This window comes from Nelumbo nucifera, chromosome 5 (assembly GCF_055504915.1).
Source record: "Nelumbo nucifera cultivar China Antique chromosome 5, China Antique-T2T, whole genome shotgun sequence".
In the NCBI taxonomy this organism is placed as follows: Eukaryota; Viridiplantae; Streptophyta; class Magnoliopsida; order Proteales; family Nelumbonaceae; genus Nelumbo; species Nelumbo nucifera.
In genome coordinates, this window is record NC_142653.1 from 30,711,050 (window position 1) to 30,783,138 (window position 72,089).

Consider the following 72,089-nt stretch of genomic DNA (forward strand, 5'->3'; position numbering starts at 1 on the left):
CTTTGTTTGAAAAGCCTAGTGACAGGTGGGTTATGATTTGGGGAAGGGAACTGGGGAAGGAGAGGGTTAAGTCTGACGAAGGAAACGGGAGATAGGTTCATGATGTTTCAAAAAATATGAAAAGGTTTAACACGTGATGCTTATAGTGTCCATTGGTTATCACAGGCGGTGGCCTTTCATTGAATATACTGCTATTAGATTAAAGCAGATCCGGACTCCTCTCTCCTGTCTCACCTCCACTCCCCTGCCTCCTGCCTCCCCATCAAATATTTGCATTCACAAATCACTAACCTTTTTCCTAGATAGTGATTTTTCCAGAAAACCATTTATTTTCTTAACTCTGTTCTCCCTCCAGTTAGATTTTGTTTTGCTTTGTTTTTTTTTTGACAGAAGGAACTATTCGTTAAAGTTGAAACATTAGGTACATCAGTCTGTTTACAAATCTGTCAAAGCAAGCTGCATAAGAAAATAGTTGTTTTTTATACACACCGGGAATAGAAAAAAAGGAGAAATTGTTTTAGGTTGTGTTTGGTTTGATAGCCTTGGGGAAACAGAAAGTTCTATCAAACCAAACATAGCCTTGGGGAAACGTCACCAAATAGTACCTGGAGGTCCTGGACTCAAAACAGTTTATTTAGACATGCTAATGCAAGGCCATTCAAAATAGGCTAGGGTAGTGATTGTTCAGGAAAAAGAAATCATGCCAATGAATCTGTTCTTTTTGACTGATTTTTTTTGTCTAAACAAATATCAATTAAACAAAGTGTTCATATTTTTTCTCCAAGAAAAAGCAACATTAAGGATATGAGAACATATGGCCAACTACTCTAGCAGGTATGATACTCAAAAAAGTCAAGGCAATTCCGCCCACTATAATTGTAAATGGTCAAACAGATGACAAAAGGCTCAGATTCCATGGCATTTTACCTCATGTTTCTAGAAACGTCTTTACCCTTCGAGCAATCAAATCCTTGACTCTTAATTTTGAATTTCTGATTTTAAACCAGAAGACTGAAAACCTCAAATTTCTGTTGCGCTTTATCTCTTTAAATGGTATCTTGTTACAGTCGTTCTCAAATCCGACAGTGGGAAAGAACCATGTGATTCAAGATGATCTTTATACGTTCAGGCCTGAAAATTGATGGACCATGGAGAAAACTCTAGATAGACAACCGTTATCAAAAGAGATCTTTCGTTCATAAATTATTTGACATTTCATTATGAACCTCAGAAAACATATACAAAAGGTTATTAATATGATACACCAGAAGTTGTTCACAATTTACACTTGTAGACACTTGTGGACATTCTTGTTCAAAGCAAGGATGATGGTTTTGGGTTGCCAACTTAGGAGGCTCTTGAAAACAGTGATTCTACATTTAGGCTCAAAGCTGTCATGAATTGAGTAAGATTATTGCTGATATATCATGACACCGATTTTTTTCTGCAAATGTTCCGTTACAAAAAGTCCAACTCTTGGACGCAAAATGTCGTATAACAAAAACCTTTTAATGAGGGGATCAGAACTGTTCTGCAAGGACTCAATGCCAACTGTGATAACCTTCTTTTCTTTGCATCATAGGAAAACATGAATGTTGGCAAGTTTGAGTTCATATTCACAGAGAAAACCACTCTTCACAGTTCTTCGGCTTGTTTGCTTCTAAAAATTGTTGGAGATTGCTTTACAACCAAAAAGCTTAAGGCTGAACCTGCACTCTAAATATGCCATGAGTCAATAAGGTGGTTGGCAAAAAGCATTTCATTTGTGCAAATAATGTTTTAAGGTTCAAATAGTTCTAATTCATTTAGATAAAAAGGTGGCAAAAATGGACATAAGGCTGCGCTTGGTTCCAATGCAAATGCAAATATGTACACTACATATTTACCCATTTTTCGGTTCATGGATGCAAACACGGTTCACATTTTAAACCGTTTTTGCATTCATCTTGTTTGTTTGAAATCGGCGCAAAAGTGTAGGCCCATCATTAAATGCTCCAACTATCTTATGCTCCAATGCATCAACTTTGGTCAAAAAGTTAATTATCAAAAAAACACAAAATTGTATCCAAAAAATAGGTACAGCAATGCTCTCTTCTCAGAGTACAAAACTGTCAGAAAATACATTTTTACTCTGATAATCATTACTTTTTTACGTTTCAAACAAACGCTCACAAACACGAACCGGAGTACATAAATACCCCGGTTCGGCATTTGTATCACAAACAAACGGAGCCTAAATTACAGTGAATCAATACAAAGCATAAAGTTGATCGGTACAAAACACTTGATACTCCCCTCAATGCCAACACGAGTTTCCTTTCCCAATTGAACACAACAAAGGAAACAAAGAAATGTCTACTTATTATCATCAAGGGTTAATAGATGTACAGTCAGGTTAGGTTGCTAAGTTGGTAAGGTCTATGAGGAGTTTGTACTCTCTCTCTCTCTCTCTCTCTATGTATATATTAATTTTTTAATAGTTGAATGAATTTTTATTAGATGATAAAAGAATGATACAAGATATGACAAGCATCCCTCTGAATAGGATGTAAAAAGCCATCTCTCCCTTGCCTTGAATTATGGTACCATACATGTGGGTTCAACTCATTTTCACCCGTTAAATGATACCTAGCCTGGTAAAAAGCCACTACCCAATGTTGATCCCAGCTATCTTGGGCCTTGGGAGGGGTGGACTAGATATAGACCTGACATTTTTTTATCAATAACTGGAAATTGTAATATGAAGAGCTATACTCGAAGTAGCAAGGAAGAAAAGAGAATGACAGAAAAGAAGAGAATGTCGAACTGTACTAGCCAATCGACCAGTTCTTTATTTATAGATGAATATAGTACAAGGTACAAGAAATTATTGGGATGCCCCTGATTAGTGATGGGACACCCAGATGACTTAAATCATTAAACAGGATTAGGCCCATTAACACAAGCCCAGTTACAAGATAAGTTAAACATAAGAATGGGCTAATAAGAACTCTTATCAGCCGAACATCACTCTAACATTCTAACACTCCCCCTCAAGCTAAGCATAGATATCAATCATGTTTAGCTTGCCAAGTATGTCCCTGAACTTCGTTGATGCCAGCCCTTTAGTTAATACATCTGCAATCTGCATCTCTGATGGAGTATAAGGCACACAGAGTTCTCCTGAAATAATTCTCTCTCTGACAAAGTGTCGATCAATTTCAATATGTTTTGTCCTGTCATGCTGCACAGGATTGTTGGCAATGTTGATAGCAACTTTATTATCACAATACAGCTTGAGAGGACCCTCTGTCTTGATACCAAGCTCATTAAGGAGAGTCCTGAGCCATAAGAGTTCAGCAACCCCGTGTGCCATAGCCCGGTATTCTGCTTCTGCACTTGATCTAGCCACAACATTCTGCTTCTTACTATGCCATGTGACTAGGTTTCCTCCCAAGAATGTACAGTAACCTGATGTTGATTTTCTGTCTCCAACAGACCCAGCCCAATCAGCATCAGTGAAGGCTTCAATTTCAAGTCTGCTGTTTTTTCTGAATAAAATTCCTTTCCCTGGGCAAGTCTTCAAGTATCTGAGGATTCTTTCCACTGCTCTCATATGAGAGGTCTTTGGTGAGTGCATGAATTGACTGACAACATGCACTGCATAGGCAATGTCTGGCCGAGTAAGGGATAAGTATATCAGTTTTCCTACCAACTTTTGGTACCTTTCCTTATCACAGTATTCCTCACCCATTGATTCTTGTAATCCATGGCTTGGTTCTATTGGAGTGTCTGCTGGCCTGTACCCCATCATGCCTGTTTCCTCTAGGAGATCTAGCACATACTTTCTTTGACATATGTAGATTCCTTCTCTTGATCTAGCAACTTCAATTCCAAGAAAGTATCTCAGATTTCCCAGGTCTTTGATCTCAAATTTTGAAGCTAAGAACTCCTTCAGCCTCTTCATCTCTCTCACATCATTTCCAGTAATCACCATATCATCCACATACACAATGAGTGCTGTAAGTTTGTCATCCTGTCTCCTTGTAAACAATGTATGATCTGCACTGCTCTGAGTGTACCCTACTTTCTTCATGGCCAAACAAAGTCTCTCAAACCATGCCCGGGGAGATTGCTTCAAACCATATAATGCTTTCCTTAGTTTACATACCGTCTTTCCAACATCATATCCAGGTGGGGGTTCCATGAATACCTCTTCATGAAGATCACCATTTAGGAAGGCATTCTTCACATCCAGCTGATGAAGTTCCCAAGAGAATTTTGCTGCTAGTGACAGTAGAACCCTGATTGTGTTGAGCTTTGCTACTGGGGCAAAGGTTTCCTTGTAGTCAATTCCTTCCTTTTGTGTAAACCCCTTTGCCACGAGTCTGGCCTTGTACCTCTCAACTGACCCATCTTCCCTGTGCTTTACTGTGAATACCCACTTGCACCCAACAATGCCTTTCCCTTCTGGCAGGTCCACCAATTCCCATGTCCTTGCTTTCATTAGGGCTTTCATCTCCTCATTCATGGCTTCTTTCCACCTTGGATTAGATGCCGCCTCTGAATACCTGGAAGGGACACATACAGAGGAAAGAGCAGACACAAAGGAATGATAGGCAGGGGATAAGTGTGAGTAAAAAACATAATCGGCTATGGGATGCCGAGTGGTACAAGAACGAACAGGCTTACGGAGAGCAATAGAAAGATCCAAATCTGAATTGAGTGAATCAGAATTACCTTGGATTGCAGAGACAGATTGATCTGAGTTCAACTGGTTGCAATCATGAGGTTGAGGGGCCTTCTTCCTTCTACTGTATGTAAGTATCTCTTTCTCCTGTTTACTGGAACCTTCAGAAGTATCAGCCGAATCTGGAGAAGCAATTGGCACAGTGGAAGTCTCACTAGGTTGACCCGGAATGTTATAGCTAGTAGTAGTGGAAGGTGCTGAAATGGGAACAAAAAAGAAGGGAGAATGAGAATCCTCTTCCAACCCACTACTCTCCCCCTGAAGAGGATTCTGAGAAGACTCGAAATAGGGTTGAAACTCAAAAAAGACTACATCCCTGGTGACATATTTTTTCTTGGAGACAGGATCATAACACTTATACCCCTTCTGCGTAGGAGAGTACCCCAAAAATATTCCCTTTGTAGCCTTAGGATCCAGCTTGGTCTTCTTTGGATCTTTCACATGTATGAAGCATGTACAACCAAAAACCCGCGGGGGAAGAGGAAATTCTGGAAGAGGGGGACACAAAACAGAGAAAGGGGTCTTCATACCCAGTACCTTAGATGGCATCCGATTTATCAGGTATGATGCAGTGAGAACAGCTTGAGACCAATATTGCTTGGGCACGTTGTGCTGGAAAAGAAGGGCTCGAGCTGTCTCCAATAGATGTCTGTTCTTGCGCTCAGCGACCCCATTTTGCTGAGGGGTGTAAGCACACGATGATTGATGTAACATGCCTGCATCTTCCATGAATGAGTTCAGGGATCTTTCAAAGTATTCAGCTGCATTGTCTGAACGGAATTGCTTGATCTTTTTATCAAATTGTGTTTCAACCATCTTGCAAAACATCATAGTTATCCGGGGAACTTCTTCACGTCCTTTCAACAGATAAATCCAAGTGCACCGAGAATAATGGTCAATAAAACTGATGAAGTAACGGAAGCCATCAATGGAAACAATGGGTGAAGGACCCCAAACATCAGAATGAACCAAGTCAAAAGGGGCTTGAATTTCATTACTAGAAATTGGATACATTGATCTACATTGTTTTGACATTTGACACACATCACAAATTAAACTTTGACTCGAAATGCCCTTACATAATTCGGGAAACAACATTGCTAAGGAAGAAAAGGACAAATGACCTAGCCTAGCATGCCACAAGTGCAGCCTAGCTATTGACTCCACACTCTCCGGACTAGTAGTAGAAGCTTGCATGGCTGAGCTGACATCTTCATCAAAGTAGTAGAGGCCCCCATACTCATGACCACTCCCAATCGTTCTCCTCGTCAATCTGTCCTAGAAGACACAATGAGAAGGAAAGAAAGTTATACTGCAGTTCAAATTTTTTGTAAGCTTTGAAACAGACAACAGATTTGAGGTAAGACTAGGAACATGTAGGACTGATTTAAGAGAGAGATCCTTGCTTAGGTCAACCACCCCCTTTCCAGAGATGGTGGAGAGGGACCCATCAGCTACTCTCATCTTATCCTGGCCAGACAACAAATGATATGTGGAGAATAAGGAGGACATATGTGTCATATGGTCAGTGGCTCCGGAATCAATCACCCAAGAGGTAGAATTAATGGAACTAGATGCACTAAATGCAGAGGCTGTACCTGATTTGGAAAGAGAGGTGGAAGCTAAAGAATTGTTCTTCAGACGGGCTAATGCCCGACTAAGAACCTCTACCTCACTAGCTGTGAAGCCCAAAGTACTTGGTCCAGAGGAATCGGCAGCCTGCCTTGCGGTGGAAGATGACACTGTCTGAATACTCTGTGAGTTGTCACTACTGTTGTTGGTGGCAAGATTCCCACTTGCTGTGTGGCCCTTCTGTTGCCTTTTGTCCTTTCTCAGAGCAGCTGGCTTCAGATGAGGGTACAGGACCCAACATTTCTCCTTTGTGTGTTTCTCACCACCACAATGTGTACACTTGAGGGACTTCTTGTCTGAAAATCTATTCCCCTTAGTGGAGACTAAGGCTGAATGTTCTCCAGGTTGTTCTGTTGACTGTGTCTGGGAGTCAACTTGCATCTCCTTTCTCCTTACTTCTTCATTCCTCACCAGGTAGTAGACATGGTGAAGCTCAGGTAATTCATCTCTCCCTAGAATCTGTGACCTTATACCTTCATATACAGGGTCAAGACCCGCCAGAAACTTGAAGGCTCTGCCCTCCTCAATCTGCTTATCATGCCTCCCCTTATCATTAGCATTTTCCCAATCCAAAATCAAATGGTGGTCAAGCTCTTCCCAGAGGCCTTCCAGTGTTGCAAAGTAGGTTGCCACGGACATGTCTCCTTGCCTTAGGGCTGCAATGTCTTGGTTCAGCCTGTAGATTCTAGCATTGTTCTTTTTCTGGCCATATGTCTTAGATACTTTCTCCCAAATTTTAGCAGCTGTGGGGAAGTGATGAACAGTTTTGGCCACCCTAGGAGTCATAGAGGCCAGCAACCAAGACATGACTATGGCATTTTCCTTACGCCACACGGTGTATTCAGGACTGCCAATTTCTGGTTGTTTCTTGTCTCCATCCAAATAGCCTGTGAGGTCACGAGAGGTAATGAACAGCATTGCTGAGACAGACCACTCTCTGAAGTTATACTCATCTAGCAGCACACTTGTAATCTGCAAGCTGTGCAGATTAGGGTTTTCCAGGTTTGAGGACCTTGTAACAGGTCTGTTATCTCTAGAGGAAACTTCACCGGATAGTGAGGACATCTTGACTTCAGTCCAAGAGTTGTTCACAGTGCTGTAGGTGATTCTGTTTAGGACTGGCCGAAGTGGTCACAGTGTTCACCGTGCTGGTAGAAGTGTTCACAGTTCGGGTACTGTGCAGTGCTGTTTAGGACTGGCCGAAGTAGCAAGTACAGGGCTGTAACTGAACCAGTTCACAGTGCTAGTAACTGAAGTTACTTCAGTTAGGGCTTGTTGTGCAACCTGAAGTAACTGTGCAGTGCAGTAACTGAAGTTCACAAAGTAGGACTGATAACCGACCTGAAGAGAATCTGTAACTGAAGTTACCACAGTTCTGCCCAAGTCTTGCTGGGGCACGAAGCTACAACTGTAGAGAAGGCTAAGTCTTTACCACTTGTTCTGCGCAAGTCTTGCTGGAGCACGAAGCTGCAACTGTAGAGGAAGCTCTCCCTCTTTCGGCTAGTGCTAGGACTGCTGAAATCAGTCCTCAACTAGGTCTGTCCTATACAGACCTCTCTTAGTAGCCCAATAGCTACTATTTGCTGGAGATAATCTAGTAGGACATCTACTTCTGGGTCTTACTTCTCTTGAGTCCTACAACCAAGAGAAACCCTAGGTTCGAACTTGCTTTACTCTCTTACACTCCTAGGTCTTCACTGCAGCAACCCAGAAAAGGAAGAGAGAAGATGAAAAGACAGCAAGAGAAGAGAGTGCGCCTGCTAAAACCAGGAAGGAGCTAATGCTCTGATACCATGTAATCTGAAGAGCTATACTCGAAGTAGCAAGGAAGAAAAGAGAATGACAGAAAAGAAGAGAATGCCGAACTGTACTAGCCAGTCGACCAGTTCTTTATTTATAGATGAATATAGTACAAGGTACAAGAAATTACTGGGATGCCCCTGATTAGTGATGGGACACCCAGATGACTTAAATCATTAAACAGGATTAGGCCCATTAACACAAGCCCAGTTACAAGATAAGTTAAACATAAGAATGGGCTAATAAGAACTCTTATCAGCCGAACATCACTCTAACATTCTAACAGAAATTTCATTGATTAATTAAAAGGATTACATCAGATGAAAAAAGAACAGATAACCTCTCTTATCTCTCCCCAGAAGCAGATATTGACCTGACATTTGGCATTCAAAAACCTTTTTCAGCCTGAGATTTTACCATCATATCAGGCAATGACCCCTATCCCTAGCCTGGTCACCTACCAAACAAAAAGGAAAAGAAAAACAGATATTACATAGGGGGGCATGGTCCAACACAAGAATGCAGTTCAATGAATTGCTCATCCAATAAATTGCCAAAAAAAAATAAAAAATCCATGCACAAACATAATGATATATGACATTTCTGTGAAGTTATCTTATTTTAGTTGAACAATCAATTGTGGATGGGAAGGCATATGCTTCAGCAAACGAGGAATAAATTGTATCATGTAATTAGACTATGAAAGACCAAAACTACACTTCAACATAGGCATTCACTCACCAATGGTTCAGGCTGTGCCTGTTATCAGCTTCTCTTGTTGATCTAATTTTTTGACCTTGAGAATGCCAAAGAAAATTTGAATGCCAAAAAATGCACAAAGTACGTATCCTACCATAGCAGGAACCTATAAGAATGAAGGGCTTGTCAGAAGCATGAACAGAAACCATGTATATGATGGAAGGCACATATTCACATAATATGCAAGAAATACAGATTAACAAGGATGGGCTTACTCGAATTGAATTTAGATACAGTACTGTTGCCAGGTTTAGTAGACTTCCAGCAACCACTGCCTGTAACGTAAAAAAGAGATCCAGTCACATGGTAAAAATATCTTGTTCCATAATAACAAATAAAATTTTGTCATCTTAAATTTCCCATGTATCATGACATGGAAAAAATCACGAGGAAAGCTACAACAAGCTACGGCCCTAATTCTATGTCATGAACTAAAGTTGCATTAGTTTGAAAATAGCACATCCAATTCAAGACTACTATTGCCAACTTGTTCATGAACTAAAGCTGCAAGTTTACAAAAGCATATCAAATTTAAGATTTGGAAACTATTTACAAAAAACTTTCTTTCTGGGTTCAAACTTTGTCAATAGAAAACATCTGATTTGATATATCTATTACAGGTTTAGGTGAAATAGTCAACAAATTAAAACACCTGAAGTAGCACAGACAGATGTTCCCAAAGAAGTGAGAGCGGAGTGGAAGCCACCTGCACTGAACAAATTAAAACTAAACTTTGATGGGAGTTCCTTTGGCAACCCGGGAAGGGCAGGTATAGGAGGTGTTATTAGAAATCATCTAGGTGAAGTTATGGCACTCTTCTCAGGACCAATAGATATTGGTGACTCAATACAGTCTGAATCATTGGCTCTACTTCAAGGCTTAAAGATGGCTGAGCAGATTGGTACAACAGACTTAGAAATAGAAGGAGACTCACTGCTGGTCATTTCTTGGGCTAAAAACATTACATCAGCACCTTGGAAGCTCAAATTTATATACAGAGAAATTGACATAATTGCAAGGAAGTTCAACACTCAGTTTGGCTGGATCAAAACAACTGCAAATGGGTTGGCGGACACTCTAGCAAAACAGGGGGCAAATAGATCTACCTTGTACTGGGCAGAACTGTAAATGCTTTTTAGTGTTTGCAGATTGGGTTAATGCTTTCTGCAACCTTTATCTATTGTATTTCAATATTTCTCTGTTATTAATAAAATCTTTTTGCTGATAAAAAAAAATAGTCAACAATACCATTCTTTTTCTTTTCTTGCTAGGTATTATATTTGGATTGGCTAATGTCAACCCACGATGATAACTATCATTATTTTTGAAAATCTAGCATATTATCAGACTTTCAAAAAGTGTAAAAAAATGCTAAAGGTTAAGTCCCTATCCATGGGACTTGAACCGTGGCACTTTTTGTTGTGATAATGATTATTTTATTATACAAAATGCACTAAAAATTAAAAATATTATTTAAATAATTAGGCATTCAATTATACTACATTGAAGACATTATCAATTAAGGTTATTTTTAATACTATTCTAGATTATGTATGGCTACCTTCATTTACCAACTCCCTACAGTCTAATGTGGTCAGCGACTCAGCAAAGGGTCCTGCTAGGTTCTTTGTTTGCCTATCCAATGGACTAACTAATGTTGGTTAAGTATTTTTGAATTGTTATAAAAATATTGTGAAATATTATAATAATTTTAAGAGATTCCTATTACTTATGTTTTAATGAAATATCAATAGTTTCAGATTTAATATTGAAATTTTCTGACAACAGTTCAATATCTTGGGAATTTCCATAATTTCATTTAATAAAAATCAAGAGATACACAGTCATGATTTTTTTTGACAAGTCACAGTTATGATTTTTTAGCACTGTATAAAGTAATAATTGCGCTACACTCACATTTCCCACTGTCTTTTGAACAGCTGCAACACGTTGGAAAGCCCTCTCAGACTCCAAAGTTCGAACACGAAGCTTCAGATTACCTTGTTCCTATAAAGAGAGATGCAAATGCAGTTAAGGAATTCAAGGTCTATGACAAGAAGAGAAACAGAACCCAGATTACTCAAAAACTCAAAATATAATGAAAATAATGGGGGAAGTTGAGCCACTACCAAGCGCTGAATGATTTCAGCAAGCTTCTCAACTCTGTCAGCCTGTCTAAATATGTTGGCAAATGCACGGGATTGTCGGTCCCATCTCTTTTTGAAGTCCTGAAATATTAATTGTCAATCACATGTTAGTCGTCATAGATATGGCACTAAACAGCATGTAATGGAAAACAGGATTCATGTAGCTGACCCCTGTGAGTCATCAGATTATAATACTCTAGCTGACCATGGTAAAATCAATATAACTTAAGAAACTTGCCTTTATGATAACTTCAACTCCAGCTTCACGAAACCTCAGCAATTCCATGGCATAACTACAAGGTAAAGTGTCAGAGAGACAAAGATTACAGGTAGGAACTAATATTCAAGAGGTCCTATCAATAAATTATAAAGAATTTCAATAACTTCAGAAATACTCACGGTTTGGCAATTTCTGTAATGTCAAATCGAGGGTCAAGACCCTTCCCAATGCCATCCAATACTGCACCAACAACAGCTACCACTTAAGAAAATGTCGCAAATAGGTAATACAACTTTTAAGCGGTTAAGTTTCTTAGCCACTATACCTGAAAATGCTCTAACAACAAACGTGAAAGTGGCAGGAAAACGAAAAGGTTGATCTGCAGCAATTGCCAATAGATCCTCCCCTGCAAACAGAACATGACAATGTTGAGTCCAACTCATTCCACCTTCAACATTGAATGCATGGATATCTAGTACCTGCTTAGCTGTATCTTTAACGTAACAGTAGAAAATTTGTGTAGTTAAACTTACTTAAAGATCAGAAATATCTAGAAACTAAAGGTCAATTGGATATGTCCGGGTTTTCATAACTACAATAGATAAGCTCATATATTCATGTCAAATGCTGAGACTAGACTCATGAGGATATTTAAAGCCAATAAAATTGGAGTGACAAAAAATTGCTTATGAACATATTGTACCCTCAACCTCCCCTTCCTTTGGCTCCTTGTTCTTGTTTAAATTCAAAAACAATCAAAAGTCAATGTAATCTTCATTCAAGTCTTGTAGGAAAAAGCCTAACTTCCCAACGCAAAAATTAAGTCTAACCTACCAAACACTAGTAAGTTAATGGATCAAATCAAATGGAAAGTCATTAAGGCCTTGATTCACATGCATAAAAGATATGACAAGTGCATTACCAATTGCAGCTAGCCGTTGCTTCTTTTTCTCTATCCTTTCCTCCTTAGTTAATGGTTTTTTAAAGCCAAGCTCTGTTTTAGCTATCTCTCTCTCTTTCCTTTGCGCTGCAAGGCGCTCCTCAAAGCTGTATGCAATTTTCAATTACATGGATCAGCAATAATATTTGTAACATGAGAACTAAACATTTAACAAATCTCTCTCTCTCTCTCTCTCTCTCTCTCTCTCTCTCTCGTGAAAGCACCTATTAAGAAAGAATTGCGCTGTCCTTCTAACAGCTGTCATATCTCCAGTAGGCACGAGAACACCCATCTGGATCATGGCCTGAAGCACCTGCAAAAAAGCAGTTTCTTTGAAAAGTAAGTCATAATTCACAATAGGGTACCACAAGGACCAGTAACTTGACATAATTGCAACATTCTTGCAATAGTCATTGTTCATTCAGTGTGAGCTGCTTTAGAAAAATTTGGTGTGTAATATAGACTAAAAAATATTCTAATATATATATACCATTCGGGATGACAATTAAAGGGAAGAGTAATTTACTTTATCAGGGTCCTTCTCATAAATTGCATAGAATGCTTCAAGTAGGCCCTCTCTGATATTTGGACTGATACTGCAAGGCACCAAACCACGAGTTAATTAAATGTATATGATATTTCTCAGTATCAGCAGAACAGTGGGGAGATATTAGTGGGGAAAACTATTATCAAGAGCTAATCATCACCAAAGGTCTGAAACTAGAAAATACCTTCCCATCATTCCGAAGTCGTAGAAGATAAGCCGTCCACCATTCACATCATCCACAGCAATATTTCCAGGATGCTGCAGAAAGGATGTTCTGGTTAAAACTTCTGAAATGACAAAATTAGTAATAAGGTTGGCATTGCGGGCAGCCAGGAACTAATGTAATTATGAAGTCCATGGGGTGCCCTCTTAACAAAGAAGCAGATTTCATGAATTTTTATGTCATATTCATTATACTATCTATTTTATTTTACATTCAAAAAATATTAATTGTTTGTGATTTGGTGCAAATTCAAGGCTTTAAAAAATGGAATTTAATTCATGAAAGGAAACAGACTTAGGAAGTCAGAGAAGATATGAAAAAATATGCCTTAACAAAGATATGGCCCTGGGCAGAATGGATCGACAGAGCAGGATTTATGCAGCTGACCACAAAAAATAGGATAAGGCTTTGATGACGGTGATGATGATATTTCATACTTCAGCCTCCTTTTTAACTAACATGTCATGATATTGGTACATAACCCTACAAAGTCCTGATTGAAGAACTAACATCATTCAACCACTGGGAATATACACGAGGAAGTATAAGTGAAACTTGAGGGGAATAAAAGGAGATTATCATAATGCATAAAGCTTTAGAAATTACAATTACCATGGTGTCTCATGAACCAGAAACTCAGGATATGATTACACCAATAAACAAGGAAAATTTTTAACAAGGCTTCTTTTCTTTCATCTTTCATTAATGAAATGATTCTGTTATTGATCATATAAAAAAAAAAAATCCAACAGTTCCAGAAGAGGCTGCAGTTGTGGACAAGCATACTGAATACAGACTGGTAAAATCAAAAAAGGTTTTTGAATTGTTAGAATTTGATACCCAGATAAATGAGAACAAAACTAATGGTTTTGGCTAAGGTTAAATTGTAAACTAGTAAAAAAGCTGCTAACTGACACTATGATGTATGAAGTTGTGTAGATAAAACCCTATATTATGGAAACATGGGTTGATGTCTAGGCTGATGTCTTTGATTTCATATGAGAAGACCAAATGAAAGCAACAAACTTCTTTCCCCTATCCTATACATGGCCAGGAAGACCCTGAAACTAGCAAGGACAAAAACATTGAATCTCCCCCTTTCGACAGAAACAATTAATAGGAAAAGGGGAAATCCTTGTGCTAACCTTTATGCTACCTAACTTAAAACCTGACAATAATTTACCCTTTTGTTTATAATCCTGCAAGTTAGAATGCTAATCAAATTTCTACCATTTTATTAGTGGGAAAACAGGATGGAAGCATGTGATCTTATGGATGAGGTGCAACCTACCAGCCATTACATTAAGGTACTTATAGAACCTACTCATTTTCATTTTTAGAATGTGAAAATTTCATCAGATGTCTGAGCAAGACAAGACAACATTTGTAGGAAATCTTCAAAAGTTACTTATTATAATGCAAACACACATCAAGATGATCTTTGTGATGCTGCAATTTTAGGTATATTTATGGGATACTTCATTGGTTAACCTTGAGAGAATCATTTATCACTGTCTAATCTAGCATCAGAGGCAACCATGATGTAATTTTTCTTGGCATCTTTTTGAGAAGTTCCTAACCAAATTTCATATTAGTTCCAAGCCAGGTTTGCAATTTTGGTTTTAGGAAGAACTTCAGTCTACTGAAAATGAAAATTTTGTAGGAAATTTAGGAAAGCATAAAGATCTCAAATGGAGAAAATTTTAGGACCATGAAAACTTCCAATGTAATTCCAGGAAATGAGAAAATGGTATAATAACTACACATATAGGACCCAGAATACAACAAAAAGCTGACCATGTATGATATTTTAACAAAATTATTCACCAGCAGGGGCAGAGCCAGGATTTTTGTTTTTTTGGGGGGGTGGGTGGGTGGGTAAAGGCTAATATGAAAATAAACATGGATCCTAATTTCTTTTTTTGGAGGGGTTCTTTCTTTTTAAATTGTATGTAAAAAGGAGGGTGAGTCTGGTTGGCAGCCGGCACTAAAACTTTTGCCAAACTCTCATGATATGGACGTAAAAAAGAGAATATATAAGCTATTCCTTCACTAATATTTTATGAATTTAATTGTTCACTCTCCATGAAATCTAGGTATTTATTTTTCAGTAGACAATGTTTTCAGATACAGTCCATTCTCTTAGTGTTTTTTTTTGAGAAAAAAGGTGAAAAGAAGATAAAATTCCTAGTTTTGCCCCTTGACTCTACTCTAACTTCCAAATAAGGGCAGTCTGAAAAATAATCCTAGCTTAACATTTTCTTTTTTTTTTCTTTATTAACTAGAAAAAATTCATGACTATTAATTGGCTAATTTTCTCACAGGAACATTATGACAAAATATTTCTAAGAAATACAGGAAATCTAAGTTGCTAACCAAATATCCTTTTCCCTTATTCATGTTCTATCATAACTAATATATATATATAATAAGTAGATTAATTATGTATTTACTTAATTGACTTCTCAGAGCCCGTTTGGGACTTTTGTCAAACATATGGTTCTCATTAATGAAATCCCTTGTCTTTATCGAAAATGATCCCCCTTTCCCTCATTCATCCACCGAGCGTACAAAATAATAAAAAAAGACACCAATAAATAAAACAAAAAAAAAGAGAAAACATAGAAATAAATCTTAAGAATGTAAAGTTGTACCTCAATTTCAAATCTGCAATGTAAAACCTCTTTTCTTTGGTGTTAACTTCTACGTATTGAAAATATTCAGGACTGATTGGCATGGGAAACTCCTTGAAGGCTGAATTGTTGGCCTTACTGCAGGGGCTCAGATTAGCTAAACAGTTCGGTTTCAGATCAATTGAGGTGGAATGGGACTCAAAAGTAGTTATATCTTGGGAAAATGCAAACAGGCACACCCCTTGGACTCTTAAACATGTAGTGAGGGAAGTGGAAAAGGTCGCAAGGACATAGGAGAAGAGTTTAAATGGGTCAGAAGGACTGCAAATGGGTTTGCTGACTCCTTAGCTAAACAAGGAGTTACAAGACAACTTTTGTTCTGGGCTTCTATGTAGCTTGGGTTTGAGGAAAGGGTTTGACAGTTCTGTACTCATATTATACTAAGCATCCCTTTGTCTATATAAAACTTAATTTCTGCTGATCAAAACAACATATTCTAACTTGCATACAGTGACAAACTGATAACAAAATATTAAGAAAACATAACTCTTGAATTCCTCTAATTAATCGGTAACATAATAAAAAGCGTTTAAAAATGGATGAGATTCATTGATTCAAGAGAACATCTGACTAATTTATTATTTAGTTACTGTGTGCAGATAGTGGTGTTCTCAGTTCTGTCTGTATTTAAGAATCACTAAATCAAGACTTCAAATTCAATCAATGGTTCTGGTTTTGGGCAATGTTCAAACTTCAAACTTCAAGTATTCAACGGTTTGTGTTGTGGTTGAACAGTGAACGCAATGAATAAACGGCTCTGGGCAGCATTTGGGCTGTTGGGCAACATTTGAAGCTCAAAATCACCTCATGGTTCTGTGTTTTTTATTTTTTCCTTTTTTTTTTTTCCAAACTATAGGTCACTTTTGACCATTAGACCTGTTCATGGGCCAGGTAGCCTGATGGGCCAGCCTGGCCTGGCCTGTTCTAAGTTGGGCTTGGACATGACTTTAGGCCTGTGGGCTCAGGCTCGGGCCCAAAACACCAGGCCCAACCATTTTCGGGCCGGGTTCGGGCTTTCTCAAAAAAGCCTAGCCCGAGCCCGAGCTTGATAATATATTATATAATAAAAAAATATATTTATGAGATCTTTCATTATTTTTGGGGTTTGAAGTCTTTTAATATAAATAAAACAGTTTTTTATTGAATAAAAATATTTTTTCAAATTTATAGCCGGGCTTCGGGCTTTATACGAGGGCCAGGCTTGGGCTCAAGACCTAGGCCTGATGGTTGGGCTGGGCTCGGGCTTGGGCCTGAATGTATTCTGTTAATACAGAGACAAAGTGCGGCCCGAACCCGGCCCATGAACAGGGCAATTAACCATGCAAAGAGTATCAAACCATTGGGGGGGGGGGTCCCCCTAGCTCTGCCCCTGTCACCAGCATATGTATATACATTGGCATTGGAATTAGCAACAGTTTAACAACCAAATTTCATTCAAAGCAAAAACGTCACCTAACGACTAAAAGTATACAAACACAAGAAATAGATCGTTCAAAACTAATGTCTATATCTTTATTACTCTATTTTATATTTTATTTTAATTTTAATATAAACAAAAAGAGCGTACAGGAAAAGAATCTAAAAAATATGTCAGCAAAAGGCAATTAATTGCTTTTCTTACATGCTCAATGAAATAACATTTACCTGTCCACCGTGCGGATGTATTGCGTTTGTCATATATAAGTCTTGTTTTAAGAAATTATAGCTGTTAGTTTCTCCTAAGCTTGCTAAAATCCACAAGAAGCAATTAAGGTTTTCTTGGTCTTATGATCAAAATTGATAACTCCAGTAAAATATTTCTCATTTTGATTGAAAATTTGTAAGTTCATAACCTAAAATTTCACAAAAGCTGATCTTTGATGCATATTGAAGAAAACATTGCCATCATTTTATTAAAATAATGTAATTAGTGGAATTCTTTTTGTGGACATTTTAGCACTCCTTAAAATGGAAACTCACAGGGGAATTGCATTTCATGATTCCCAACAGTGACAACTGTTGAGATAGATATACCCAACACGAGGTTCCAGCAGTTATGTTAGCCTAGTTAAGAAAACTGCTTCTGCTTGCACTTGGTTGATCAAACCTTATTACACCTATAATCTACAAAACCAGTCCTGTAAATGACCTGCAAACTAAAACTGAAATGAAATCAGCTCAGAAGGGGGCTTCATTTGCACAAGATGTTGGGGAAACATTCAGGTATTCCATGCTCTCATAGTCTGATTAGCAGGTTTTCATAATTCTATGGCTGTTAGATGTTTCTAAGGCTACCATTAGACCCCATAGATGACACTTCTCATAATTAGAAAGTAATTTTGAACCATCAAGAAACAGTACATTCATAAAATGGGTTTATAAGATAATAGGTTGTAGAGATGGATGAGAGGAAAGGTAAGGATAGAATAAGAAACAAGTGTATTCATGGGAACCAAAGGGTAGCCCCAATTGGTAGCAAGATAAAGGAAAGTTGACTAAGATGCATTTTTTTAGCTTTCTTCTTTGTTGGGTGAAGAGAAGCGCTAACTCAATGGCTGATGGGTTAGCCAAGCAAGGGCTTAAGGAATCTATGTTTTGGGCTAATGTTTAGCTTTCTTCTTTGTTTCTTCTTTGTTCCTTGTTGTGGGGGAGTTAAGATAGTTTACCTCCCCTTTCTTGTACTTAAAGTTTCACAAATATTATTATTTAATAAAGCATTTTGTTACTGATAAAAAAAAAAGTTGACTAAGATGCATTTGTCATGTGGATGAAGAGCACAAACTGCACTTGTTATAAGGAATTTCAACATTCTAGAACCGCTAAGAAAGGCCAACAAGGATGTGGATTGAGTAGTAACAAAAGACCACAGAGATCATAATTTAATAAGATATGATCCATGATCTGGGGCAGAGACAGGGGAGGTCCCTTTCCCCAAGTTTTTTTTCAAAAATCCCATATACTGCTATAATTTTGCAATATTGTGAACCCCACATCACTTTTGTTTATTACAAGCTGTCCCTCAACTTTTTCCTACCTCTACCTATTTGCATGAAAGAATTGGAAAGTGCAAACAAGTTCTGTTTCCTGAATATAGGCTCAGGCCTTCAATTTTGGCTCCATGTTTTAGTTTCACAAACTTTTTATGCTGGTCGATCCCAAATAGAAAAATGTCTAATTACTCTGGTAAAGATTTAAAGAGAACAATAAGTGAAACTTACAGGGTCAGCATGGAAAAAACCATGAGATAATATCTGTTCCAAGTAAGATTCAACAGCATAGCGGCCCAACCTACAAGAATGAAGTGGCAAGATCAAAATCATTTAAACAGATAGAAAGGAAATTTTGTTACTGGAAAGCAAAAGGTGGAAGGTTATGCATTTGATTTTTTTGATCAATAAAAGGAGAAAGGTCATGCATTTGATTCCATCAGTATACATGTATCCTCACCTTTGCCGATCAACACCCAACTCATCCAAAGCTTTTATCCTGTTTATCTTTATTCCAGGGACATATTCCATTGTCAGAACCTACAGTAGCAAATAAAGTCCAACTAAGTGAAGGATAAGAGTAAAATATGGAATAGAAACTGCCTTGATAAAAGTTGGATAACATTGAAATGGGGAACCTGTGGCGTAGTGTATTCCCACAATATTGTTGGGACTTTTACATAATCCATGTTTTTGAAGTTATTTGCAAACCGTTCTGCATTAGATGCTTCCTTTGTATAATCGATCTCCTGAAAACAGGAAAAGGTATTTTTGCATGTTTTCATCATAAATGTAGTAAGTTTTGGAGAAATAGAGGCACAATATCAAATGAAAGCAGATTAAAAGCAAAGACTAATAATCTGCATTGTATTTTACAATGCAAGGATAACTGAGACTACATATTTGAATATGCATGATAATTGATAATTATATTTTTCACACAGTTGGAGATAGCAAACTGCTTTTCTATTAAAAAATTGCAATTTTCTTTTCATATATCTACTTTTAACAAGGGGTTGGTTGGTGCAACGATAAAAACAAGGGCTGAAAGGCGTGGAAATGGAGGTTTGAGTCTAAGAGAAGCCACTTTGGGCCGAAAATATGCCAAAGGCTAGGTCTATATCCAGTTCACCCTCCCAAGACCCCAGATAGCTCAGACCAACATTGGGTGATGGGCTTAATGGCCTTTATATATTTATTATTATTTTTTTAGAGAAAAGTATATTCATTATTTACTTTTAATCATGACATGCTAATCTAAACATGGGCCAGACCATACTGATTACTGATATCTAACTGCAGTTTGGTGTAGTTGAAGATGGACAAAATCCCAATGAGGTCTTTGCCATCTCATCACCTAAATGCATTATCATGTGTCTAATATTGTTTGGGGTTGCTAGATAACCCCATGTATTTTGATGTTGTTTGCATATGATTCAAATTAGCACCTCAAGGGGAATATCAAGCCCCCCTGGTTGATTAGTATTAGAGTTCGGCCTACATGTTAGACTGATAACAGTCAAGGAAAAGAGAGAAAGAGAGAAAGGAGAAGAGTAGAAGAGAGGACAAGGAGAAAAAGGTCTGGTTTGAATGAGAGAAAAGTCAACCCTCCCATTCGGCCAGATCTGTTTTATATTACTAAAAATATTGTGGAAAAGTCACATGTGCCCCTACTTAAGTTAGGGACATTAGATCTAACATAAACTTACACATCAACACCTAACCATAAGCACAAAAGACAGAAATACCCCTACATACTCGACACTAACACTCCCCCTCAAGCTGGAGAGTATATATCATATAATCCCAGCTTGTTACATATGTAATCCACTCTACCCCGACTCAATCCTTTAGTAAACAAATCACTCCACTCAACACCTTCTCTCTAACAAAGTGACAGTCAACCTCTATGTGCTTGGTTCTCTCATGAAACACTGGATTAGAGGAAATATGAACTGCAGCCTGATTGTCACAGTAGAGTTTCATTGGAGTATCAACAGTGTATCCCATCTCCTATAGAAGGTTCCTTAGCCACACTAATTTATAAGTAGTATGTGCCATAACTCTATATTCTACCTCTGCACTGCTTCTTGCCACAACTGTCTGCTTCTTGCTTTTCCATGTCACCAGATTACCCCCAAGAAAAGTGCAATAGCCTGTGGTAGATCCCCTATTAGATACAGAACCGGCCCAATCAGCATCAATATATCCTTCTATTTCAAGTTTTCCACCACTTTTGTATATCAAACCACGACCAGGAGCCCCCTTTAAATACCTCACAATCCTTAGAACTGCATCCCAATGTGGAACTAGAGGTTTCTGCATGAACTGACTTACCACACTAACTGCAAATGAAATGTCTGGCCGAGTGATGGTTAGGTAGTTCAGTTTACCTACCAGCTGCGGGTATCTACCAGGGTCTTCAAACACTTCACCCATATCACTGCTCAGCTTAGTGTTTGTTTCTGTAGAGAACATTGATGTGGGCCCCACAGCTGTGGTACCACTCTGTCCGTAGGGTAGAATGTATCTAGTCACAGCTGTGGTTATTTTGTTGTTCTGTTATTTCTAGTTTCAGTTTTATATTGGTTGTTATTTGTTAGTAGTTATGATGTAAACACCAAGGGCAGATATGTCCTTTCATGTAACTAGCATAACCTATATATATTAACTTAAAGTGGCGGCGGCAGAATATTGACATTCTGTTCTTCTCCTCAAAATCTGTGTTCTATTGCTCTTCCATCACTCTTTCTTCTACATCTTCTTCACTTTCTCTTCTCATCGAACCTAAAATCTCTTAGTGATCAAGACTGAATAGCAGTCTTGAAAACCTACATGGTATCAGAGCCAAGTTAGGGTTTTTCATGTGAGTCTAATACCAGCCGACCACATGAGAATCTCCTAGGACTGAAAGCTGAAAAGGAGGAGTTCGCAGACTGATTCTTGGAGATCGCCAGAGGTACTAGCAGCTGTTGGAAACTTGCTAGGGTTGCAGAGTGTTGGTGGTCAGGAAGGATCAGAGAAGACTAGGGTTCAGGTAACCCTAGAAGGCAACGAACTATTTTTTCCTTGTAAGTTGTTACTTTTTAATAGAAGTTCTTTCAGAGAAGATAGGTTGGACCTATCTGGAGGGGAAGGCCGAACCATTCTAGCTCTTTCTCTCTTCGATTTCCTAGGGTTTTACATCAAACCCTGGACCAAACTGTGTTTCTCTCTACTCTAGGGTTTGAAAGTGATCTGCGGCAAGCCCTAGTGGTTGACTGAACTTTGTGATCTACCTAGAGCTACTCTTAAGTTGATTGGTAGATCTGATCAGATTCTAGGGTTTCTTATTAACCCTACTGCAAGCTCATCTATACAGTTTGGACTGTGCGACTGAATTGCTTCCTTTCAGGACTGATTAAAACCCTACTGAAAGCTCATCTATATAGTTTGGACTGTGCGACTGAATTGCTTCCTTTCAGGACTGATTAAAACCCTAATTTTCCCTAGCATATCAGTTTTGTTTTAAAGCTGTTCTCAGAGTTCTAAGGGGGTTAGAGATCTACGGACAGCTACTGCTGTGTTGGCTAGTTGGTTTCAGATCAGAATTACTTCGGTTTTGTGCACATACACTGAGAATACAGATCAGGCCTATACTGTTTTGATTGTGATTGGTGATTCAAGTACTGTTTTGAGACTTGACAGAAATGGAGTCTAAAATTCAGGCAGAAGGCAGTCTTGGGAACATCAATTATGGTGGTATTTCTGAGATGGGTGGTCAGATTACGACCGTAAAGTTTGATGGATCAAACTATTTGGAATGGGCCCAATCAGCCATGATGGCTATTGGTGGAAGAGGTAAATTAGGGTACCTCTTGGGAGATATGAAAGAACCTTCCAAGGGAGACCCGACATATACCAAGTGGATGCAAGAAAACTACTTGGTTATGACATGGCTATGTAATTCTATGCAGCCTCATATTATCCGGAATTATTTGTGGGCAAAAACAGCTAAGGAGATATGGGATGTTATAAAAGAAACTTACTCCCAACCCCTTAATGTTGCCAGAGCATATGAATTGAAATGTGAAGTGAACACCCTTAAACAAGGAGAGAAACCGGTATCGGTCTACTTCTCTACCTTGAAGTCCTTGTGGCATGAAATTGATCACTTAGAGACTCTTGAGTGGGAGAGTCCCAAAGATGCTCAGACCCATAGAAAGCACATCGAGACAAATAGAGTGTTTGAGTTCCTGGCGGGATTGAACTCAGAATATGATATTGTGAGGCAGCAGATTTTGACTAGAGACAGTGTGACTCTCTCTCAGGCTTACTCATTTGTACACAGTGAAGAAACCAGAAGGAAGGTTATGATGCAACCCATATCAGCCTTTGTAGTGGCTACACCCAAATCAGGGGGTGATTCAGAGAAGGACAGGAGGAAGGAAGACAAGAAGGATGTAGTATGTGAACATTGTAAGAAACCCAAACATACAAAAGAGACATGTTGGAAATTGCATCCCCACTTGGTTCCTGCAAAGTTAAGAAACAAGAAGGGCACTGCTCATGTAGCCATGAACACTGATTCAACATCCTCATCTGGCACAAAAGGAACATCTTTGGAGACCTTAGCTGCAGTTCGGGCTGCCCTAATACAGCTAGAAAAGGAGGTTGGAAATTCAGCTCAGCCACCGCAGCCTCCATCAGCCCCTATCACATCTGCCTTCGCCCATTCAGGTACTCGAGCTTCAACCTATCATGCCTCAGCTCCAGGTACTACTGAACCTTGTTGGGTAATAGACTCGGGTGCATCTGATCACATGACTAGCTTGCCTTCACTATTTACTACTTACCATTTGTCTTCTGGTAGGGATAAGGTATCTATTGCTAATGGCTCCCTGGTTCCTATTTCTGGGAAGGGTGACATCAAGCTTTCAAATACTATCTCCCTATCATCTGTTTTGCATGTGCCTAAGCTTGATACTAACCTTCTTTCAGTCAGTAGTATTACCAAGCATATGAACTGCTCAGTAACCTTCTTCCCTGACCGATGTGTTTTTCAGGACTTGGAGACGCAGAAGGTGATTGGGACTGGCCGTGAGACGAATGGGATCTATCTGCTCGGGGAGCGGTTTCGTCAGGGAGAGTCAGTAGAGAAGTTGTCTTTTGTTTCTAAGAGTGTGAGTCCGGTTATGCTTTGGCATAACCGATTAGGTCATTTGTCTTTTCGATCTTTACAGAGTCTGTTTCTTACTTTATTTGAGTCTATTGAGTTGTCTCAGCTACAGTGTGAAAGTTGTGAGTTTGCTAAGCATTGTAGAAAGCCTTATTTATTGAGTAATAAAAGGAGTGATAATTATTTTGATATTGTGCATACTGACATTTGGGGGCCTTATCATATCCCTTCCATGGGTGGGTACAGATATTTTTTGTTATTTGTTAATGACCATACCCGCTTTTCTTGGGTTTATCTCACGCGTTCACGAGATGAGGTACCTTCCCTGACCCAAAATTTTCACCAAATGATCCTAACCCAGTTTGATGCCAAGATCAAAGTTCTCCGATCTGATAACGCAAAGGAATACTTTGCTAAATCATTGACATCTTATCTTCTTCATCATGGGGTTATCCACCAGAGCTCTTGCCCTCATACACCTTAGCAGAATGGAGTTGCCGAGAGGAAGAATAGGCACATTTTGGAAGTGGCTATAAGCCTCATGTTTACTTCCAATGTCCCTATTCGCTTCTGGGGGGACGCTATCCTCACGGCGGTATACCTTATTAATCGGGTCCCTTCCAGGGTCCTTGATATGCGATCTCCTTTTTCGCTTCTACACCCACGTGAGGACTTGTTTTCTATTCCCCTTAAGACATTCGGTTGCACTTGCTTTGTTCAGCTTCTCGGACCCCATCCCTCCAAGTTTGAACCCAAAGCCTCCAAATGCATCTTCCTTGGTTATGCACAAACTCAAAAGGGTTATTGCTGTTATGATCCTGTCTTCGGGAAGAAGTTTGTCTCCATGGATGTCACTTTCTTTGAGGGGACACCCTATTATCCTCGGGTTGCCCCTCAGGGGGAGAGTAGTGAGAGTGAGGGTTTGAGTTCTTGTCTTCAGGGGGAGAGCAGTGAGAGTGGGGCAGTTCCTTTACCTATTCCATTGGGTGATGAGAATTGCAATGGTGAGGGTGGTCAGAGGGATTAGGAGTTGAGGGAAAGCTGCAATGGTGAGGGTGGTCAGAGGGATCAGGAGTTGAAAAGGTTTATCACAGGCGGTGCAGGCAGGTTGATCCTGATCATCAGCAGTCCAGACCAGCTCCAATCTCATCTACAGCTCCAGGTCCAGATACTTCAGTCCCAGAGCCCACAGAGACTTCCCCTATAGATGATCTTGACCTTCCAATTGCAGTCCGTAAAGGGAAACGACATTGTACCACATCCACAGCCCACTGTATTTCCCATTTTTTATCCTATGATTGCCTATCTCCTACCTACAGGTCCTACCTTAGCTCCATTTCCAATGTCCCTATTCCAAGAACAGTGCAAGAAGCCCTATCCGTCCCTGAATGGAAAGATGCAATGCAAGTTGAGATGGATGCTCTGTTGAAGAACAACACCTGAGAGGTAGTTGATTTGCCAAAAGGAAAGAAACCAGTTGGATGCAGATGGGTATTTACGGTGAAGCATAATGCAGATGGATCTATTGAGAGGTATAAAGCTTGGTTAGTTGCAAGAGGGTTTACACAGACTTATGGCATAGATTACTTGGAGACATTTGCACCGGTAGCCAAGATGACTACTATTCGAGTTCTCTTGTCCCTTGCAGCAAGTCACACTTGGCCTTTATACCAAATGGACGTGAAAAATGCCTTTCTGAATGGAGATCTGCAGGAAGAAGTTTACATGCGTTTGCCTCCTAGCTTCTATGATGCAGAAGTAGGTAAGAAGGTCTGCCGGCTCAACAAGGCTTTGTATGGTTTGAAACAGTCACCTAGGGCTTGGTTCGATAGATTCAGACTAGCACTTGTGAAGTTTGGATATGTACAGGCCCAGTCAGATCATACCCTATTCATCAAGAGGGTGGAGTCCTCTTTGACATCGTTGGCAGTATATGTTGATGATATTGTGGTCATAGGGAATGATAGCCATGAGATTGAGTCTCTTAAACAGCTTCTTCACCAAGAATTTGAGGTGAAGGACCTTGGTGTACTCCGGTATTTTTTGGGTATTGAGGTTGCTAGATCCAGACAGGGGATCTTTATATCTCAGAGGAAATATGTCCTAGACCTGTTGGCAGAAACTGGAAAGTTAGGTGTCAAGCCTGCAGATACACCAATTGAACAGAATCACAGGATTAGTGCCGAGAGTGGGGAGCTTCTTGAAGACAAAGTTATGTTCCAGCAACTGGTAGGAAAGCTCCTATATCTCTGCCTCACTCGGCCAAATATTACTTATGCTGTTAGTGTTGTCAGCCAGTACATGCATTCTCCTAGAACCACACATCTTCTTGCAGCATAAAGAATCTTAGCCTACTTGAAGAGATGCCCAGGTAGGGGTATACTTTTTAAGAACAACAATCACATGAAGGTGGAGGTTTATACTGATGCAGATTGGGCTGGGAGTGTTGATGACCGAAGGTCTACCTCGGGATATTGTGCCCTTGTGGGAGGAAACCTTGTCTCCTGTAGAAGTAAGAAACAAAGTGTGGTCTCCCGGTCAAGTGCTGAAGCAGAATACAGGTCCATGGCCAATGGAGTGGCTGAAATCCTATGGCTAAGATCTCTACTTGAGGAGTTGGGTATTGAGTATGAGAAGCCCCTGATGCTGTACTGTGATAATCAAGCCGCCATTAATATAGCACATAATCCAGTACAACATGACAGAACCAAACACATTGAAGTTGACCGCCATTTTGTGCGAGAGAGGGTCTCATCTCAAGAAGTATGCCTCCCTTACATCACATCCAGTATGCAACTAGCCGACATTCTTACTAAAGCCGTATCAAGAAAGAAGCTAAAAGCGGATCTATCCAAGTTGGGAATGATGAACATATACTCCCAACTTGAGGGGGAGTGTAGAGAACATTGATGTGGGCCCCACAATTGTGGTACCACTCTGTCCGTAGGGTAGAATGTATCTAGTCACAGCTATGGTTATTTTGTTGTTCTGTTATTTCTAGTTTCAGTTTAATATTGGTTGCTATTTGTTAGTAGTTATGATGTAAACACCAAGGGCAGATATGTCCTTTCATGTAACTAGCATAACCTATATATATTAACTTAAAGTGGCGGCGGCAGAATATTGACATTCTGTTCTTCTCCTCAAAATTTGTGTTCTATTGCTCTTCCATCACTCTTTCTTCTACATCTTCTTCACTTTCTCTTCTCATCGAACCTAAAATCTCTTAGTGATCAAGACTGAATAGCAGTCTTGAAAACCTACAGTTTCCATAGGTGTTTTAGTTAGTTTAGCACCTAACAAACCTGTTTCTTCAAGCAAATCAATAACATATTTCCTCTGACACAAGTTAATACCATGCTTAGACCTTGCTACTTCTATCCCCAAGAAATACTTCAATTTACCAAGGTCCTTTGTCTGAAAATGTTCCTGCAGAAAAGTCTTCAACCTGTCAATGCCCATTTTATCATTTCCGGTAATGACAATATCATCTACATACACCACCAATAGGATCTTCCCTTTCTGAGAGTCATGACTAAAGACTGAATGGTCAACTTGGCATTGTTTCATACCAAACTTCTTTACCACCTCACTAAATCTGCCAAACCATGCTCAAGGAGACTGTTTAAGCCCATAAATGGCCTTCAGTAGTCGACACACCTTTACCATCCTCCCCCTGAGCAACAAACCCCGGTGGTTGCTCCATATAGACCTCCTCGAGCAGATCACCATGCAAGAAGGCATTCTTGATATCAAGCTGATAGAGGGGCCAATCATACATTGCAGCAAGAGAAACCACAACATGGACTGAACCAATCTTAGCAACCGGAGAGAAAGTCTCTGTGTAATCAATACCATAGGTTTGGGAATACCCTTTGGCAACCAGTCTAGCTTTCATCCGCTCTACACTACCATCAGGTAAGTACTTAACCGTATAAACCCGCTTACAACCAACAACCTGCTTATCAGGAGGAAGAGTGGTGAGTTCCCATGTATGATTATGGGCTAGAGCTGAGAGTTCTTCTTCCATCGCATGGCACCATCCTGGAGAGGCAAGGGCTTCCTGGACATCCTTAGGGATAACAACAGAGGATAACAAAGAGATAAACTGGCGATGGGAAGCGGAAAGGTGAGTCAGTGAAACATAATTAGAAATAGGATGAAGGGTACAACAGCGCTTACCTTTCCGTAAGGCAATGGGAAGATCAAAATCAGATACTGGGGTTGGGGTTGGTGTGGGAACAGCTGCCGGATCTATTGGCGATGATGGAGCTGGAGGAGGAGCCAGTACATGTGGGCGATGTGTATACACGTGATGGATAGGTGGTCATTCAACAGGTGGTGGCACCGGAGGCAAGGACTTGGTCACAGTTGGAACAAGAGGAACAAAATCCACAACTGGAAGAGGAAGGGGAGGAGGTGATGAAGAGAAAGAAACATCACCGAACACCAAGAAAAATGGAGTAGACTCAAAGAAGGTAACATCAGCACACACAATGGAACGTTGAGAGCTGGGATGATAACACTTGTACTCTTTCTGAGTCCGGGAATAGCCAAGGAAGATGCACTTAATAGATCGTGCATCTAACTTGTCCTTTCTTAGCCCCAGATTATGAACGAAGCAAACACACCCAAAAACCCGAGGAGAAAGAGGAAACGGAGACAAGGTAGGAAACAATGTGGTGAATGGAGAATGACCATTAAGGATAGATGTGGACATTCGGTTAATCAAGAAGCAAGAAGTAAGCACTGCATCACTCCAGAAAGATTTGGGGACATTCATGTAATGCATGAGGGATCAAGCTATTTCCAAAAGATGACGGTTCTTTCTCTCAGCCACCCCGTTCTGTTGTGGGGTGTAGGTACACGAAGTCTGATGGATAATGCCATGTTGGTCTAGGTATTCTTGAAATGATGAAGAGAAATATTCACAGTCATTATCGGAACGAAAAATTTTAATATGAACACCAAATTGGTTGCGAAGCTCAGCATAAAATTTTTGGAAAATGGTAAACAATTCACTCCTTTCTTTCTTTAAATAGAGCCACGTCATCATTGAATAATCATCAACAAAAATGACAAAATATTTATATCCATTGTATGACATTACTTTATAAGGACCCCAAACATCTGAATGAACCAAAGAAAAATGACTTACGGTTATCAACTCTAGGACTAAAGGGAACATGATGATGTTTCCCCAACCGACACGACTCACAATCCAAAACAGATAGATGACTCAATGGAGGAACCAAAGACTTCAAAACTTTCAGTGAAGGATGACCAAATCTACAGTGCTACTGGAGAGGAGAAAAAGACGATTGGAGAGCTATTGACGTACTTTCACCACCATCAAGATAATACAATCTACCAACTTCATGCCCTCCACCAATCTTCATCCCCGTCTTGAGATCCTGAAAAACACACGAAGAAGGGTAAAAGGTAATGGAACAATTAAGAGACTTGGTCAACTTACTAACTGGCATAAGATTAAAAGGAAATTTAGGGACATACAAAACTGGGGATAAGGATACAGGGTCCATGTTAACACTACCAATGGAAGATGTAGAACCATTAGCAAGGGTAACAGATTGTGATGTTGGGCAATGAGAGAGGGAAGAAAACACACCTGGAGTTCCAGTCATGTGATCGGAGGCTCCAGAGTCAATAATCCAGGGATTGGGTGTGGATGCCAGACAAGCCATACCTGAGTGTGCGAGAGTGGCCATGTTCTGCTGAGATGTGGCCTGAACAAACCTCTCATACTTTTTTTTTTATCAATAACACTTTCATTAAATCATCAATAGAAGATTTACAAGAGGAAGACAAACACACTTATCTTCCAAGAGCAACAAAGAACCTCAAAAAAAGGAAAAAAAGAAAAAAAACACTAAAGTTACAACTTAGCCCAAAACAATGAATCTCTTTCTGCCCCTTGTTTAGCTAAACCGTTAGCTAGGGAATTAACCGATCTTTTAACCCAACATGTCTTAACTTCCATCTCCCGCACCAGCCACTTGAATTTCCTCCTCTCATTGTTGTACTTCCATAAGCCATTGTGATCTTTAATCAGCCACTCTATCACCACCTCTGAATCCCCTTCAATTATGAGTTTCTTGATGTTCAACTCCTTAGCTTTCCGGACTCCTTCCATAACTGCAAAGATCTCAGCTCTAAGGGAGTCACCCACTCCAATTGGGCCTGAGAACATGGCAGAAATGACCCCATTTTCATCCCTAAAAACACCCCCAATCCCCGATTGTCCCGGATTTCCCCTACTACACCCATCAAAGTTTAATTTCAAGAATCCACCAGGTGGAGGGGTCCAAGCCACACTCATTACTGACTTGGTCTGTGTGCAATTTGCAATTTCACCCCACTTCCTCAACATGTCATCCACAGTGTAATCTGTGAATAGCTCCAAAGATTTCAGTCACTGTACAACCCTAATATGTATGATAGCCCTCAGATCTGCTGCTCCTCTCTCAGCTTCTGAGAATATCCTGGAGTTTCTTTCTTCCCAAAGTGTCCAACATACTGCAGCCCTTAGTCCTCTCCACATAGTCCTTCCCCTTTTTATCCGTCATCTGAAAAAAGAAGGGGAAAAAAGGCCCTGCAAGTCTGGTGGAGGATTCCAACTACATCCAAATAGGGAGAAAGCCCAATCCCAAATTGACCTCGCAAAATGGCAAGAGTAGGTGAAAACCAGTCTCCCCATCCGCTTTACAAAGAACACACCACTGAGGTGACAAGCAAGTACTGGGTCTCTTTTTTTGGAGTAGATCACCAGTGTTGATTCTTTCCAGATAGGCTTCCCAACAAAAAATTACCAACCCTAGGAGGTATTGCTCTGCACCAAACCTCATCAACAGGGAAAGGGGGGAAAGTAGAACTGGTGGACTGACTTAAGACTTTAAAGAAAGAAGCACAAGAAAAGATGCCATTGGGGGTAGGTGTCCAAATTCAACAATCCGCCCTAGTGGGGTCTAAGACAACGTTATCAAGAAGTGCAATAAGGCTCGAAATACTATTGAAGTCTGAGTCCCTCAAATCCCTTCTTAGACCCAAGTTCCACCCAATCCCAGAAGTGGAAGAGGATGGGGTGGTGAAAGACGAGATTGGCTCATTTTTTAAATTAGAAAGAGCATACAAAGAAGGAAACTGATCCTTTAGAGGGGCACTCCCCACCCAGGTTTGTTCCCAAAATTTTATGGAGTTACTGAAATTCAAATCATACCTGATATTAGGGGAGAAAACTGGTAGCAGGTCATGAATGGCTTTCCAAGGAGAATTGCTTGTGGTCCTAGCTCTAAATTCCAGCGTCCCGTCCATTGTGCTCCAGCCCATGTATACTTGCCACTATTCTAGCCCATAGCTTCTCCTTCTCCATAGGGAACCTCCACAACCACTTTCCCAACAGAGTCATATTCCTTCTCCTAATACTCCCAAGCCCCAAACCACCACAAGTCTTACTCCTACACACTATCTCCCAGCTAACTCTAAGATCCCTCTTCTCCTCTCCCGGCTCCCACAGGAAATCTCTCATTAGCTTCTCCAATCTGTTAGCAACCTTCACTAGGATTTTAAACACCGATAGGAAAAAGATGGGTAAGTTAGCAAGCGTGGCCTTAATTAGTGTAATTCTCCCACCAAGAGAGAGGTAGTTCTTTTTTCCAGGATACCAGTCTTTTTTTCAAACCTTTCCACCACCGGGTTCCAAAAGCTCTCTCTCATAGGATTATCACCTAATGGCAACCCTAAGTAGTTCAAAGGCCACCCCGAGACTTCACACCCCAGCACTTCAGCACTCTCCCTGATCTCTCCCTTTTCCAAATTCACCCCCACTACACATCTTTTCCCAAGGTTAACCTTCAAGTTGGACATTTGCTCAAATAGTTGTATCACCGACTTCAAGTTCCTGATAAAGCTCACATTACCGCCTTCACAAAACAGAATCGTGTCATCAGCAAACTGTAAGTGAGTGAGGGGGGGTTTCCACCCTCCCAACTCTCCAGCCTCTAATGAGCCCCCTAGAATCTGCTATGTGAATCAGTTTCCCCAAAACCTCCGCAATTAGAATGAACAAGAAAGGAGAAAGGGGGTCTCCTTGTCTTATACCCCTGTTTGAAGCTACTTTCCTGTTTGAAGCTACTATCACTAGTCACGGCATGATTGGCCCAAGTTGAGGGTGGACCATGCAAGTCATAGCAATAATTAATGATATGTCCATCCATACCACAGTGTGTACACCTCCTCGGACCCAAACTACGTCTTCTGCCACGGGCTCCCCCTGAATCTCGACCTCCAGTACGACCACCACCACGGTTATATGTAGGTTCACTACCACCACTACGGCCAGACTGAGCTCCACCTCTAACACCACGGCCTCTGGATACTACAAAGGCTGATCTATCGTTAACATTAGGGTTCTCGATAGATCCAATGAAAATCCTCCTAAGTCGAGCAAACACCTCTTCTAAGGAAGGGAGACCTGACCCTCCTAGTATCTGAGCCCGCACTAGTTCATACTCAGATTTCAGCCCCACCAAAAATCGAGTCACATCAAGTTGTTCCCTCTACTGTTGCTGAATTTTGACATCAGAAGTGAGGGAGTGATAAACATTCAATTCATTACAAATGTTTCTCATACTAGCATAGTAGTCTTCAAGACTCTGATTACCCTGTTGTAGATTGAAGTATTCCTGATACAACTGATATACTCTAGTTGTATTGTCTTGGTTCGAATACAACTTCTTAGCATGGTCCCACACTTCTTTGGCAGTATCAAGAAACATGAAATTTACACTAATCTTGGGTTCCATACTATTCCATAACCATGTGATAATTTGTGCATCTGCTTGCTCCCAATCATCATACTCATGAGAATCGGTGGAGGGTTTTTCGTCCCTTATGTGTTTTACCTTCTTCTTTGCCTTAAGAAAGACTTCTACAGATTTAGCCCAAGGTATATAATTTTCTCCATTCAGCTTAATGGAGGTCATTTGAACATTCAGGTAGTCAGTAGGAACCATCACACTAGTCTTGCTATCACTACTGTATCCCATTGCTGAATTCGGCACACTAGACCACACTACACACTGATTTCAGCACTTACTATTGCTGTAAACTGCACTCTTTACACCACAAACCCTACCTCACGACTACCTGAAACTTCACCACACTGTTTGAGGAACACTTCCCCTTCGAATCACACTGAAAACTGCACAAACCCTAGCACACTACAATCTGAAATCCTACCATACCGTCTAAAACAGATTTATCATTTAATTCACACCAAGAGATTGCATAGAACCTCTTACCTGATTACTCGAAAACCAGACCACACAAAGCACCCACTGCACCACACGAATTAGTCCTCTTCTCTTCATCGATTAGGGGAGGACTTCTTAAAAACTGTAGCAACCGACCATAAACACCACAACTGGAGGCATGAAACCTCCAAGGGAAGAAGGCGAACATCCTTTTCAGCCCTTTCCCTTATCTCCAACTGATGGCGAAGAAAGCAAGAGAAAACCCTAGACTAGGTGCGTAGAGAACAGAATTCTGGGCAGATCCGTTTTGCTCAGTTTAGCTCTGATACCATATTAGAGTTCGGCCTGCTTGTTAGACTGATAATAGTCAAGGAAAAGAGAGAAGAGAGAAAGGAGAAGAGTAGAAGAGAGGACAAGGAGAAAAAGGTCTGGTTCGAATGAGAGAAAAGTCAACCCTCCCATTCGGCCAGATCTGTTTTATATTACTAAAAATATTGTGGAAAAGTCACATGTGCCCCTACTTAAGTTAGGGGCATTAGATCTGACATAAAATTACACATCAGCACCTAACCATAAGCACAAAGACAGAAATACCTCTACATACTCGACACTAACAATTAGAAATATTGTTAAAGAGTGCTTATGGATCAAAGACCAGCTTGGATTTAGAGTAGAGTATAGGCATGTGTTTAGAGAAGCTAATAAAGCGGCTGACTGGATAGCGGGCAAGGTTCATCCAGTAGGGAATGGCCATTTTTCTTTTGACCTTGGTAATCCCCCTTGGGATCTCAATGTTATTTGCTGGAACGATCTGAGGGGGAGTGCTACCCCCCGTCTTGTGTAGCACCTCTTTGTTTTATCAAAAAAAACATAGCAGCTTTCATGGTATAATAGGTAGCCTAAAATACCTCAGAATGCTAATATGCCTGATAATATAGCAAAGTGGGGGGCATACAATCAAGAGCAATTTTATGGTACATGAACATCAGAATACCAGTACTGCAAAAGCACTACAGGGCTGTAAATCTTGCAAGCTCAAAATGTTGCATCATGAGACCTCTATGCAGCATTTATGGTTGACCAAAAAAATGTTATTGTGCTGAAGACTTTGTATATATTCAAATATACAAGCAAACCATCAAAACTTACAAAACTTATCCAATATAGAATATTATTAGCTCATAGTGCTGAAATTAAGACAGTTTCACTTGCAATATGGTAGAAGGTGCAAAGCTAAAAGACATAAGCATCTTTCTCATAACATGGATTACCAAATAGAAAAAGAATTGAAATTCAGTCTCAATGGAAAGTAAAGTTCTTGACATAAAAAAGGCAACACAATTATTTTCCTCTATATGAACAGCACAAGGAGTATTCTTGGATATGAAAACCACCATTCCTCTATAGAAATACAAAATTTCACTGAACCAAGCATGACTACAGAACTCAAAATAGAGAAATGAATGGCTGTAATGCAATTCTTAGGAAGTGAAAAAAAGGAAGCTGGCTGGGAATGCAGACGACATAATTTTATTCTTGGAAGCTGACTGGAAGCTGGCTGGGAATGCAGACAACATAATTTTATTCTTGGAAGCTGACTGGTGACTGGGCTCCAAGTCAACTTCTCAAAGAGAAGTATAGTAGGATTAAATGTGGATGATTCCCTGCTAGACAGGTTTAAGGAGTTGTTGGGGTGTAAAGTGGAAAGCCTTCCCATCTCCTATTTGGGGATGCCACTTGGTGGGAACCCAAAGAACCAGAATTTTTGGGATCCGATTGTGGAGAAATGTGAGAAAAGATTAGCAACCTGGAAAAAAAAATTATCTTTCTAAGCATAGTTGTCAAGGCGACGCCTAGGCGACAAGGTGCCCTTTGAGGCTCGCCAAGCAGTTTTTTACTTCCTACTATAAAATACTTTTTTGTTCATTCTTTTTTGTGATTGTAATTATAAAATAGACATTATTAAACTAAAATAATCATTTTGTGTTTGTATACTAATTTCTTTTCATTGTTTTCTTATTTATTAGGGTTTAATCAACACAAACATTGCTAAATGCTGTATTGAACCCTCAAAGACTTCAAAACCCGAACCAACAAGTAAGGAAGAACTTAAAATTTTATCTAGTCAGCACATTTTCTTCTTCTTCTTCTTCTTCTTCTTCTTCTTCTTCTCATGAATATGTTGTCCCCTATATTTTTTGAATTTTATTTTCCTTCTTTTTCTTCTCATGAGTATGTTGATTTTATATACTTTAATATGAACTTTATACTTTTCTTATGAAAATTATGAATTATTGTTAAGGAAATATGGTTATGGTTCCTAGGGAATTACCCTAGGATCTATGTTTTCAACATAAAAAAATCCATCGCCTAGGCGCCCACCTAGGCAACAAGGCGCCCCCCTGTCACCTAGCCTCGCCTTGGCGCCATGAAAACTATGTTTGTAAGGGTGGTAGACTTACGTTAATCAAGACCTCTCTTTCCAATCTGCCAACTTACTTCCTTTCGGTCTTTCAAGTCCCCGGGAAAATAATAAACAAATTCGAGAAACTACAGCGTGACTTCTTATGGGATGGAGGAAGTGACAAAAGGAACATAGCCACTTAGTTTGCTGGAGACATGTTTCTAGGCCAAAGAAGGCTGGCGGACTGGGTTTAGGACACATTAAAGAAAGGAATGTTTCCCTACTTGGGAAATGGTTATGGAGATATCCCCTTGAGCTTGAAGCAACATGGACGGAAGTCATTAATAGCAAGTATGGGAGGGATGCCAACGGTTGGGATAGCAAGGTCCACTTAAGTCGGGTAAAAGCAACAAATCCTTGGAAAGGTATTTCCTCTACCAACTCTCTTTTCGTTGGTTTTGTTAGATATCAGGTGGGAAATGGGAACAAAATTAAGTTCTGGACTGACCTCTGGTGGGGAGAGTCTTCCCTTGCACTCTCTCACCCCATAGTTTTTTGCCTCTCACAATCCCAAGATGCCCCAGTTTCCACTTGCCTAAGGTACTCTCCCTCAAGAATCAATTGGAACTTGAACCTAAAAAGGACACTGAGAAAGGCAGAACTTGCAGAAACAGAAAATCTTGTAAACTCTCTAAGTGAAGCCTACATCTCCCCTACAACCCCCGACCTTCGGATTTGGAAACCTAACCCAAATGGCAAGTTCACTACCAACTCCTGCTTCAAGGCTCTAGTTTCAGATGGCCAGGATACCACCTTCCCAGCCAAGAAGGTCTGGAATACTCATATACCTAGTAGAAAACCTTATGTGCTGATTTCGGCCAAGCTTCTTGTGAAAGGAAGAGTAGAAAGTTGGGGATTTCAGCAAGAGACAGAGGAAAGGGAAGAAAAGAGAAGAAGGTCGACCATGATAGATTGACTTAACCCTAGCCGCTAGCCCCTCATTCTATTTATAATTAACTTAAGTATGAGATATTACAAAGATGCCCTTAGTAGGGCGGCAACTCAACCTAAGTAATTACAACTCTTTAAAAAATAAAGACTAATGGGCCCAAGGCCCAACAACATCTTAATTTAAAAGGAAATAAACTAAACACAAGTCGGCCCACTCAACACTCCCCCTCAAGTTGGGAGTAGATGTCATACATCCCCAACTTGCGTAGATCATGCTCCAGCTTATTCTTTGCAACGCCTTTTGTGAGGACATCAGCAAGTTGCAGATCAGAAGAAATGTATGGAAGACCAACTTCTCCAGAAGTTACCCTTTCTCTGATAAAATGTCTATCTACTTCAATGTGCTTAGTTCGGTCATGTTGGACTAGATTATGAGCAATATTAATTGCTGCCTGGTTATCGCAGTATAGCATCATAGGTTCTTCTGCCTGAACATCGATTTCTTCCAATAGAGAACGGATCCAGAGAAGTTCTGAAACTCCATGTGCCATGGCCCTATATTCGGCTTCTGCACTTGATCTTGCCACAACTGTTTGTTTTTTACTCTTCCATGAGACTAGGTTGCCCCCAACTAGGGTGCACACTCCTGAAGTTGATCTTCTGTCATCGAGGCATCCTGCCCAGTCCGCATCTGTATAGGTCTCTAGCTTGAGCTGTCCATGATCAGTAAACAATATGCCTCTGCCTGGATGTCCCTTCAGATGAGCAAGGATCCTGTCAACTGCCTTCCAGTGCTGGTCTCGTGGAGCATGCATGTATTGGCTCACTACACATATTGCATAGGAGATGTTCGGTCTTGTCATGCACAAGTATAGTAGCCGACCCACAAGTCTTTGGTACCTCCCAAGGTCCTTTACTGGTTCACCTTCTGATGCACTGATTCTATGGTTCTGATCAATGGGGGTGCTAGCTGCCTTTGTTCCAAGTTTCCCTGTTTCTTGGAGAAGGTCCAAGACATACTTCCTTTGAGAGATAAAAATTCCATGTTTCGATCTTGCAACTTCAATGCCTAAGAAGTATCTCAGTTCTCCAAGGTCCTTAATCTCAAATTCCTTATGCAGGTTCCTCTTCAGACTATCAATCTCACTCAGATCATTCCCAGTGACAACAATATCATCCACATAAACAATTAGGATTGACACCAAGGATCCCCTGCGCTTCACAAACAAGGTGTGATCAGATTGAGTTTGAGTGTAGCCAAAAACAATTAGGGCCTTTCTGAATCTGTCGAACCATGCTCTAGGGGATTGTTTCAAGCCATATAGTGACTTCTTCAGCTTGCATACCTTTCCCTCTTTAGCATTATCATAAAAACCAGCTGGAAGATCCATATACACCTCTTCTTGCAGATCCCCATTTAGGAAAGCATTCTTCACATCCAGTTGAAACAAGGGCCAAGAGTATGAGGCAGTAAGAGAAAGGAGTATCCGAACAGAGGTCATCTTTGCAACTGGTGCAAAAGTCTTTAGATAATCAATGCCATAGGTCTGTGTGTATCCTTTTGCAACAAGTCTTGCCTTGTACCTCTATGCTTCCATCTGCCTTATACTTTACTGTGTTAACCCATCTGCATCCAACTGTCTCCTTGCCTTCTGGTAGGTCCACAATCTCCCATGTCTGATTCTTAATCAAAGCCTCCATCTCTTCTTGCATAGCTGCCTTCCACTCAGGTTTGGAGAGAGCCTCACTAACACCCTTGGGTATAGACACGGAATCAAGAGAAGAGAGAAAAGCACGGTGTTAAGGAGAAAGTCCACTGTAGGATAAGTATTGTGATATGCAATGAGCAATGCACTTCCTCTTCCCTTTTCTAAGAGCAATAGGGAGATCAAGGTTATCTGTAACAGTGTTAGTGGGACCAATGGGAACTGAAATAGTAGAGGGATCAAGAGGAATACCTGGATCTGTATTAGCCGAATCTGGAGTCTCCAAGGGATCGACAGAAAGTGGTGTGAGTTCTGCTGTAGTGGAATCAACCTCCTTATGAAGTATCTGCCGTGAGTAATACTGTGAGACGGAACGCAAAGGGGGGGGGGCAAGGTAGGTGACATCGAATGGTTGTCAAGCACAGTAGTAGGCACAGGAACTGGAACTGGGAAAGGGATAGACTGCTGACTTACTTCCCCAAAACACTCCCCCTGAGAAGGATTCCTTGAGAAGAAGTATGTAGATTCGAAAAAAGTGATGTCCATAGTAACAAACTGGTTCCTAGAGACTGGATCATAGCAGCGGCACCCTTTCTGATTCTCTGCATATCCAAGGAAGACACATTTCTTTGCCTTGGGATCAAGCTTCGAACGGTAAGGACCAAGAATATGCACAAAACAGACACACCCAAACACCCTTAGAGGAATATGAAACATCTCCCCCTGAGGAAAAAGAAGGTTGAATGGAGTGCTGAATCCAAGTATATGAGAAGGCATCCTGTTAATCAGATATACTGCCATGAGAACAGCATCACCCCAAAAACGAACCGGAACTGTCGCTGTGATCATCATGCTTCTTGCCGTCTCGACAATGTGTCTGTTCTTTCTCTCTGCAACATCATTCTGCTGTGGACTGTAGGAACAACTACTCTGATGGACAACACCATACTCCAACAGATATGAGGCAAGATGTCTCTCAAAATATTCCCTAGCATTGTCAGATCTGAACATCTTGATTCTAGTTCCAAACTGTGTTAATACCATCTGATGGAATTGTCTCACCAAGGATGGTACCTCATCACGTGATTTCATCAAGTAAATCCAGGAATATCGAGAGAAATCATCCACAAACAGGAGAAAATAGCGATAGCCGCCCATAGAGGGAACATGATAAGGGACCCATACATCTGAATGAATAACATCAAAAAGAGAAGAACATCTTTTATTACTCGGTTTAAAAGAGTGTCTACAATGCTTTCCAAGTTCACAACCTTCACACTTCAACCTTGACAGACTCACAGACTCAAACAGTTTTGGAAACAAAGAACTTAAAGAAGAAAAAGACAAATGGCCCAGGCGATTATGCCAAAGTATAATCTGATCCACAAGTTTTGACTCACTGCCCTTGCAAACATGATGACTTTGGTGAATTGGAAGAGTATCCAAGAGGTAGATTCCATTCACTTCACGACCACTCCCAATCGTCCTCTTTGAATCCAGATCCTGCAAAATACAATGTCCAGGAGAAAAAATTATTGAGCAGTTCAGATTCTTAGTCAAACTACTAACAGATAACAAGTTGGTGCTCAATCTAGGAACATGGAGGACAGAGGGTAAACAATGGAATCATTAATCTTGACAGATCCCTTCCCAGCAATAGGAACATGGGATCCATCAGCTGTGGAGACCCTATCTCTGCCAGAACTGAGCTGGTAAGAGGAGAAAATGGTGGAGCAATGGGTCATGTGCTCTGAGGCTCCAGAGTCTATAATCCAAGGAGATCTCTCCTTACCTGAAGCAGAAACATAGTTTGCAGTGACATGTGGACTACCTGTGTGGGCAAGGGAGGTAGAGTGAGTTCCACCTGTGCTACCTGTACCTTGTTGTCCGGTTGCGGCTGAATTGGAACTAGCTGTATCCCTCTGATTCAGAAGTAACCCAAACCTCTCAAGCTCGGCCCTTACTACAGCAGCTGCAACAGACTCCAAGGCAGCTGTAGTAGGGGGGCCGGAGTGTCACCAGTAACTGCCATATGTACATTTCCTTTCTTATTCTTCAATCTGGTTGGAACAAGATGTGGGTGAAGCTTCCAGTAAGTATCTCTTGTATGCTTCGATTTCTTACAGTAGTCACGGACTAAGTCCCTTTTGTCTTCCTTCTTGTTCTCATTGCCATTCTGTTTAGGTTTCACAGCACTTACCAAGCAAAGGTCTCTAGATGATCAATTTCCTGCCACAGGGCTTAAGGACTGAAAAATAAGCTGCAACAGATCTATCTCCCTGCCTAGTAGCAATAATCTGATTTCTTAGTTGATAAGCCCTAGCAACATTCTCCTTCTGTGAATAGGTCTCTGCCACCCCATCCCATATCTCCTTAGCAGTGTTTGCCCATAAAAAGTTTTTACTTATATGTGGCAACATAGAATTACACAACCATGTCATTACCATATAATTTTCTTGCACCCACCGGGAGTTGCCAGTTTCAGGTTTTACCTCTTCACCAGTAATATACCCCAATTTTCCACGAGCCCCAATGGCCATCTTTGCAGATTGGGACCATTCCAAGTAATTTGTACCATCCAACCTAACTGTAGTAATGGTTCCGGCTCCGAAGGGGTCTCCAACACCTCCTCCCACTGGTCCCATTTCATTCCCGGGCTTATATTCAACTCTGTGTCCCTCCATGTGTCTCAAAGAGGTACAGAAAATAGCTAAAAAATGCAACAAGAATAAACAGAATACCTTCTGGAACCAACGACACTCCTTTGGTGTCCTGGACTTTCTTCCCACGAAAGATTCCTTTTCGGTGGGATGGGGAGAAGAGAGAGAAGAAGCAACCGCCCTCTCTAGAGGCCTCCAAACCACATGGAACTTGAATCGCCCCTTACAAAAAACCCAGAGGAACCCTAAAAAAATAGGGCACCACTACCTAGGTCAAAATTGAAGAGTCCAACAAAATCATGACTCTTCCCCTTTCTCCAGTTTTTCCTGATTTTGATGAGAAACCCTAGACCAGCTATAGGGCATACAGATCCACCAAGAAAATCCAAAAACTGGGCTTACCTGAAAGCTTCGATCAGCCTCTTAAATCTCCATGCAGTCGGCCGATCTAGGGCTGTAGGAACGAATCTCTTCAAGAACCTTCAACCCGCTCTGATACCAAGTAGAAAACCTTATGTGCTGATTTCGGCCAAGCTTCTTGTGAAAGGAAGAGTAGAAAGTTGGGGATTTCAACAAGAGACTGAGGAAAGGGAAGAAAAGAGAAGAAGGTCGACTAGGATAGATTGACTTAACCCTAGCCACCAGCCCCTCATTCTATTTATAATTAACTTAAGTATGAGATATTACAAAGATGCCCTTAGTAGGGCGGCAACTCAACCTAAGTAATTACAACTCTTTAAAAAAATAAAGACTAATGGGCCCAAGGCCCAACAACATCTTAATTTAAAAGGAAATAAACTAAACACAAGTCGGCCCACTCAACATACCTCCTAGAGTATCCTTCTTCATTTGGGAGGCCTGTCTAAGGAAACTAAATACCTGTGATGTGTTACAAAAGAAACTCAGAGGCAGCTGTATCTCTCCTCATGTTTGCTACCTCTGTCTCAACAATGGCGAGACAGCAGAGCACCTTTTTCTGCACTGCCCAATAACAAGGAAAATATGGTGTTCCTTTTTCAGTCTAGTGGGATTCAGCTGGGTATTCCCAGAACAAGTCATATATCTTCTGCAACAATGGCACTGTAAAGGCCTTGGAAGTAGGGGCATGATTTATTGGAGTACGGTGACCCATGCAGTGATGTGGAGGGTCTGGGAAGAAAGAAATAACAGAACCTTTGAAAACAAAGCCAGGAATACTGAGGATCTAATCTCTCACGTTACATTCCTTTGCAACAGTTGGGCTCTAAATTCTGAAGTCTTCAAAGGCATTGCATTAAATGACCTTCAGAGAAACCTAGAAGAAGTCCTCAACACTTCCTCTGGAATTGGCTTCATTCAAACATTTTGTCCTAGGGAGGAGAACCAGTTAACTCTAAGCTTTGATGATAGTGCTCAAGGATCCACAGGTCAAGCAGGAATTGGAGGAATAATCAGTGGGAGTGGGGGAAGCATCTTTTGGGCTTTCAGTGGTCCAATTGGGAGAGCTGATGCCACCAAGGCAGAGATCTTATCTGCCCTCACAGGTCTCCATTACGTCAAAATGTTAGGCCTTTCCTCTTTATCAATCGAGGGTGATTCAGCTAAACAATAAACTGGATAAGGCAGAGGACTGGAGGTCCTTGGAGGCTTTCTCATCTGTTGACTGAAGCCAGAGATATTCTAAATACCCTGAATGTGAAGCTGGTTTGGATTCCTAGGGAATTAAACACTGTAGCTGACAGCTTAGCCAAATCTGGAGCCCATAGAGATAATATGTTTTCTGATGTTTCTCTGCCTGTGTAATTCTGTTCCTGCCTTTCAAGGCCTTGTACTCTGTTAACTTATCTCAGTTAACTCTTAATAAAAAGTGTTAACCTTTCTAAAAAAAGGAATACCATATTGATGGATGGAACTGAAAGTTGCAATTATTTCCTAGTCCTTAAAAGAACTTCTGAGTCACACTCAACCAATTATATCAATATATCTGACCTCAGCATTAGTAGCCTTGGTAAATCTCCAACTAGTACTTGCTTCAATATATAGAATGACACTGTTTAACTCATTTCTTTCAAGAACATACAACAACTTTCACATGATTTTTTCCCAGCATGAAATACAACAATAGCAACATTTCAGGTGGACATCAGGTTACTTCATAACACCTCAATAGCTAAAGGTAATCCTTCATGTTCACATGGAGCTGTGAATCCTTTTGATATATGGACCCTGCTGGCCTGCCAAAAAAAGGAACTTATCCAAACATTTTAAGGCCAAAGGAACCACGAGACTCAGTGTTAGATATCCTATCTTTCATGGGGTAATCCTACTCAACTGCCATAAATGCATAATGTCAACAAAGAAACTAATTTGAAAAGTGACTGATGAAAAAAAAAAAAAAAACTAATTTGAAAAGTGAGGCTACATCTACCCCTTCAAAAAAAGGGTTTCTGTATTCAAGTTGTCTAGGATTCTATGCTTCCAAATCTGCAGGCCACTATCAGACAGATAATAATGTTGTTGTAAATGTTCAAGGCATGACTAATTATACATAAGTAGCTGGATGGATTTACTGAAAAAAGAAAAGTGATTGGATGGATTCCATTGACAAAAAAAAAAAGCCTCTCAAAGATTAGGGTGCATTCTGAGTTATCATTAGAAGTTCAAACTTTCTTTTTTTTTTTTTTTTTATTTGCAGTAGTTATAGAACTCTTCCAGTGTGAGCTTGTCTTACACTGCCTGTCCCAAGTCTGCATAAAGGAGACCTGCATCAGGTTGGCTGCTGGCTTTTTGTGCAGTTCGGATTCAGTGCGTTTGGACTCGAAGGGATTTTCTCTTCGAGTCCACTAAAATTCCCTTCGAGTCCACTAAAATTTTGACACATCATTTCATGCTTAACTGGCCATCACTTACAACTGGTTGGAGCTTAAATAAAAATTGATAAAAGATATAAAAAATCTACATTCTGCAACTTGCGAAAAAGACTTGCAGAGCAGCAGTCTCTGCAAAGCCCTGTGACTCAAACCTTCTCCCCCCAACCAGTAACAACAACAAGCCTTATCAATGGTAACTGCAACAAAACGACAACTGTAGATTTTAGTGACGACAGCAATGGTATTAACGGAAAGTTTCAAACATCAAAGTGTTCAAAGGTGAATGAAACCCCAAAATACAGAAGGCAGAAACTGAGAACAAAAAAGCTAATGAACCCGCTGATTTGTGCCCAAGAATCCTTTGTAAGACTAAAGATCCTAACTCTAACTCATTTTGGCAAAGTTGTCAACACCGACCAAGTTAATGAACTCACTGATTTCTGTTCGAAAATCCCTAATACCACTTTTTCGTATTAAAATCTGAAACCCAAGAATCCTTTGAAAATAGAATTTTTTGAGAGCCTATCATGAAAGAAAACCCTGTGCGTGACAGCGTGACTTCTTGAATATATTTTTCTTGAAAATATATCTTTGGAGAATTGGAGCTATTGTTTTTACTTTCAGAAGCTTAGTATGGAGGAAGAAGAAGACATCTCGTGTCTTGCAAATCCAAAGCCAAAACAGGGTTTGTCTTCCCATTAATGGTTGGAGGAGCAAGGCTTGAGTTGCGTTTGGACTGAGAATGTAAGGATTTGTCTTGCAAATCCAAAGCAACAACCGTGAGGAAGGTTTTGTTTTCCCATTAATGGTTGGGGGAGAAGGGTTCGAGTACGAGAACATGAGGGTTTCGAACTTTCTGTCAATATTTAGTTAGATTTCTTTACAAAAATTTCATATTTATCAATTTTTATTTAAAAATATTTTTATCAATCATAACCCGCAGTAAAACTTCAGCCAGTTGCCAGTGATGACCAGTCTAGCACCGGAAGACGTGTCAAAATTTTAGTGAACTCGAAGAGCAAATCCCTTCGAGTTCAAACACACTGAATCCGAACTGCTTTTTGTGCCATAAGAGAATGATGAAACAGGATTCATGTAGTCAACATCATATAGTCGGGAAAGGCTTAGATGATGATGATGATGATGATGATTTGCAGTAGTTATGGACAAGTAAAAGAACTTGCAGTAGGTTTTGAGAAATTGCACCTGGAATACTTAGCAACCATATATGTGCAGAAGTGTCAAATTAATTATCACATATAAAGTGTTAGACAGTTTTGTATGCCCTTAGCTTCAATCAGAATGATGTACTTTATGAGTTTATTGTAAATGAATAAAGATACATATTTGATTCATGTTCCCTTGGTATGTTTCTGTGTAATACCCTTAAACTGGACACTTAATGAGACTCGTGTTAGTTTAGAATGTTCACAGCCGGTGGATCGGTCTGGGGAGACATATCCTGACAAGGCTGACACTGTGGTGCCACCAAGTCGGTTGGGGTGGCCTGTCTCAGCTGCCAGGGTGAGACCCTAGGCACATACAGTGTAGGATTAATTGAATCTTTGAACTGGACCAGATTTCTAGTATTGCCCTGGACCTTGGAGATTGATGGGCAAAACTGGAAAGTTACACCCGACCCCTAGACTCGATTATGATACTGCACTAGGTGTCGGATTGGGCTATCTTTGATGTACCAATCAGTGAGATCCTTAGCGGGGGTCAAAACCTGGGTATGTTGGGACAGTCCGAGAATTCATCTGAGTGGGTGATCATAGTGACAGGATCAACCCCTTTGTCGGACAAAGGTAATGATCGGGGATGCACTCTCACTGATGGAAACCAAGACTGCCGACAGCCGATTTCAACGTTGAAATTTGTTTTGCAAAATATATTTTATATAAGATATAAAAGTATATATATTATGGTTTCCAAAATGTTTGCAAGAAGGTTTTAATTCCTGGGATCCATATGAGTGGAGAGTGCAACACTGTTCCTTGCAACCGAGGGAGAGGTCCTCTCTTGTCGGGCAGTGTATGATCATTATGGGCTGAAAGGTTAAGTGTAAGACCATTGAGGATAATACCTGATGGGCTAATCTTGCATCTGCCCACAGTCCCTGGGTGTTACAAGGTGGCTTGGCCCAGGGACCTCTTAGGGTAAGTGTTGGGCCCGTAGAGCCCATTTGATGGGTTTCAGGGGGTGCACTGTCTTTAACAGTGTATTCGGCCAGGCCTTGTAACAAAGGCTGGGCCGAACCCATGTGGCTGATGTGTAGATCAATGCTTGGGTCCCACGCCATACAAGGAAGCCCAACTGGGCAGCAGTTAAGAGGGTTAAGTGAGCACATAAGCTTAATGGGCCTAAAGCCCATTTCGAACTGGGCTGTTTATTTAGTTAATAAAGGGGCGAAATCTGAAGTGGATCAGCTAATAGGATTGGGCTTAGACCCTATCCACTTAGAGAGTCCAAGATCTAAATAAGATTTAGATCTGGAAACCTCCTAATCAGATTAGGAGAAGGCTGATCTGATCTCCAGATAAGATAAGGATTATCCCTTATCACTTAAAGGGACTTCTAACCCAAATGTGATTTGGATTAGCAACTCCTAATCTGATTAGGAGCTGATCCCTTTAAGATTATAAAAGAAGAAGGGGGCGGCAGCCTAAAAATATACACACAGATCATCAGGTTTTCTTTAGTGCTGAAATCAAGAAGAGAGAATTCTGCTCCCTGCAAATACTCTCTTGCCGCCTCCCTGTTCTTGCCGCCCTGTTTGCCAGTTCGATCTCCAGTTGTGGGAGAAGTCAAGATTGGATCTTGACATCAGTCCTTTGAGAAAGGATTGAAAGGAAGTTGTGCTCACGTACCATCTTGTTGATTCTTGCGAAGGACAGAGTTCTTGGAGAAGAACACTGCTGATTCTGCTCCACCTGCGCTGCGCCATCTTTAGTGGGAGCAGTCTTTGGATTCTTCCTTGGGCGTGAACACCTTCGTTGGGAGATATTACTTCTCCGTATCAGGTATAATCCTTCCCACTCCTTTTTGGTTCAGATCTGGTTCAGTTTATGGTTCAAGATTGATCCTTGAAAATATGATTTTCTAAATAGGGAATACGATTCCCAGTTGAAGGGAGAAAAATTTTTGAAATTCGCCCCTTATTCCGCAATCTTTGGGCGTCCATAGGATGGATCTCTCATCCCTTCATAAAGATGCCCAGAAAGTTATCAGAACATTTCAAACTCAGTTGTCCTTTGTAACAGATTTTTTGATTGGTGACCTTTGTAAAAATTTCACAATAGCAATATGATTAACAACCAGGAGGAAGAAAAACCTGATATAGGACACTTGCACATTCATCATAGATGGCAACCCAATCCCTCTTTGCACCATCAGACTTGGGGTCAACTTTCTGAAGATATTCTGATATTACCTGAATGGACCATATAGTAAAAACTTTAATCAAATCATGGAGACAAACTAGTTAATTTGAAAGAAAGATATAGTGCATGCACAAGAATAACATATTTTATGGTAATCTCTTAAATAGAAAAATGGAACGCCTAAAGAACCTAGATAACATATTGGCAAAACAATACTCATTACTAAGCAACCAGTTATTAAAAAGCAAATAGGAATACCAAATCTGTTAAAAATGACTAACCCTTAGATTTTTCAAATCAATATCAAAAAGTTCCTTAAGCCCAGGCCTTTGTACTTTGACCACAACTTCTTGCCCCTTCACTTTTGCACGATGGACCTGGCCTGTTTAGAGGGGGGAAAAAGAATAGACATTCAAAAGTTTTCACTTATTTAACAAACATTGTAGCAAATGGAACAAGAATGAATAAGCCATGATAGGTTGCTGATCAAATATAATTTGCTGTCATATAACATCAAGATTACCAAGACTAGCAGCAGCTATTGGCTCATAGTCGAAACGATCAAAAATATCATCCACAGGACCAAGCTCTTCCTCAATTATAGATGCAGCAGTTTCCGATGGGAATGGAGGAACTTGATCCTGCATTGAAACCACAGTTCAACTATTACCTCAAGGCATTGAGAATATACTAAAAATATATAGTTTCTGATGGGGGAGCAACATTGGGCTAGCTCAATAGATCTGTTATTGTGTAAAGAGACTGTGTATTGCTGAAAAAATAAATTGTTTCTGATACTTGAAAACACCAAAAATATTTGAAGTTCAACAGCTTCTAGGGTAAAGAAAATTTTGGGGTTCCCTATACCTCCAAGACTTGTGGCTTTTCTGTGGCCAGTAGATGGTAGCACTGAGAAAGATTTTGACTTTAGACTAAATAAAGTGATGGAGATTCAAGTTGGCAACAGTATGTCTAATGTGAAAAAACTAGGGGTGGATTTGAGCCGGCTCGCCAAGGTAGTACGAGGCTCGAGCTCGAGCCTGGTTTGAGCTAGAACCTTGAGCTCGAGCCTGGCTCGAGTCAAAAGCTCATAAGCTCGAGCTTGTCTCGGCTTGAGTTCGACTTGAGAAAAATGTTTTATAAAAATAATATATATATATATGTATAAAATATTTTTTATTTGATACTTAAAAATTAAGAATTATAATAATTAGTTATTATATATAAAAATAAAAATGTTATATCTATAATATTAAAATAGTATGTATTAGGCTCGAACTCGGTTCGATTAATAAACGAGCCTGTAAATTGGGCTCGAGCTCGGCTTGTGGAAACCCCTAGAAAAAAACAGATAAGGAAGAAAGTAAACATTTGTTTGCACAACAGATAAGGAAGAAAGTAAACATTTGGAGTTTTTCTTCTTTATTATTAGGTTGTTATGGAAATTTCTGGTTTTCCATATGAAGTCCTTCAAGATTGGCCTGCTGCCCCTTTTTTTGTGGAAAATCACTCCATGTACAGTCTTTCTTTCTATCTTTGTTTTTTTTTTGGTAAACGACATCTACAGTCTTTCAAGTAGCTGGAATGAACAAAACTGAAGAATATTCGGGTAAATCAAGTTAACTCCCTTGGGTTTGCAGAGGCATACATTAATCCATGGCACTGACAGTGTAGACCTTTCTACTGAAAGAATTTAAAGACATGACGTGGGTAGATTTTGGTAAGGAATGGAAAGACACTGAAGCATAAAAAAGGGCAGCCCAGTGCACGAGGCTCCTGCCAATGTGGGGTCTGGGGAAGGATGGATGTACGCAGCCTTACCCCTGTATACAGAGAGGCTGTTTCCAACTTTCCAAGATAAAAAGGGCAGCCCAGTGTCCGCCAATGCAGGGTCTGGGGAGGGACAGATGTAGCAGCCTTACCCCTGCACATACAGAGAGGCTGTTTCCAAGATTTGAACCCTGGTCACCCAGGTCGCAATGGAGCAACCCAAACATTGCACCACAGCCTACCTCAGCCTTGGTTATCCAGGGTATAGAGAAGGGTGGAGAAAGGTCTCTAATCAGGTCAAGTAGGAAAGCTCACTAGAGCCAGTTATTTCTCCCCACATGGGTGAATCTTGCCTGGTCTGAATCATCCGTTAGATGGGGACCCTTCGGATTGGCCATATGTTTGCTCCCATTGTCCATACCAACCTTATACTCACCTTATATTTAAGTTTTGTCCAAGTTATATACCATTCAGACTTTCAACTTTTTTATTATAAAGAAAATGCACACAAGTTATACACCATTCAGACTTTTGGCATGGAATTATCCCCTGTAGGCAAAAGAACCCATGGAGTCAAGAAACATTTGAAGAGTGTTGTAATTGAGGGAAGCTCACTAAACCAACTGACTAGCAGAACTATACACATATATTTTAACAACAAGGATATAAATTCATAAAAGAAAAGAAATAAAGAAGAGGAAAACTGAAACCAATTTAAACATTAATTCTAAAAACTGACGATAATTGTTGGCATCAGAGGTAGAAGTAATTTACCATCTACTTAACCACTGGGTAAGATAAATGCATTGATACATAGTTCCTTCAAGTGAAAATTGTTTTGGTTTTATCACCAAATAGTCAGGCCCCACCTTGTAAATGTTTACAAATCAATTTAGCCTATCTAACTAGTTCTCTTTCTTTTTAATATCATATGTTGGATAATCATTATATCTATGTTGTACCAACATAAAATTGAACATGAGTGATTTGATCCATCGGTCCATGCTCTACTTTGAAACTACTCTATAGATCCTTGCTGCTTTCTTTTCATTCTACCACAGGACCAAATCCCCAAGGATCTTAGATCCCTAAGCCAGTGTTCTTTACATGAATCTTAGATCAAGATAATGAAAATGCGTGATCCCAAATAATAAGAGCTTGAATTTATGCAAAAAGGTCATTTGATAATGGCTGAAGTTACTTAACTCAATGAGTTATCGCTTTGACCTTCAGTGGATAAAATAAATTAAATAATAAAATATTCAAGGGTATAGTAATCTACCCAAATTTAGCTTCAACCATTAAAGGGCCCACAACGTCCTCAAAAACTTGTTCACTGTTATCAAACTACTCATTCTTTTTCAGTTTAGCTGCTTCACTGTTATCAAATGGCCTGTAAGTGGCCCGAAGTAGAACAAACACTAGAAGAATTTTTGTGCTGTACAAACTTATACTGCATGTTGGAGATATCTGGAATATTGTAAGATTAAGAAGAAACTGCTATTCTCACAAAAATACATATATGTTATATCTATCTTATGGCAATCATCAATTGCATATATAAGCACCTAAGAAAATGGAATTGAAAACAACGGTCCATAGCTGTGGTAGTCCCTAATGTGATCAACCATAAATAAGATGTTTAAAATGAATGGTATTTAATATCTAAAATCTAGCATAAGAAAAGAAAAAGAATTAAACATAGTACCAAAAAAGTTCTCAGAAAATCAAAATTTTCGTTGAATCAGCCACAATATTAAAAGGTAAAGATCAGAAGCATACTATGGCAAAAGGACATATAAATGATACCTTTTTCTTTTATGATCAATAACACTTTCATTAAATCATCAATAGAAGATTTACAAGAGGAAGACAAACACACTTATCTTCCAAGAGCAACAAAGAACCTCAAGAAAAGGAAAAAAAAGAAAAAAAAAACACTAAAGTTACAGCTTAGCCCAAAACAGTGAATCCCTTTCTGCCCCTTGTTTAGCTAAACCGTCAGCTAGGGAATTAGCCGATCTTTTAACCCAACATGTAAATGATATTCCAGCAGAAAATTTTCTCTTACCTGAAGTTCAGACAACTGATCAACATATTCCTGAGGAAGAATGTCTACTCTTGTGGAGAACTGCTGGCCAATTTTGATGAATGTTGGGCCCAATCTCAAAACACTTTCCTTTAACCACTTAGCAAGCTCTTTACGCCTATTAACCTTTTTCTCCTCTGTCATTTCTCCTGCGTATCATAATGCTCTCATTGTAATTAGACATACAAATTTTTAGATATTATAACACCATCATATCTATATATACCTCAAAGCGGCTATTTCCATTAACTAGCACTGGCACATATAGAGTGTTGTGTGATGATAGTATATCAATAAGATTTGAAGGAAACTTCTATAGGATGACTATTAGATAGTTAATAGCATAATTTTGCATGTGTACCCATTGGGAGTGGGCAGAGAAGAGTTTAGTCATGTAATAGGAAAGTTATTAGATAGTAGCACAATGTGGTGGCACAAACCACATGGAAGCAAAGCTGCTTATTTCAGTGATGAAGGTGCAGGTTTTAACCATGTAATAGGTAAACAATTTCCCTCCATATTTCTTGCCTCCACAATGCCAGGTTAGGAAATTAAACTTCATTCTGTTAGCAGTCCAGCCCAAGATTTACTCCAATTTGACAAGGATTACCATAGTGATACAAAATGAATGGGTTTTAAACATGGAATTTGCAAAGAAAGACCTCTCTGATCATCCTTGCCAGTTCCAAGTCCCAGCAGCCTGATGGTTGATCAAAGATCTTCTAGGGCATGAGCAGACACCAAAAAGAAGCCTATGTTGAGTAAACCAACAAGAAAACAGCCCTCACTGGTAAGTTAAGTAATGCATGGGTTGAGATAGCCAGAGTATAATTCATTGGTTGTATCACCATCTCCAGTTTTTTGGTGCTTCCATTGATTTTTTTTCCTATTCATGAGTTTAATTTTATCATATTGATCAGTTACAGTGGTCTACTGTGGTAACTGATGTAAATAGGGTGCTATCCCCTTTGATTTTTGATAATTATGATAGACGGGAACAGAAACCTCTTATAAATTGAGTTACTCAGCTTCTTATTTGCACTCCTTTGGTCATTAAGCTCCAATATCCGCCTTAAATCATGCAAGGCTTGCCAAAAAAAAAATGATTAAGTCCACTAGTTTCATTAAGTGTTAAAAGGTTACTGACCTCGATAAGAGAACTTCTGATTGTTCAACCAAGTTCTAAATAGAAATGTCAGTACAAATCCCCATATTTCAAGAGTTCTTTGTATTGTTGAATAGGTTTTAAATCTGTTCCAACGGCCACCAGGTGCAACAGAAACCTGCAAAAGAAATAAATAAAATAAATTACAGTAAAATTAGAGTTTTCAAGTTCAATAAGTAACCAACAGTGAGTAAAAGGTATAATGCAACCAAGATCTAAAGCACTTTCTTCAAAGAAGAAAACTTACAAAAAGTACAATTGTCATACATTAACCCATACAATACACCAGAGTGAAAATTTAAATCAACATTATACTTCAAATCAAATACAAACCAGAAAAATAAAAAATTGCAGTAAACAGTGATATTATAATTTTCAGTAATTTAAGAGACTACTCACTTTACCCTTTATTATCCCCTTACTCTTTGACCATATCAGTCAATTGGTTCATACCAACCTCGAGTTTATCTCGTCCACCTTGCTTAAACCAGGCTTCTTCCTGTCCTATGTCCTCTACAGTCTTTTTCTTCTCCTCCACCGCCTCTGATTTCGAAATAGAAACTTCTTCAACGACCGATGCGGCAGCGCCATTCCCATTAACATACTTCACCAGACTCCCATTAACGGCTCCATTTCCATTAATAATAACACTAGCACTGCCATTGGAGCTCCCAACCGAACCGTTATAGCTGTATCTACCGCCATTACCATTCAAATTCAAGACAGTCACTTCATTTCGCAATGAGTCTTCACTTTCTTCCTCTTCCTTCAGAACTGCAGTCCGTTCTTCCTGAACCGCTCTGAATCTAGTCCGCAGAACCAAATTATACCTAGAATTCTGAACCTGGAATCGGTAGAGAGGAACTCGAAGTCTACGACTAGTTTCTGGACGGAGAAACGTGGGTTCTGGTAACAGTGAAGTAGAGGCGGCTAAAGAAGCTGCCATTGCAGGAGCTTCTGGGAGTCTTTCTTTAGAATAACAATAAAAGTTCCTTGATCGAGTGACTGACTAAACCCTAAATTCCATGGCACCAGAGACGAAGTACAAGGGAGCTGAGAGCCTGGAAGAGGAAAAGAGAGAAGACAGAGACGAAGAAGTGGGAAAACGAGGAAAAGCAGAAGTAAGAAATGGAGGCAACAGGGGTGGCTACGGGAAATCCACGTGGCAAGAGAGAAGATAATTAAGTGAGATTATAGTAGTTTCTCATTGGTGGAAGCAGTGATGCAGCTTGTCCTCGCCACATATCGCTTATTTATTTTGTCTGGGCTTTCGTAGCCTTTCCCATTTACACATGCAGTGATATTGGACCTGTCGAAATTTGAGAGCCACACGCCAGAACTTCGGAAAATTCTGGCTGTCTTCGTTCAACAGCCTCTGCTGTCCATAGGTTTCTCCTCTGGGCTATGGCACCGTGTCACGTTAGTCCATACTCCATACATACATTGCTTCATTCAAAACCTGTAACTTGTGGACAGCAAAGGCTGTTTAACTTAGACAGCTGATATTTTGATTGAAACCCGACGAATCTTTAGTGAAATTTTAACGAGGTGCAAGGAGTCCGGATCTGCTGACCACAGCACTATTGTTTTGCCGGCGACTGGCGAGGTTCACCCAGCAGACATCGGGAATATTGGTTGGATGATGTTGTGAGCAGTGTGTGTGTTCAGCAGATCTGGACTGCTTAGAGAGGGAGAGGGCAGGAGGGTTATTCCGACCAACTCGGTGATTCAAAGGCTCTCAACCAAAACAAAAAAAAAATTGTTGTAGAATTAAGGGTCATTTACTTATATACCCCTTATAACTTCCTAAAACTAGTGAAAATTGTGACGGGGCATTGGTTTAAGGTTTTTTATTCCAAAAGTAGACCTAATAGCTCTCATATCAATCTTTTAGACTCAGTTTAAGAAGGAGTAGAAATATAAATATGTACAATATATATACATAAAATAATATAAAATACAATGTTTTACACTCTACTTATTTGTATTTGTACTCTTTCCAAATTAAGCCTGAAACAAAACCCTCCATTTACAATATAATTTGATCTTGAGAAGCATGGAGTGTGCATAATATGAGGATTGCTGGGGACATTAAAAATAAAAATAGGTGTGCAACTTTTTTTTTTATAATAATAGGTGTATAACTTGGATTGGGCAAATTAACATTTTACATTGCTTCGAGCTTGGGCCTTTGGACTAGGCCCATTCATATTTTGACAAAAAGTCCAACATGAGTTCGTTCAAATTGCATCCCTATCCTGAATCCATGCATTTTCATATTTTTCACTCATTTTAAGAGGTCATGTGACCATTCCCATAGGTAGAAATACAAACAGTCTTAAGGGGAGGTTGATTAACTTAAGCAATTTGCTAACTATAGGGGGTGTTTTAGTAATATGCAGTAGGTTTTAATAAATAGGGTAAATTGCTGAAATCTCACCTGAAGTTTCTGGTTGCTGAAACCTCCTCTCAAGTTTGGTAATTGCAATCACCTCCTCTGAACTTTCTAACTTAGTTGCAAATAGACCCCTTTTGTTAGAATCCTCTCAAAGGAGGCATGAAAATGTCCAATATACCCGTGTAGTTACTTTTGACCAAAATGCTTATTTTCCAAAATTTCACTTCAAATGAATCATTAGCCCAAACCTTTCCTATCTCTTTTCTGAAATTGATTTATTTTCTAAATTTTCCCTTCATATCAATTACTCAAAGGTAAAGCTGCAACTTTAAATTCACTTTTTTTTGTTGTTTATAAAGTTTGTATTGTTTTTCTATAGAAACTAGCCTCAATGGTAACTGTATGAATATTTTAGACATTTTTTAGCCTCTTGATAGAGGATTTTAAGAGAGGGTCTATTTGCCATTGTGCCAGAAAGTTCAGGGTAGATGATTGCAATTACCTTAGGGGAGGTTTCAGCTATAGTAAAAAACTTCAGGGGCGGTTTCAACAATTTATCCTAATAAAAAGTGTAAAACTATAGGGGTTTTCTAAGATGATATTATAAAACTATAGGGGGTCTGTAACAATTTTGGGCTGGGCTTGGCCCATTACTAAGCATGTCATTCATTCTTTTGTCGTTTAATTGTTATTTTTTATTACAAATAAGATTAAAATATATACTTTTTTTCTTATAAACAATGCATCTATATATATTTTGTAAATTCCCGTTATGCTACCATTAAAACGAAAATTTGTTAATAATTTTAAATGAATGGTCTATTGCAACAAAACAATAATAATAATAAAGGGGCATTCTAAAATGTGAAAGGCTTTGTTTTCTTAAACAAAAAACAACTATTGACATACATATTTGCTGATGTAGCAATTATTTTTATTTTAAAAACTAACACCATTCTTCCATAAAAATATTCACATTGTCACATGGTTTTCAAAATTGGACCGGATCAGATGGTTGGATCAGAAAAACTGAGAACCGGTTAGGTAATTGGTGCCGTTTTACCCCAGAACCGTTATTTCGCCAAAAACCATTGATTTGGCCAACAAAACATTGGCCCGGACAGTCAAACCATTCAAACCATCCAACGATTCTGACCGTTTTTATTTTTTTTATTTTTTTGTCAAAATGGGTCATCTATTTGATTCGAACGATCAGACCGCTCGACCCAAAAACCAGACCCCTGACTGGTTTATTGTTCGATTCAATTTTAAAAACTTTGCATTGTCAAACACCCCTAAACGAATGGGTTGGAGGTTCATTATATCTCTAGCCTGCCAAGCCCAATTCATGTATAATCAACCATCATGGCCCATTAGGACTGTAATATGTTGTTGAATCTTGGAGGCCAATTTAACTGCAATTTACAAGTAGATGGAGTGAGTTGTGGTTTTGTGTGGAGTGACTGGTATGGGCTAATAGCATGACTTATCCCAACATATTCAATTGTTGCTCTCCTCATTTTCTGCTTGCTGTCATACGGACAAATTCGTCCATCTCCCCTCTTGATTAGCCCTCAGGGTAAATTTTACTCTAATGACTGAGGTGTGTGTTTGGTACCATTGCAGTTTTTTTAGGCTCTATTCGGTTGCAGTGTAATTTTATTTGCACTAATATAAATACAGAGAGTGCAAATGAAAAAAAATGTAAATTTTGGTTTAATTTTTTTTGGGTTTTGTTTTATTCTTCTTCAGGTTTTATTTTATTTCATTTGTATTGCAATCCAATGTTTTTGAACCACCGTTGATTCAGACAGTTGGACTGTTCGGCCCGGGAATTGTTTAGGCAACCGGTTTCGTTTTACCCCAAACCCAGAATCTGGTCAAAAACCATTGAAAAAGTCAACAAACCATTGACCTGAGCGGTCGACCCGTCGACCTGTTCAATGGTTTTGACCGTTTTTTTATTTTTTTTTTTAATTTTTCTGTTAGAACGTTATCTATTCGAACCGGATGGTCGAACCGTTAACCCGAAAACCGGTGGCCAAAACGGTTCCATTTCTGAATCATTTTTTAAAACGTTGACAAACAAAATAAGGTAACTTTTGAAATAAAAATAAATCATAATTTGCACGAAAAACATTTACACTACCATAGTTTTACATCAGTGCAAATAAGTCCATATTCCAACCAAACACAGCCTTATAAAATGTTGGGAAAAGTATGGAAACACACGATGCAGAATTCTGAATTTCAGCCCCCCTACAACTAGCCCTCTCCCCCCTATAAACCACATCCTGCCCGTGAATTTGGCATCAATTCACAGTCAGGATGCATTCCCCCTGTACTTTGGGCCTAATAAATTATGATCTGGGCTGATTGATACTTCTCCGTAAAATGTTTCGGGGTCAATCATAGAAATCGATGAAATGCCAGGTTATATAAGGGAGTCACTTCAACTGAAAACATGTATGCAGGGATTGATCATTGCTGTTTAGAGTTAACAACAACAGTTTGTATTTATTAACCCCAAATATTTCATGAAGAAACAATAATGGTATCAAACACAATCTTAGTAGTTGAGGTGGTCACTTGGTGTCCCTTCAAAACAGGAGATACAGGATCAAACCCGAAAAACTGCAAGATCTTTGTGGTATAAGTATAGTTGCAAATTGGACAGGTTTGGATTGGACTTTTGTCAAAATTAAATAAACCTGGTCGGAAGCAGTGTAAAATGCTAAGGCCAATCCGAATTGCACCACTAGGTATAACTAGTGGACCCCACACGTGTCATGTTTTGTCGCTGCCCGAGTCCCTTGTATGATGTACTAATGTAGTACCAAAAATAAAGGCTAAATTTTACTGCTGAAGGAACTAGTCATGAGGGTCCAGTCGTCCAGACAGAGAGTATTACTATATTCAGCATTCAATAACTAGTTTTGTTCGAGTCTATCATCACAGTCTTATCAGGACTACGATGCATGTGAATCTGCACATGGGATTGGGAGGTAACAAATAAGTTCAATAAGGCAGTTAGCTTGTCTTCGGCAATATTTTAGATCATTGTTTATTGATTTGCCTTGTTTATGTTTTAGAGGACAGGCTACCTGCAACACAAACTATTTTAATGTTGTCTGGGGATCGATAATGGATGATACCTATGTATTCATGGAGGAGTGATTTTCACATCCCATTTTTATAAGGGATCACACCTTTTAAGTTTTTTTTTTTTTTTAATGTGCCCAAATCAGTCCCCAGTAAGAAATTTCCCCACAAGAATCCACACACATACATGTATATATAGAAGATGTTCATTGGACGAGTCTGGATCTATTGACTACAACACATTACAGGCCATGTTTATTTAGTCGCACATCAGGAATATGAGCGATGTAAATTACAACTGATGTTTCCAATGTGCGGCTGGATGAAGATGGCCAGCTATGTATTGTAATCAGCAGATCCGAACTCTCATTAGATAGGTCCTCTCTCAGTTTATTTTGCACACTTGACAAGGCACTTTTGGCTTGTTGAAGATGTCTAGTTTCTCAGTTAAGGGTTAGCCAGAGGAATTGGGATCTGCATCTGCTCTTCACAGTGCGTGCCTCACACCGACCCCACAGCCACATCCCACCCTCTATTGGAAATATCTTTCCATGAATAATAAATACTAGTATGGGAGATGTTCCCGATGTGTGGTCAGGACAGGCTGTGAGGTCAGTGTGAGGAGCAGATCCGGACTCTAGCCAGAGGCCTCCTGGAACGTCCTAAATGCAGATGGACAATGGGGTGGGTATTAGGGCAAGTGTGCTAGGATCCCTACTTGGAGGAATTTATCATTTGTTATCTGGGTACCTAATTCTAGAGGTACAAAATCCTAGCATTATGCCATTATCTGCAACAAAATTCTATAGATGGACAGAGAATTCTGAAGTGGTTCAATGGATTCTACTGCAGGTGCCAGGTTGTAGGTGAGGAAGATGAGGATTCTGTGGATAAAAATGAATTATAGGGGGGTTTTCAAAATTTTCCTGCAGAGGTACGATTGGAAGATTAACAGTCTCGTATTACTTTGATAGATTTGCATGTTGAGAAATGCCTTCTCTTGATCTCTTGGATCATTTTCAGCCTTGCCTGAAAATTTCAGCTTGGGACTGGCCCTGGGCCTACAAATTTAATAATAACTTTCTGAATCCCAGAAGAAAATATATATATATATATATATATATTTTCTTTCCTCTTAGTATATAGATATATAATAGTACTAATCTACTACTATATTCTTAAATCGATAGACTACATTGACAAAAGGACCCACCAATTTTATAAACTAAAAATGATTATTATGGTTTTCTTTAAATCAAAAATAAAAATTATTATTACAATATACAAGTGAAATTACCAAATTGCTTGTACAAACTCATTTGCTGGCGGGGGTTCAACCCCCACATCCTGTAGATGAGGGGCATTGCCCACCCGGGTCCCAAAAAATTAATCATAGCGCACCATGTATGAACCCAGTCACATGAGACCATAACAGTAAAATATAAGATGTCTATAGAACAAATATGGAAAACATATAAGTTTATAAGTTAATAATTTTTTTGTCAAAAAATAATAGAATAAATGTAAATTAAGTAAAATTTTATTTTATTTAGACTGAAAGGGTTTAAAATAAAATTAAAAAAATGCTATAATAAAAATAATATATATGTAATAAAAAATAAATATATAAATTTTCCATGAATTAAATAAGTTCTATCCAAAATTGTATAAAGAAATAAATAGGAATTAGGAAGTATGTAAATTAAGTAAATAGAATATTTTAATCACAAGCATCAAGTAAAATAAAAAAATAAAATTTCAAAAGCATAATATTCATATTAAAACAAATATAAGTAAATATGTAAATTTGCCATGAAAGAAATGAAAATAAATTTCATATATATAATTTAAGTAGAGAAGAATATAAGCATAAAACAAAATAGAAAATTAAAAAAAAAACATAGAATTCATATTATAAATATAATAAAAAATATGTAAATTGGCTAAAATAAAAATACTAAAATACATAGTAAATATATTATATATATTGTCTATTATTCTTATACATACATACATATATCACAACGTTCAAAGTATCGATACATATTCCAGCATATTGTATAATACGTATCAATTTTCAGTCGCCGATACTAATATATAAGAGTTTGGATGCTTTAATTGTTGTATATGTTACACACACACAGACCATCTGTCTTAGGGCTTTTAAAACTGTGGGTAATGACCTCGCTTCTCCAACACGGCAACACCCATTCGCCTCACCTCTACCGTTAGCCTTTTAAAACCGTGGGTAATGAATGACCTTTCTGCAATTGAACATTCAGTTACATATTCAAAAACAGGTTGTTTATTACAATTCTTATAACATCATGATACCTTCAGAAATGAAAAGCCATGGGCACCTGGATTTAGGGCATTGTCTGAATTTCCAAGCCAAAGAGCAATAAAGACGGGGCAATTTGCCCATTTTTTAGGGCATTGTCTGAAATGTACGTAGCAACCCACAAGGTCACAACAAAATCATTTCAGTGTATGTAGCATAAGCCATCAATTCGATATACAACAGAAGGGGAACAAGAAGAGAAAAGAACAAAAGGTCGTCCTAAAAAGCCCATCCACTTTACAAGAAACGGTAAAGGGGGAAGAAGCAAAAGGGAAAATGAGCACGCGAGTTCTCTCGAAATATTAAAAAAAAAAAAAGAGCACGCGAAGGGGTTAAACCTTACAATCCATGGAATGTTTCCAGAGAGCAATTTGTTAGTCATGTTACAATCCTTACTATGTGCCTACGAGGCAGTTCTGTACTTCTGTAATTCTGTTAATAACAAAAAACCAATTGAACTGCATAACATGACACGAGAGGTGCTTCTTTGGCCGAGTTTGACCCGGCACCTGAAAGTTCAAACTGCCACATAGCATCGTTTAAAAATTACATCAATTCATCATGGAGAAAAGGCTGCAGCAGATGATACAAATGGCCCCAGAATGATTCATATGCACAGACGTGATGAATTTCACTTTTGGATACAGGATGGGCTTACAAAAGACTAACAAGATGATAAAAAAGTGAAGAAAAAATATGTAAAAAAAGGGAGTAAATAATTTCCTCTTTACTTTGGCCCTGACAAGGTCATCTTGGACCTGACAATTCAACAGCATGGAGGTTGTCAGTGGAATCAACAAACCATTCGGAGTTCCTAGGGGGTCCAACCTCAACCTCCTGTCGAACCACCTCCACTTTTTGCCACTCTTCCCACCTCTCTGCCAAGCCATCGCCTTCAAGCATTCTCACCACCTCTGACATCTTGGGACGGTCCATTGGGGAGCCTTGCGTACAAAGCAACGCTACCTGGATCAGCTGCTCCACTTCAGCTTCTACATAGTTATTCTGCAGATCAGGATCAACCAGCATTTCTAATTTCTTCTCTTTCAGAAGTCCTTTTACCTGAAAAGTTGCACAATTGCATCAGAGGCTGACGAATCACTCAAACCCAGCCATTTGAATTACATGCAATATGCAAACATACTGAGAAGCAGAGACCTTGATACTAAGATTCTGGGTACTAAGCTCAACCTAAATGATAAATGAAAAGATTTCAATTTTAGCATCAGGCAGGTGAAAATGAATGGATGAACATCCAGTGTGAGGATTGTGACATGGTATTGTAATAAACCAGTTGTCATAAATCCAAGAAATGCACACAATCCCTCATTACTGAGTAGAAAAGAGAGGTGCTGCTAAATAATTCTTTCTCATAAAACTTGGCTATGATCAAGCTCATAGTGCCTCAGTGCTCAAAAATGCCTATATCATATAGTTCTTTTCATTTAATTCATAGGCATTATGTCAGTTGTCCTCTATCTTGTCTTTAACTGACTATTTCCCTCTTTTCTTCTATTTCTATGAGCAATACATCATAGAGTAATAGGACAACTGTGTGATGAAGCTAACAAAAACCAAAGTAGAACAGTCTAAATTAGATTTCAAGCTCAAAAATAGGCAGTGAGAACTTGATCAGCAAGTGTAACCATAATTAATGAATCAGAGTGTCCAATCTAATCTCATGGACGAATAAGATCCATTGAAATGATAAAACCAAGAGAAATCAAATGTGCATCAATAAAAATATGGATGTAAATGCATACCCAATCCAGCAACATGACATCATCATCATTTGCAAGCCGAGCAAGATCAAATGCCCTTTGTCCAGTAATAAGCTCTAGAAGCATAATTCCATATCCAAAAACATCAGTTTTCTCTGATGACTTCCCTGTGGATAGGTACTCAGGTGCTATGTGTCCAATCGTGCCACGGACAGCAGTGGTAACATGGGTATCCTTGTAATCCATAAGCTTGGCCAACCCAAAATCTCCAACAACTGCCTCAAATTCCTCATCTAGCAATATATTTGCTGCTTTGACATCACGATGGATGATCTTGGGGTCACAATGATCATGCAAATACGAAAGTCCTCTTGCAGATCCCAAAGCAATTCGCTTCCGTGTTGGCCAATCAAGTGGTGGCTCTGATGGTGGACGTTCTACAAATGTGCATTTATGTTAGAGAAAACAATTAAAAATGAATACTCAAATCTACCATACCACTTTGATACAAATATACACACAGAGAGACAGACAGAAATAAATCGAAGAGAAATCATGTAAAAGAATGTAGAGAACAAAACCTCTTAAACATGATGCAACACTTCCATTAGCCATGTAGGGATAGACAAGCAAGCGTTCAGTTGGTGTCATGCAAAAGCCACGTAGTCTAAGAAGGTTCCGATGAACAGCCATACTAATCATCTCGACTTCTGTCTGAAACTGCAGTTCTCCCCCGGGTGTACGCTCTTCTTTTAGACGTTTCACTGCAACTAAAGAACCATCTGCAAGGCGTCCCTTGTACACCTTACCAAATCCACCTCTACCCAGAATGTTTTTGTTGCTAAAGCTATCAGTAGCAACCTGTAGTTCCCGTAGTGAAAACCTTTTTAGCTGACCAAGATGAACTTCTGGATCCTCCTCAGCTGCAAAAGTAGCAGAGAATTTAGGCAGTGTTTGGGAGGGCTTAAAACAGTAGCTTCAAAATTATCATAAGCAGTGCTTCTATTTGTGGATAAATTTTTGTTGTAATGGACAAGCACAAGGAGGAAAACAAAACACACAAATCTTGGTTTTGAAAGTACTTGGGGCATCCCAGTAATTTTAAAGTAATCACAAATAGTTGAAGGCTTAATTTGAGGGCATTGCTGGCATTTAAAAAGGAATCTTAAAGTTATAAAATGTGCATGTGTTTATTGTTTTGTAAACACTGAAAAAGTAGAAGCCGAAGTCAATACAGAATGCCTCCTGCTTATCAGGTAAAACAGCTGAAAATTATCCACGAGGACAATCTAAACTCAACATGCCAAACATTTTCAAACTAACTTTTAGTTTCTTAAACATGAGAAGCCCAAAGAGCCTAGTCAAGAAGCTGCACCAAATGCAGTCCTAGTCTGGCCAAACAAGACTTTCAATTTACTCAACTTTAGTAGCTAAATCACTAACCAGGCACATCAAAGAAATGTTCTTGTGGTTTCCTTCTACGCCACCATGCAAACCCAATAGCAGGAGCAGCAAAGAGTAAAGCAGCAGCAGCAGCCACTCCTCCAGCAATTGCTCCAGTGGCACTATTTCCTCCTGAAACAAAATTTTACAAATGGCAATGGCAAATGAACTACAGAAAAAAAAAAAGGAAAGATAATCCACACACACACAGATAGATATATATATATATATATATATATATATAGAGAGAGAGAGAGAGAGAGAGAGAGAGAGAGAAACCTGGAGAATTAACAGGTGGTTGTGGCACAAATGGTGGAGGTGGGGAAAATGGGGGAGATCCTGGACAAGGATGACCAGTAACCGGGCCACATAAATTTTTATTATTAGCAAAACTGCAGACAGGAAATAAACATGAATCAAGTTAACATTAACGATCATGAAAAAAAAAATCAATACATTTCAAAGAATTTTATCAACAAGAAACCTGATAGGAGTGAACAGAGAAAATGAGCCATTATCTGGAACAGGTCCTTCTAAATGGTTGTTGGAAAGATCCCTGTTAGTCCAATTGCTAAATGTTAACAAAATATCCTTGCAATCAAGTGCAAGTCAGTAAAGGGAAGAGGGATAATGATTTTGATTGAAGACAAGATAGGTCTTTTAGAAACATACAGAACTTGCAGTGCTGAGACATTGGTCAAGGACATTGGAATCTGACCCGACAAGCTGTTGTTGTTAAGCCGGCTATCCTTGCATGAACATTCCAAAAGAAGACATAAGTTCCAGATTATCAGAATGCAATACATGAATCAAAATAATTTGACAGTCAAATGAATACATATTAGCAAGACTAACCACTGAGCTAGCCTTGGGGCTAGTGACAAACCAAAAATTATGTTAGTCCTAGTCCTAAGTCTTAAGATCTTAGATGTGATGTTAAATATCATAACACAATGTGGATTAACAAGGTTTTTTTTGACAGTGTCACAAGTCTTATTGGTGTTATCTCCGAATTGGAGTGTTCTTTGCAAGGATTGTAATGAGACTTCTTCCATTTACTAATCCCCTGTTCATTTGTTGCTGCTATTTGGAATGGTTCTTTTCTTTTTTTGGGTGCAGGGTGGGAGGCCCCAATCAACATGGCTGAACGTTTTGCTTCTACAATGATCAGATGGCTGAATAAGAGGGGAAAGAAAATGTGGAAGAGGACAAGGGCAGCAAGAATATTTGAGTAAAAAGAGAGGACAAGGGCAGCAAGAATATTTGAGTAAAAACTATGGATCTCTTTTCACCATTTACCACTGATGAGTGATGACAGTTTTAGGAAATGGAGGGAAGTGGCAGGATCTTCAAGTAAGAAAGAGATGACACTAAAATGTTGGTCATCTCCTAGAGAAGGCTATATCAAGTTAAATTTTGATGATAGTAGTAGTATGGAAAATCCAGGGTCTTCGTGGGGGGAGTGTTTTTTTTTTTTGATAAATAATGTGGGGGGAGTGTTTAGGAGCAACAGAGGTGTTCTGATAGCTATGTACTTGGAGCCAATACGAGAAGGGGATTCTCTAAGAGCAGAAACCATGGCTGTATTATTTGGTGTCAAGAAGCCAAAAAAATAAAATAAAATAAATTTCAACAAGTTGATTACAGACAGTAATTCAAAATTGGTAGTGGAATGATTACAGAACAAAAAAGGACACATCATGGGCCTATAGAAACAAAATGACATAAAAATATATCATTCTTCAAATAAATAAATTGGCATATAAAGATATGAAGATCTGCTTTATATATCAAATAAAAAGCAAACAAACCTCCATAATGGCATAATGTGATAATCCATAACCATAGCTCAGGAAAAAAAGTATCAATAAATTTAATATATCTATAAAATGTCACAATCCAAATACATAGAAACTATAGAAGACATACAAATCCATGAAGACATTAAGAAATAGAGGCATCAAGCAACAAAGGAGGAGGATGAAGGGAGGAGAGGTAGAGCCCTCATTTTATGGACTCCGGTTTCAGTGACGAAAAAAGAAAGAAAAACGATACTTTTTTGCTAAGAAAGAAAAACAATATATTCTTATCAGAGATGTGAATTCTACTAATGTGCTTGAAGTACTCAACAATTCATGCCTGTAAAACTCTCAGCATTTTAATCTATCCCCTAGTTAGATTATTTTAAGTCTAGTGTGTTTTTAGATGTCTCACATTCCTAATCCTAGGAAGTTGGTCACAGTTCATTTTGTTTTAGGATTAGGGATCAGAGATCAATTAGACTTTTGTTGATTTTTTAGTGGAAAGTTTACTACTTAAGATTCTATCTATAACATTCCGGGTTTTAGGTATTCAAAAGGTTTTTGTTTTTGTTTTTTGAAATGTTGATAGACCATTACTGGAGCACAAGCAACAATAAAAGGTCATTTAGAGTTCATAGGCTGCCAAACTCTCATGAACATGGATTATGACTATGATGATGATGATGCTAAAAAAGCTAATAAAGCGAACTTATAAAAGGTGCATACCCAGGCCAAGGTGAAAGGTAACCTGGATTAATTCCTAGAGTGAACCTAGGTTCAATTGAGACACGAGTTAAAATGCACCTCGCTTGTGCGCCTAGGCGCACATCTTAAAACAATGATAAGGCAACTAGGGAATTAGGAATACAGACCTGATCTTAACAGAAATTTGAATGAGTGGTAAGAAGACACCCAACATTAGGAGCAAGTTGAAGAGGAGCTTGAAGATGAATACATGGAGATGGGATCTGGGAGACACTTCTCAAAAAATCATTCTTTCATTTCATAGACCCTTCAAGGGTTCTACCATTTAAAGAAAACCTAACTATAGTCTAAATTCCTCTAAAGTTCTCTATTTTTTCCCACAATGTAGTTTTAGTTAAAATCTTATGGGCCAATCTATTGAAGTGTCATTACAAAATTTTTATGCTTTGTAAGAAAGAGGATCTGGATCATCTCATTCAGTGCAGCTTCTAGCAAAGGCTTGGTAACATATTTTGGGTCATTTGGGGTGAATTGAGCAATGTCCAGCTTCCGGATAAACTAATGAAAAGCTGGAACCTGGAGGGCAGTTCATTCAAATACTAGAGAAACATTGTGATACTAGTGCCATTTGAATATAATGTGCAAGCGGGGGTTGAAAAGGCCAATTATTGTCATTACTGATAAAAAAAGGTCAATTATTGTCATTGCTTTGGGTGTCAAGCAGCAACTAAAAAAAAATTATTCATAAAAGTAAAGTTGAAGGATGAGTATTCATACAGGAAACGTAGCTTTGTCAGCTTCCCCAATGAGTCTGGAATGGGACCACTGAAATTGTTCAAGTAAAGATCCAAGCTCACCAAGCTTGTTAAATTACCAAGTTCGCTAGGGATTGGTCCACTTATGTTATTACTGTATAGTTCCCTGTCATAAAAAAAAAAAAAAAAAAAAATCAACTTTAATGTTTTGTACATCAAATATTTGCAGTAATATGGCAGAATCCTCTGCTGAAAAGTATACATCTATATTGTCAAAGATTGATACATGCAACTCATAAAAACAATTTCTGCTACATACTCAGTTAAGCAAGGCCTTGACAAGCAATTTCTGTATACAGTCTACCTCTCTGACGACCCCAGATAGTTGGGACCAACATTGGGTATTGGCTTTTTAAGTACTTCAATACTATCATATGAAAAATGCAAAGCATGGCATGAATATTAAGATGCAAATTCCAGACTGCAACTGCACGTACATTTTGAATGCTTAACCAATATAGACTATCATTTTCAACTTTAAGTATACCAGTACTAATGTTTAATCATTTTGAATGCCGCATTGCTTTTTTGTAATGTTTTAATCATTTCTTTGTACAGATGGAGGTTTTTTTTGGCACAGCTCCTTGCTGTGTTAGTGTGGGGGTGTAATTTCTTTTTATTAATATTATTCATCAAAAAAATTCTTTTTATTAATACAATATTTTACCTCTTTTCAAGAAAAAAGAAAGGTATACCAGTACTAGTTATTATTGTCACTTCATTACCATAAGAGGTTAGGGGCTAAAATTGCAGTTGATGTTTATAAACAGAAGCACTCATCAACTCATGCAAATTGGTGCTGTTGAAACTGGAAATTTCATCACTAAATATGACTATTATTCCAAGATAACTGGTCCCTTCATTACATCTGATGCCTTCCTACCTTAGGTCCTCAACATAACAAGACATGGGTGAGAATAAGGGATATATGCTTGATCCACAAAATCTGTAGTGATTTTCTGACTTTAAGTTCTGATGGATTGGCATGAACCTATTTGTTTCACATGCACCAAACATAAGTTTGGCAGTTGAGAGTCAAAACTCATACACATGTAATGTGTAATTTGACCTTATGAATGATAGATTTTTTGGTACATATTACAGTTCTTTTATTGGTCCATAATTTTTGTTAGCGTGTGAAGAATAATGGTATACAAAATGTACCAAGCACCCCTTAGTGTGCTAGGCTAGCCCCAGCTATGTATCCCCTTGTTCAAGTCTTCTAATTATATTCATCATTCATGGGGACTAACCCCCCAATACAGAGCCCTCCTATTGGTCCCTGCCTAGCTAATTCATCAGTGAGGTTTTTGGATTATCTTTGAGTCCATAAAACATAGCCAATAGCTCCCTTTCCAGCTACAACATTTCTCTTGCCATATATCTATAAATCCAGGAACCATTATAGTTACTTTTTAGCCAACCCACAACTATCATTGAATCCCCTTCCAAGAACCATTCACCATCCATGGGACCTTCCACGGTTCCACCATAAGATTTCTGTAACCAAGAGTTTTGGCCAATCTTAGCCCTTGCAAAACAGCCAATAGTTCATCCCTTTCTAGAATCCCCATAGCCTATAGAGCCGGAGAAAATAACCATGATGTTCCCTTGATAATTCCTGAATACTCCACCTATGTCAGACAACCCAGGATTGCCCAGACAATATCAATCAAAGTTTAATTTAATGTGGAGTTTTGACAAAGGCATTTTGGAGAAAAGCGATGACAAGTATGGGCTGGCAAGTTTTGAATGGGAAACTAGGGCATTTCCTGAAGACTCCACCTATGTCAGACAACCCAGGATTGCCCAGACCCCCTTGTGGCTTCATTAAGCTCAACTTTGATGATAGCAGTGAAGGCAATCCAGGTCCAACTGGCATAGGTGGAGTTTTCAGGAATGAAGAGGGGAATATCATTGTGCTCTACTCAGGTCCAATTGGAGTTGGGGACTCGTTAAGAGCTGAAATTATGGTGGTTATGGAAGGGACTCAAAAGGCTAAAGAGTTGAATGTCAGGAAGTTGTTAATTGAAGGTGATTCAAAGCTTGTAATTAGCTGGCTCCAAGAAGAGGAGGAAGATAGATGGTGGTGCTACACTTATGAGAAGAGGAAAGATGTCAAATTCTTACATGGGATAGAGGTGTCTTGTAATTGGGTCAGAAGAGATGCTAATGCCGTTGCCGATACACTTGCTAAACAAAGGATGGGAAGGAATAACTTATTTTGGGCTGTTTTGTAATGCTTTTGTTGGGGAGGGCTAAGAGTGTTTATTCCTCCACTTTCTTCTTGTACTAAAATTCATCTATTTTTTAATGAAATTAATTCTGTTATTAATCAAAAAAAATGGAAGAAAGCTCTTATCTTCTCAATAAATTGAGGGCTGTTAATGTTGATTCAAATGCACCAAACATGAGATGGTGGAATGAATGTAAAGGTGGAAAATTTACTGTTAAACCCTTTGTTACAGATTAACTACAAATCAGGAGAATTGCAATTTTAGTGGAGTTTGTGGTGATCCAATTCCCCACCAAGGGTGGAGGCATTGACTTGGTTAGATGCATCGGACAGCATCTAGCTCTGGATCATCTGAAATTAAAAGGTTTTCCGATTCCTAATATGTGATTTTTGTGTAAGAAGCAAGAGGAAAACGCGAGACATCTTTTTATTCATTGTTTGTGGTTAGCTTTCATTTGGGATTTCTTCTTCAACGTGTTTAATATTCAAAAATCAAGTTGACCTTTGGAAATATTCTCAAAGCATATCTAGGCTGGGGAAAGGGGGATAATATCCTATTTGCAATCTATTGGGATGTTTGAAAAGAAAGGAACAGAAGCACTTTTTATGATATATAGCAGCGGCGGGACTGGTCATGAGGAATACCAGTTATTGATGTACCTTTTTGTTTTGAATTTGCTATGTTTTCTGTTCAACGCTCTTCACCATTGAATCAGTGAGTTGATAACTTAATCCTTTTCTTTTAATAAAAATTCTCTTTTATTAGTATTATTATTATTAGATGGAAGACGAGGCAAGCACCTTTCTGAAGCAAGGTGCAATTTTTTTAAAATTTTCAAAAATATAAAAAACAAAGTAACTTACAAAAGAATGCAAATCTGAGTTTTGAAAGAAATCAAATGTTTTGAAAACCTTGTAGACTTAAATTAAAATGCATAAGCATAAAATATAAAGCATATTCAAAGTGGGAATGTGGAAGTGAAAGCAAATATATATCATATCAAAGCACTTCAAGCACTCAATAATTCAAGCATGTAAAACTTTCAATCATTTATCCCCCAGTTGTATTTCTTCAAGTAGCTGGTGTAATGTTAAACATTTTGCATTCCTAATCCTAGGGAATTGACCCACTAACCCTGTAAAGGCCCCTTGAGGCAAGCCCAAACAAGTCCATGCAGAGGTTTGGGGTAGCACACCCATCCTTTTCTTTATCAGCAAAATATTTTTTTTGATAAATACCTTTAAATTTTATTGGATATACATAACATACAAACTTTACAAGCATCCCTCTGAGAGGTGCAGGCTGCTACCTCTTGCATAATTGAAGAAAAAGAAACAGATAACAACCGAGCCCAATACAAATATTTTTTTATCAGTAACAGAAATTTTATTAATTAGACCAAGTACAGCAATTACAGCCTCCTAGGGAAGGGGTAAACTCTTTAACCCTTCCCAAGGATAAGCATAACAATAGAAGAAGCAGTTACAAACAAGGAGCCCAATACAAATATTCCCTATTAACCCCTTGTTTGGTTAATGTATCAGCTAATCTGTAGACAAAAAAAAGTGTGACTGCTCTCAGGCTCTCAGCTAATTAATTTTTTTGCTGACATCCAGTCCCTGAAGAGAAACACCATTAGCAACAGCTTACTTGCTTACTTAAAACTTAAATAATTATTAGTTCAACACAAATAATTAAATAAGACACTTCTCTGGAGTTTGGAGCAGGCAAACCAGACTCCAGAAAAGCTCATAAGAAGCCGCTTTGTACAAAAGGTGGCAGAGATTAGGTCCACATATTGCCCCCCTTCCAAGACACTGGAAAGCCACAACCAGCATCAGGTAACAGCTTTATGTTTAAATATCTAATGAAAGGAAAAGTTATATAGGTTATGTTACAATATGAAATGTAAAAATAGCATTTTCTCTTTGACCACAAGTAGTTCCAATCTCATTTAAGGTAAGGTATGAGACAAGTAACATATCTAAACAGACAAGATGGGTTTGCTAGCAAAAGAAGAAAATGACTAACATTTAGCCATTTCCTGCATACTAATTCCGCTATTTGGGTAAATCATTGGTCAAAGATAACTTATAGAGACATCAAATCCAGTGTTTTAAAAGGCACGGGAGGCGTATGCCTGGAGGCTTGCGTTTTTTTCATGAGGCGTGCTAGAGGCATATGCCTCATGCACATCTGATATAAAAAGACAGAAAAAAAAAAGAAAAGAAAAAAGGAAAGGAGAGGAAAAGAAAAGAAAGGGAAGGGAAAGTAAAAGAAAGAGAAGAAAAAAAGGAGAAAAGGAAAGGAAACGGAAGGGAAGAAAAGAGAGGGGGAAAGAAAGTGGTTTTCCCCCTGCCCCTTCGGCTTCGCCCCCACCCCCCACCCCCTTTTCGATGCAGCCCAATTTGTTTTTTTTTTTTTTTGAGTTAGGGAGGTCTTGCTCCCGCTTCGACAAGACCCCCCCCCTTTCAACTAATGTTATGCATCTTTATTCTTCTTAATATAAAAGATTTTTATTAAAAATAAAGAAAAAATGAGATCCCCTCTTCCTCGTCATCCTCCTCCTAACCCCCCCCCCTCCTCTTAAGGAGGCTTACGCCTCCTTGTATTCGGGAGGCTTACGCCTCTTGCATTCTGAACTACGCCTCATGCCTCCGCGTTTTAAAACATTGACAAATCTTCATGGAACATGCACAACCTCTAGAAGTATGGTGAACACAAACTTCAATCAGCAGAATGATGGAAACTTACAAGTCATATAAGCAAAAAACAACTCCAAAATTTTCATATCATACATGCACAACTTACAAGTACTGCAAATTTTTAAGCTGACCAAGTTGTGAGACAAGTTCACCGGATAATAAAGCATTTCCAAGATCACTGTAAGAAAATAAATGCGATTAGAATTACCAAAGCATAAGGTAGGCAATAACAACAAAGCAATGTCAGCTGCCAATTGGCAACTTCTATATGTCAAGCACAAAAGAAAACAGCTTACACTCTTATGACACTGTTATCATTGTTGCATGTGACATGAAACCACGTGCAAGGATTGACAAGGGTGGGATCCCAACTCTGTAGCACATTATTAGGATCTTCTAAATTTGTCTTTAGGCTATGCAAAGCATCACCTGTTACAGAAGCAAGCAATAAGAATCAACTAACAGAATGAAGAACAATAAAAGTGAACTCATTAATCCCCACATTGATGCCAAGTAATGTCAAGTCAAAGACTAGTGAAAGCAAGGCAAGGGTCAGCATATTCAATTGCTACGATCAGTACAGACAGTCTACAGGCAGAAGCCTCTAGCATTTGTCTTTTTCTTTTTTTGTCAGTGTTGAAAATTCTGATGCAGAATTTCAAACAATTTTTTCCCCTAATCAGAATGGTATAGCCTGTAAAAAGGGTACAACCACCTTACAGCTTTTCAAGAATTCTCAATACAACGCCATCCACTT

At 39.1% G+C, this 72,089-nt stretch overlaps 2 protein-coding genes across 6 annotated transcripts in view; both read right to left on the reverse strand.

The window, feature by feature from the left end:
- Nucleotides 1–1,190: 1,190 nt before the first annotated feature.
- ATH13 (ABC2 homolog 13) lies at nucleotides 1,191–53,162 on the reverse strand. 5 transcript variants are annotated; one of them, XR_016076218.1, is made up of 22 exons: nucleotides 52,521–53,162; nucleotides 52,046–52,181; nucleotides 50,881–51,047; nucleotides 47,563–47,680; nucleotides 47,321–47,421; nucleotides 46,991–47,089; nucleotides 19,295–19,405; nucleotides 19,117–19,196; nucleotides 18,888–18,957; nucleotides 12,959–13,032; nucleotides 12,754–12,823; nucleotides 12,452–12,540; nucleotides 12,210–12,334; nucleotides 11,613–11,693; nucleotides 11,467–11,527; nucleotides 11,306–11,360; nucleotides 11,050–11,148; nucleotides 10,838–10,927; nucleotides 9,136–9,195; nucleotides 8,903–9,026; nucleotides 8,502–8,618; nucleotides 1,191–1,709 (listed from the first exon to the last, which is right to left on the reverse strand). XR_016076218.1 is itself a non-coding variant. In XM_010262830.3 (21 exons), exons 1-20 carry the CDS (start codon nucleotides 53,007–53,009, stop codon nucleotides 8,910–8,912), a joined length of 2,292 nt encoding a protein of 763 aa, XP_010261132.1. In that variant the 5' UTR covers nucleotides 53,010–53,162; the 3' UTR covers nucleotides 1,191–1,709; nucleotides 8,903–8,909. The 5 variants fall into 5 exon arrangements, 3 of the variants coding, with proteins under 3 accessions (XP_010261132.1, XP_010261131.1, XP_088743759.1); XR_735597.3 differs by having other exon boundaries at nucleotides 1,602–1,709; nucleotides 8,535–8,618; XM_010262830.3 differs by lacking the exon at nucleotides 8,502–8,618.
- Nucleotides 53,163–60,357: 7,195 nt separating this feature from the next.
- Nucleotides 60,358–72,089, reverse strand: part of LOC104600033 (LRR receptor kinase BAK1) — a 12,669-nt gene continuing 937 nt past the window's right edge. The window contains exons 2-11 of the mRNA XM_010262828.3: nucleotides 71,629–71,761; nucleotides 71,439–71,510; nucleotides 66,353–66,496; nucleotides 63,741–63,812; nucleotides 63,553–63,624; nucleotides 63,348–63,460; nucleotides 63,069–63,200; nucleotides 62,207–62,548; nucleotides 61,668–62,062; nucleotides 60,358–60,966 (exon numbers count right to left, since the gene is read on the reverse strand). Coding sequence (XP_010261130.1) covers nucleotides 60,652–60,966; nucleotides 61,668–62,062; nucleotides 62,207–62,548; nucleotides 63,069–63,200; nucleotides 63,348–63,460; nucleotides 63,553–63,624; nucleotides 63,741–63,812; nucleotides 66,353–66,496; nucleotides 71,439–71,510; nucleotides 71,629–71,761 — 1,790 coding nt within the window. The 3' untranslated portion in view covers nucleotides 60,358–60,651. The remainder of the gene's footprint in view (nucleotides 60,967–61,667; nucleotides 62,063–62,206; nucleotides 62,549–63,068; nucleotides 63,201–63,347; nucleotides 63,461–63,552; nucleotides 63,625–63,740; nucleotides 63,813–66,352; nucleotides 66,497–71,438; nucleotides 71,511–71,628; nucleotides 71,762–72,089) is intronic.

Bases quoted from the DNA above. Each gene is read 5' to 3' on its own strand.
- ATH13 (XM_010262830.3), bottom strand. From the start codon at position 53,009: ATGGCAGCTTCTTTAGCCGCCTCTACTTCACTGTTACCAGAACCCACG. The intron at 10,928-11,049 runs GTAGTGGCTCAA...CTCTCTTTATAG, and splicing joins CTGAAATCATTCAGCGCTTG to GAACAAGGTAATCTGAAGCT. The intron at 9,027-9,135 runs GTAAGCCCATCC...TCATTCTTATAG, and splicing joins TGTATCTAAATTCAATTCGA to GTTCCTGCTATGGTAGGATA.